The sequence below is a fragment of the Glandiceps talaboti genome, chromosome 2, assembly GCF_964340395.1.
Source record: "Glandiceps talaboti chromosome 2, keGlaTala1.1, whole genome shotgun sequence".
NCBI classification, from domain to species: domain Eukaryota; kingdom Metazoa; phylum Hemichordata; class Enteropneusta; family Spengelidae; genus Glandiceps; species Glandiceps talaboti.
Genome location: NC_135550.1, coordinates 24,463,319 through 24,524,266, shown reverse-complemented (window position 1 = coordinate 24,524,266; position 60,948 = coordinate 24,463,319). Strand labels below are relative to the sequence as shown.

Genomic DNA, 60,948 nt, shown 5'->3' with positions numbered 1-60,948 from the left:
TCCATTTCATTTTCTAATTGTATTAGTTGTGTTTCTATTTCTTGTATTCTATCCGGTGTGGTAGTGTTATTTTTGCCAATTTGTTGGAAGTGTTTAGTCCATATAGTGTGCGGGATTTCTTTCAATTTGTTGTTTTCTTTGGTATTTGTGATAGAATTTATCTTCTGCCAGAAATCTTGTACATGTTCGTTTTCATCTGCAAGCTCTATTTGTGATAGTATATATGTCTCACGCACTTTCAAAGATCGATTTACTTACCCCCAGCAAATAATGGTATGACCCAATTTGTAACACAATCTCAGGTGCACAATCTAGATATAGACTGACCGTTCCAGTCGGAAGATGGCAGCACTACGAGTATGGTTGGTGTGTGTATTTGTGTCAGGTTTGGTTTCCCTGGCCACTGCTGTTAGTCTCTTCAACAAGTTGCCCGCAAGAGATTTTAAGGAATTCAAACAGTCGCCGTTTGTCAGAGTTATCTATTTCTACAAACAAGGTGAGTGATGTAACGTTGCATCCACGGCATGCACGATATGAGTTGAATTTGTGCAGTGTGTACGTTTACTTCCGCGTACAGCATTGTACACACTTTTGATTGAGAATGTGTAATTTCACACGATCACATCTTTTAATAAACCATAGACCTTCCACCTACGTTTGTGGAGGGTCTGTGAATAAACATTTTATGTGGACACCTTGATATGTTGCTGCGATAGATAAATTCATTGACCTGTAGAAGTTGTATGATGTATTCACGACGCGAGACAAGCACCCTCGCTCCTAGATCCTGCTTGCATACATGAGGAAGTAGCGACTCTCTTCTGATCTGATCGACGGCTGCAAGCAAGATTATTCACATATGAACCACGTCCATTGTAAGACGTGCATGATTGAGTGTGTTTACAATAGGTAGATATACTTTTAGTGCATCGACCAAAGGAATTTCTTTTCACGAGTAAATTCAATGCAAGACCATATACAAATTGTAATTATCATAAAACTATGTAAAGAAGTATTCAATTCAATTCAATTTATTGCATTAGGGTCTCTTGACCAGTTAAATAACAATACGTAACAACAGAGAAACTATACAACAGCATGTTTAAAACCCCAACAAGGTTGTGAGAAGGTAAAAATGACAATGACTTTATTTAAACTCGATAATTTTTTGAGCCAAAGGCTCTTCTCACACAATGTCCAGTATCTTTAAAATATTTACAATATATACATTAAAATATTACATTGAAATATCACAGGAAAACGCCAGAACATATGTAAAATACAATTAAACATAACATACATGACAAATAAAAACATAAAACAAAAGCAGCTGACACAAATAGACAATTGGGAATTATTTACACATTATGTAAAAATGACTGAATAAATAAATCAATCAATCAATCACAATCGATCAATCAATAAAAAAATATATAAATAGTTAATGATTGTCAAATCTAATTCTGAACGCTTTGTAAATAAGATAGCAAGATTTCTTGTTTGTCTCTCTTTGCATGAATTAAGTAATTGAACAAATTTAAACATATTTGGAAACTTCCAGAAATATTCAGGAATTAAATCTTTTCTTAAATTAGTATATCTCGAACAAACTAAAATGAAATGATATTGATCATCTTCCAAAAGTTCACAATGTCTACAAACTCTATCATCTAAAGCTTTTCTAACAGGTCTATACCATCTGCCAGATTCAATTTCAAATCTATGCGACGAAACTCTTAACCTTGTTAATGCCTGTCGAAAACAAGGGATATCGGTAGTAACAATGTCTAGATATGGCTTGAAATCAAATGTGTCGAAATGTTGATAGAGTCTTGCCCTAGTTGAATCATTAATTCTGGCAGTCCAGTTTTGTAAAAAGTTATCTGAAAGCCTCTGCTTAACTAAAGAAATAAATACAACTCCTTGGTGTAACCATGCATACATAACACCTAACTCCGATAAAAGATTTCTAACACGAGTGGCCCACTGAATCGATTAGGGTGGAGAAGCATGTCAGATAACAGAAGATTATAAACTCTTTTAATGTACTTACTTGGGTCACTATGTAAAATCTTTAGCCAAAACTTTAGAATCTTGTTTAAACATAAAATACAAAAAGGAACTCTTCCCAGTTCTCCATAAATGAAATCATTTTGAGTACATTGTTTTACACCCATTATAAGTTTCTTACAAAATGAAAGATGAACCCGCTCAATAGCATCAGCTTGTGCAAACCCCCAAACTTCAGCACTGTAGTGCAGAATTGGCAACACTAGCATATCGCTTTTTGGGCTTGTCCAGCTAACACTTGTGTTTCTGTAAACGATCAACCTGGGGTAAACACAATCCCTTTAAAGTATGTAAACTTGTTAACTATATCTAACTGTTGTCCACCATACATAAAACGCAAATTTTGCCTTAGGGAGCCACCCCTTCTAAAAATCATAATTTTTTATTTCAAAACATTTACCTTTAAACGCCACTTCTGACAGTAATTAAACAAAATATGAAAGCCTTTCTGTAAACTGTAAACCTTTCTCAGATTCAGAAAAAATAACGATATCGTCTGCATAGAGTAGCATTAAAATCTTGAAGGAATCAACATCAATACATTCACTGCCGTTTAGTACAAACTCATCTTCAATGTCGTTTACAAACATAGAAAACAAAAAAGGGCGAGAGACATTCCCCTTGCCGAACACCTGTATGTATACTGAATTCACTACTTAAACGTATTTTTAAATTTAACTTGAGATTTTGCAGCTTCATACATAGACATAATGATCTTAAGCAAACTCCAAGCTTAATTACATTTAATTTATACCAAAGATTGTCTCTTCCCACACAATCAAACGCCTTTGTAAAATCAATAAAACCACAATAAAGTTTCCTTCCACTATTTAGAATGTGTGTTATTAGACCATGCAGTACCAAATTATTATCAATTGTTCCATACCATTTCTGAATGACATTTGTGCCTCAATATAAACTGAATAATGTTTGGCCCATCGCGAAAGTCTGCTATTTAGAATTCTAATAAATAATTTGCCAATGGTGCTAAGTAAAGTAATTCCACGATAATTTCCCACATCATGTACACTACCCTTCTTATGTAATGGTATAATATCTCCTAAAGACCAGAGTTCAAGAAAGTATCCTTTATCAAAAATAATATTAAATAACGCATGTAACACAGATAATAAAGTCGGAGTGCCATGAATTAAGAATTCATTCAAAATCTTATCTGGTCCTGCACTTTTACCATTACCCAACTGATTTATAGCATACATAAGTTCCTCTAACGTAATATCAAGTTCACCGAACATAGCCTGTGTTTCGTTTCGAACAAAACGGTCAAATCTAAAATCAATATCATTGTCAACCCTGTGAAAAATATCATCTGGATTATTAACATCACTGAAAAACTCTGCAAAATCAGACATACAAATTTTTACATCCTTTTTACACACAGCGCTACGTAACAGCTTCCAATACTCTTTAGCATTTTTCGTACGTAGAGAGAGTAATTTAGATGTCTGTTCCTCATTGTACTTAAACCGAGCATTTCACAGTGTGGTTCTGTAATTTGATCGAGAGGTTATCATATTTTGTCTGTTTACACTACTTTTCTCACCTCTAAAAATATTAAAATTTCTATAAAACTCTGTCTTCTTAACGGCACACTCCTCATCAAGCCAAGGTAAATTATTATCCTTGTAATCAGTGTAGGTGCTAGACTCACTCCATGTTCTGATATTATTACGCATCTGGGACGCACAGCTTTCGATATGATTAACCAAAACATTTAATTGTGAATTAAGGATTTCATTGTCATCTTGACAACGAGACAAATTGGTAATTATGTTCTGTTAAACCTGTTCTGATTCGAATTGATTCTACATTTGTAATCGGCTGTCCACTGCAAACACCACCTGTACACATAATCAACTCAATTTACATCCTCTGTAAAACCAACATGAGGTGTGTTTTGCGCTACAAAAACATCTGACATAACAATAGAGAATGAAATAAGACAGTGATCTGAGATAATGTTAGGGTCACCAACACTAAAAGACTATATGGTCGAAAATGTCTTTACTAGCCAAAACATAGTCGACAGTACATTGTAAGTATAACAAGTAAATTTACCCACTCCGTAATCACTACCACAACGACCATTCAACATTCTGAGTGAACTTTGCTTACAAAAAGCTAACAATAATGTGCCATTGCTCTATATATCAAATTCCTTCTTCGATTTTTTTTTCCATCTCACTGCTGTGAAGAATATTAGAGTGGGTGCACATTTTATTCAGCTTACATCCTCATCCGGATGTACAGTAGAAATCACGACTACAGATCTGACCTTTGACCTGTCAGTACATTAGAGATTTGTTTTGCGCCATCACTTCTACCTGTGTTTCATATTACACATGGCAGCTCTTTTTCTAGAGGAGTATGCAGAATATGTTGATTATGTGTCAGTCACTTTAATATTGACAACAGCGATATTAGGAAATTTTAGAAAGCCAAAAGTTCAGTTAGAATAAGATACATAAATGTTGCAGTTTGAAAAAAGACATTTATTCAGCTTGAAAGATTGTCAGTACATGTATATGGATATGCACACTTATTTCATCATTCGGTTGCACATAACAGTAGCATCAACAACAAGATTTTGGTGAATTATGTAATGACTTGAAATATTGTCAGAATTTATGCTTGTATTTCTGTATACATGATATAATAACACCTCTACAAGAAACATTACAACACTCATCTGTCTAAGACTTGATATCTGTTTGTAAATGTACTTGTCTATAGTGAATTTAGCTTGTCATCTGATATCTCTGATAATATCACATTGTATCTGATAACCAGTCAATGTGACTCGCTGGTTTGCATGTGTATACAGTGTATACATTTGTATATGTGAAAATAAGTGATGGGGATACAGTTGTATAATTAACATCATCATGTCATCCCCACAAAGGAAGACTTCCGGTATTAGTAGGATATATAACTTGGCAGTGCTTCTGTGTATTTCCTTTACTTATACAGGTAATTCACCTTGTCTCTACATTTTTCTGATTATATGCCGGTAATTTAGCTTCTCTAGTGATATAGCTGATTTACCATGTCTGCATTAATTTGTGATTATAGTCAATATAGCTTCTTACCTGTACTGATCAATGTATCAACATATTGAGCTTACTATTCTGAATATTAAAAAAATAATATGTAAGGATTTTAAACCCCTGCCCCCCACCCCCGTCCCTGCCCACACTCCTGCCATGCCCCTGTCCCCACCCCCATCCCCATCAGCTTAAAACAAAGGTACATTTAATTTAGAATAATAAAATCTACATCTGCAGCAGGTATGATTGTAATAGAGTACGTGTAAGTGAATTTTCGGGTTGAAATGTGAGGCAGTGGAATGGGATGGATGTAACCAGTGAAATAAATATATTTACCCAGTAGGTTTTTGGAGATCAATAGTGATAGGGTTGATTGTAAGATACAGTTTGTGTATGTAGAAGTTCAAGAACTGTGAAATCTATATAATGATGCAAAGTTCATTGTGATAATCTAACCATCATTTAAATTATGATGTAAGCATGTTTAGTATTTTTTCTCTCAGTGATGGCAAGTTGGATAAATTTGACTAATTTCCATGCATTTTTTCTTTTCTTTTTTTTTTCAAAGTCTTGTAAAGTGGAGTATTTCTTCTTTTGTTTATAACGGAAATAAAAAAAATTAAAAGAAAAAAGTAGGGTAAATTTGACTAATTTCCATACATTTTAGTGAGATTCTCGATTGAAATATACTATAGTTATTATGCAAGGATTGCCATATTGAAAATAATGTGTATTCACTTGCTGTTATCGTTCTTGTCAAGCCAATGTGCAATGCAAAGATTGCCATATTGAAAATAATGTGTATTCACTCGCTGTTATCGTTCTTGTCAAGCCAATGTGCAATGCAAAGATTGCCATATTGAAAATAATGTGTATTCACTCGCTATTATCGTTCTTGTAAAGGCCAGTGTACAATCACTGATGTAATCGTGGGTGAGTCATGAGAAATAAAGCCCTACTCCTACTCCTAGTCCAAGTGATGTAGATATGATAAATCACACCATAGGTTTCATCAAGGTGTGTAGCTCGGAGGTATATACTGCTAGCATTGCATCATGGGAGTAGTATTAAGTGATCTTTCTGGGCAATGCAGGCATTATTGCTGTGTCACGTTTTTAGAGCGAAAAATAATAACTATGAAAGGAAACACCAAAATGATTAAATTTTGTTTTATAGTCATATTCTCATCACAGAGCAACGTAGTATTGTCCTGATGCTATTATTCCTGACATTTTGGTTGTCTATGTGATGTCAGTACTAAGAGTGACATATGTCTGTCTGTCAGTTCATCCCACTTTTTAGTCTTTCCCAGTCATACAAATAGCAAAAATTGGCGATTGAATTTTTATCGGTGGTAAATGTATGAACTAATTAGTTGAAATCAGGATATTGGTAAGGTGGCCATTATATTGTTTCATTTCAATGTCGTGTAATTTAATTATGGTTGGTTCATTCAGTAAATGACTAATTATAGTTCTCACTAGGACTTCTAGTTGGTACAGAATTTTACATCCAAATAATGTGAGACTGACGCCTTTGGGAAGAAGATAAACACTGGTGTACCATAAATTGAGATTTCATGCTGGTATTTGAATTTATAGCCTAACAATATTAAAATAATTTATATATCAAGATAATAGGTTTATGTATTTTTACGTGAGTCAAAAACTTATGAACACCACATAGTGCGATGTTGGGTGATTTTATGACATTTAAATTTAAAAAAATCCCCTTTTGAAACCTCAATTTGCATATACCTGATCTAACCACCTTGCCAGAACAAATTGACAGGTAGACACTAAGAGAGATATTTAGTAATAGGTGTAGCAGTTTTGTCCATGTATACACCCACACACACATACACATACACACCATGGTGCTGTGTGACAACAACCATATGTTATATAACCATGGTTATATAGCTCTACCTGAACTGTAGCTCAGCTGTAAATAATAGTCAGTGTGTATTATATTATAAGATGTACTCTTTGCCTTCTGTATAATGATAACACATACATGTATGCACAAGGATCATTTCTCATAATATAACTGATTTAGATATTAACACTCGTATCGATTTCATCATTTTTTTCAATTCATATTTCAGACATACCAAGGCTTGACAAATTTCTTGATGACTTCAAAGAGTCATCAGAGATACTGAGTGATTATGGAGTCAAAACAGCAATTGTGAGTACAAATCCCTTGAGACTAACACCATCAACCTTAGTCTAGAGTCAAAATCCCTTGAGACTAACACACCATCAACCTTAGCCTAGAGTCAAGTCGTGTGCACATTCTGGTTATTACCTTTTCCCATCACTCCTACCTTAAGGCTAACTTGTTATATATTCAAACTTAAGATATATGCAAAACAACATGTATGATCATTGAATATGTTTACATTGTACTGCTCCTGTCTCCTCATTGGTTGTAACCACAGTGATACTATTGACGTCATCCAACAATGGGTACATTAAAATCCCAATAAGAATTTGTGACAGCATTCTGACCAATGTTTCATTAAAAGTAAAAAACCCATTAGCCTTATGCTCTAGGCATGATGGGTAGAGGTGATAGCCAAAAACCTCAAATGACTTGGATTCTAGCCTACATCTATCTGAACAGAGGAAAAACTCATTAATAATATCTCCAGATCAAATACAAGGAAAGTAGAAAGTCTCTCTGTCAGTTTGGTAAAATATATCAGTATCTCATGTTTGTACTGATCAACTACCCTGGTGATGATTTTGATGTGAATAGAAATGGTTTCTCTGTGGAACTGAGAAAACTTATCTCAGATCTTGATTGAATATTGTAACCTCTGCTCTGTATCAGTATGTTTGATACAAGTATATAGTCAAAGCACTATGCTGTCTTCATGAAGTCATAAAAGTATATGTCAATGTAATTTCTTCGGAATATAAAAGAATGAAGTAAATTATAAAGTGTAGAACCTATGTAGCACTCTACCTGTATGTACCAAGCCTTGTTAAGAGTCCAAACAAAACAGCTGAAAATGATGAATGGTTTAGGTACTAAAATGTCTGCTTTTCTGAAGAAAAAAAATGTTTTGGGCAGTGAACATTCTATACTTTATGTTTCTAAGCCTTACAAGTGTTCCTGCTTGTGTCTGTACATAGCTGCTATTGAGGCATTTTTTAAAAGCAATAGGACAATGACAGAAACATAAAAATTTCATTCATGTAAGATTTACAAGGAAGAAATTAAACACCTTGGGAAAATCTAAATAGGTATACATTTTGATATATATGTATATATAGACTTAATTCAAAAGAATTAGGATGTAATGAGTCGTTACCCAGAGTTACACGCTTGTTGCAATCATCAGACGACAATATATATATATATATTGATATAATGACTCATGCAGTAAGTTTCTATTCAAACTGTTATTGATTTTATAGAATTAACAAAAAGTATACATCTATAAAAGTATATGTGATTATTATGTTTCCATAGCGTTTTATAGATTTCTCAGCTGAGCATGAAGGTAGTGCTGCTACCAAGTCAGTTAGACTGTTATCACAATTAAGGATGACTGTAGTGGTGAAGAGTGGTGGTGTTTTTACTACTCATAGAATTAAGACATTTTATTTTGCAGGTAAAAGCTAATGATGGCAGACAAACATGTTTTCAGCTGGTTTATAATTGATATTGAACCATGAACACTTTACCACTATTGTTATTCCGAACTGTGGTATAATTGAACTGATTCTAGACTATTTTCAATAAATACAACATCTACAGAATCATGTTGTCCTTCACCATTTGTTTAAACCCCCCCCCCCAGAAAAAAACAACAACAAAATAAACCAAAAACAACAACTAAAACAACAAACAAACAAAACAAAAACAAAACCCTCAAAACGACAGAACTACATTTGTATTATGATCATCTGTAGGTCACATGTTCATTGTGTATTATTTCTAAACAGGTTAACTGTAAAGAAGACCCTGTTAAAGAGTTCTGTGAGAGAAGACACCCTGTTGAAAATCATTTACTTATTTTCAAGTAAGTGTGAAATGTATACAAGACTTAGTATACTTTGCTAATATTGCATGGTAATTAATTTAAGACACTCAAAAAAAAATACACTGAAAAAAAATACCAGTTCTGGACAAACACATGTTATACAGTAAATGAATGTTGTAGTGGATAACTGATTTGTCATAAACAATTAATAGTATAAATATATTTGTTTTCAATTCTTTGAATTATGACATGTTACTCTTGTCTGCATTGGTCATTTTAGTAAGATGTGATTATCTGTCAGTAATATTACCAATTTCATTGATGACTGCGCTAACTGGAAACCAGTGACTGTGGAGGAAAGATAGGGGATTTTTATTCATCAAACATATTGTCATGTTTATAAGGCCTTGTCACTTCACATCACTAGAGTATTGGCAAACCCTTAGCAGTCACGAATATTTTCCTGCTGAATGAAGAAAAATGTTGAGGAATAATATAATCAACCTCCTCAAACTTAATTTGCGAAAAATTTGGGACGATAGTGACGATTCAAATTTTTGGAATATTTTGACTCGTTTTTCAAACACTGCCAAGTCTGTGATGTACCAGACAGAGTTTGTCTTGACAGAATGACCAGGATATATAATTCCATATATTCTGTCCAAATACAATAACTCGGCTTGCGCATGACATTATTCTCTGTGTTCAATGAGTGATAGTTTGGTTTATGTATGACCACAAGTTTAATGACCCCAAGTCTCAGCAACAGCAAGCATCTAGACACAAAATTGGTCTTTAACTACCACCACTGTGTAGTCAACATCATTTCACCAATACAGTGGTTTTTTATTACCTCCATTCGTCTTATATTACAATATTCAAACCACTTTTATCAAAACTTAATATACATAAATGAACGATACATCATGTAAGATAGGTTCACTTATCATCAGAGGACAGATTATCACAGGTGGATGTCAAACATTTCCGGTAAGTCAGCAAAATGGATGACATTAATCACATTCTAAAGGGTAGGATTTGAGATCCACCAAAGGCACTGTCAAGTATTGGTGTACTAATTGCCCATTTGTCTTTTATCCTTATTAGATCTGGCTATGTGATGACTGAACTGGGGTTGGATTCAATGTTCAGTATTGACGCCATTATGTCCAATATTTTACAGTGAGTATGAAATGCTGTGAACGATAAAATAGCAGCTATTTAATATTTCACCTACTCTACTTATTTCTTGCAAATCATCAGAATTTTGAATAATTACATGTAAAATAATGTGTGATACAGGAAGTTAGCGTACATAGTTAGGTGTTGTGTATGAGGCCATTTTTGTGCTGCAAAGGCTATAAGCTATCGACTTTCTGTTAGTCTTCATTTATGTCTTCTAGCCTCCAGGTTCTAGCTTATTTTTGTTTTTTACTGATAAAAGCAGATTTAATACAAGTTTTAGGTATCTGCAATTTGAATTTATATTTTGATTGTTAACATGGAGGTTACATGTACAAATGTAGTCTGCTCAGTACATATAGTTTGCTGTACATGGTAAAAAGATGTACTTTGTGAAATGAATTTTTACAAAACAAATGTCAGGATGGACACAAATGATTAAGCAAAAGATTGTTATTATTTTGGTGTCCAATTGTTTTTTTCTCTCTCTATTTTTCAACAGTAATAAATATTTTGATAAAATTTAAAACCACATAGAATACTTTTGACTGGGTAACATCAAAAAGATAACATTAAAAATGACTCACGCAGGTTATAATAATACATAAGGCAGTTAAATTTTTTTTAAGCATTGAGCTTTTGATCCGTCTCGGTTGACAATCCTCATCAGAATGACAACTGCAACAATTTTGAACTGCTTGTGCATCAAGACCTGTGTAAGATGTTTGATTTACGAGTGAAACTATGAAGATAATGGAATGAGGCTAGAAATTGTGAGATTTCAGTTAAATCAATATTAAAGTTCCTTGGATTCAGTGTTTGCTAAGAACATCACACCTGGGGATTTCTATCTGCAGAATCATGTATGAACACGTGAATACCCGTGAGAAATCTTTATGGATTGAAACGTTCTTGAAAAACCATAAATTTAAAATAATCTATTTTTCTAAAATTCATATAATTATTGCTTGCCAAAGATATATAAATTCAATTATATATATATATAAATTCCCCGGGGATTATCACAGTTTTTTTTTCAGCTTAGCACCAGTCAGGGAATATTGTTTCTGGTAAAAGTACAAATCAATCTTTCAACATATGCAGTATTACAAGTTTAAATGTTTGTGGGATATATTGTCAACAGTTAGCTGTGTGTTTGTAATCATATTTGGGAATTAAAACTTCGATGGGTAATAAGATTAGTAATTAAATTTAATATTCTGGGTCAATTGGTTTATTTTATAATTAGCTATAATTGCTAGTATATAATTTATCACTATAGAGTTATTAAGAATTTAGTTTGACTCTACGTGTATAATATTTAGTTAGTTTTAATCCCGAAACATTTGATTAATTATTATCCCCTGCTGTGCCTGTTTAAATTGGGTGACTTAGAATGAGAGATGTGGGGGGATCAAATATTGGCCTTTGTTTGTTCGCGTAGAGCCACAGTGGAGTTAAACTCATGACAAATATCAAACTCATAATTCCAGAGTCTAATCTAATTTTCCCAGCCAATTATTGATAATCAAACATCAATTTGGGGAACATATCTTGCGTTGGAAAAACACAATCAGGAGAGAGATCCGGAAAGGGTGAACAGCATGATGAATACAGAGAGTTGAAGGCAATTTGCTGTGTGTGATTAACCATGGACAAGGATATGGGGATAGGATATAACTGACAGTTGTTTGTCAGGACTGATTAGATTTCTGGGATGGGGGTGGACTGGTGGGATGGCGGGGGTTGATGTCAATCATACAATACAAAAAAAGACTAGATTAATAGGAATAGGTAATTGTTGTACGAAGAAAGGCAAAGATTGAGATTTTGAAGAATTCAATTACTCGTATATTAAGAAATAAATCGCTTTTATGATACTGAATGAAATGGAATGTTATCTGTAAAGTATGAATGGATAATGAAAAGAAGATACCAGTATATAAAACCTAGTGTGTTTCTGTGGAATTCTACAAGTATTTGGACTGCTTTAGATGTATCTATCTTTTTCTGAGAGACTTGAAATTAAAAGATTTTCCTTTTTCCCTGTTCAATAATGAATATATGTTATGAATAAATGTCATTATTGTGTTGTGTTGTGTTGTGTTGTGTTGTGTTGTGTTGTGTTGTGTTGTGTTGTGTTGTGTTGTGTTGTGTTGTGTTCATACAATTTAAAATGTCCAAACAACTATCTTAGAATTGTGTCAATTTAACTATGTTTAAATTCATAGCTGTATTCGATATACCATAATTGTACAAGCTCTGAGGAGGTTGAAGGTACAAAGGACATGTAGTTGTGTAAGGGTTATAAAGTAAGACGTGTAAACTTAGAAATTTGAAATATAGGCCGGCTTTGCACCCCCACCACCCACCCCCCCTCCCATCTTCCTGTTGTGGTCACTTCTGTACTTTGTTTTTGTTTGAAGGATGGTTCTCCTAGGAGAAGTGCCAATTGTCCAGAGTGCTGAAGAACTTGAAACAATTATGATAATCAGCAGGGGTGAAAAAGATATTTTATTTTCCTATCAAAAAGCTGTTGGAACATATGGTAAGTCTGTAGATATATTATATTACGGCTGATTTGTTACCATGGCAACTTAATTTAGGTTGATGATAAAGTAAAGTAAAATAATCACAAAATATAACAACCAGCAAAAAATGAGTATGCACACTTATCATACTAGTCAATTTCCGCACACATTTGTAATTCATACCCAGACTTTTGTTGACTATCCTCGTTAGTTCAAATTACCTCAAAATAATGATAATAACATCACGACTACAGCTATTCTTAGGCCAGTGAATAATTGAACTCTTTGGTTATGCATAAAGACTTGGCAGCCTTTACTCCAACATACACTATTTAGAAACTATGATCATAATGGTGATAGCTATAAGAATCACAGCATGGTGCAAACTAGACGTGATAGGTATGACAAACGACATACTTAGAATGGTCCTACCAGTATATAATAAATTTCATGTAATGTTCAATATTGACAGCTTGTTGAAAGTTGAAAAATTCAAATGCTGAGAGGTAGGCGAAGTTGTTATCATCAAAAAGAAAGAAAATTGTAACAATACACATTGAGAAACACTTTGACAAAAGGTTTTTATTTCAAAACCTTTATATCTATCAAGATAATTGTCACCTTAAAATCTGTAATTGTGACTTTTGTTGAGACCGTAATTAGGGGATAACTAACAGGTATTGTGTAAATTTGTAACCAATAGTAATGTATTCATGTGGTAGTCTAATTAGCTCGGAGTCAGAATGCTTATGTTTGAAAATCACTACTAGTGTTCTGTTTTGTAATCTCGGAAAATCCGAGGAGTTAATTAAGACGACTACTCCTAGACAAGTGACTCGTTAATGTGACGGTAGGGATGTCAAGATTATACAACTGTTTCTCACATTTAAAAGTCAGACAGTGTTTGCCCTTTTTAGCACAACTGAACTGATAAGGTTCAGTAGACTAGTGCTATAGGCATGGCAAAGTGTCTGTTTGTCTGTCTGTCTGTCTCTGTGTGTATGTGTATGTGTGTGTGTGTGTGTGTGTGTGTGTGTGTGTGTGTGTGTGTGTGTGTGTGTGTGTGTGTGTGTGTGTGTGTGTGTGTGTGTAAACAACTTAACGTCAAAAACTACTGGACCGATTGCCATGATATTTGGTGGGTATATTACCTTGGGTGTCTAGTTGGGAAATTGTTCAAATCAAAATGACCTTACCACCCGTGTGTGATTTGGGTAAAAAATGTGATTTTTGGTCAAAAAATGTAAACTCCAAAACTACTCGGTAGATCGAAGAGGTGATTAGATTAAGAAATGTTCATGACATGATGATCCCATCAGTATATGCACATTAGGTCTAAAAATGTTTTTTTTTTTGTCAAAAATATATAGTTCCAAAACTACTGAGCAGATTGGGCTGAAATTTGTTGGGGATGCATGTGGGGATGTGTAAATGAAGCTGTATTCATAATGTGATGATCCCATCAGTGATATGCATATTAGCTCTAAAAATGTCAATTTTGGTCAAAAACTTATATCTTGAAATTGCATGGTGAATGGGTTGAAACTTGGTGGGGATGTTTCTGGAGGTATTATTCTGCAGTTATTGTTGAAAACATTTTAACACAATTGGCCTTAGCAATCATGATCACACCCTTAGCAACAGTGAAATGACAATGCATATTACAAAGATAACAACAGGGATGGGTAGGTAAGTGACTGAAGATTCAAAAAATGTATGCAATATGCTTAGCAACAGGACGACGCCCATAATAACAGCGAAATGATGGTTTATATCGCAAAGATGAAAAGTGGGAAGGGTAGGCAAGTTAATAAAGATTCCAAAAATGTATGCAAATATCCCTAGCAACAAGACCATGTTCATAGCAACAGCCAAATACAGTTGTGCTACAATGCCAATGGCACTATTTAAAACGACAATGGAAATTATTTCAAGGACAATTAAAAATGTTTATAAATCTGTGTGTACTGAGTCATTTAGTATGTAGCAGAATACATTCCATTATTATGGAATATATTTTCTTGTAAAGGTCATTGATCATCGATGAAATCTATGAAACTGATTGTACCTGATCGAATTCCACAGACTTGAAATATCTGTTGCCCTTTACTAGAAAATTTAGTCTAAATTTACCAGATTTCCACCTCTCTGTTGTACAGATTCTTCACCTGTTTTTTTTCCTCTTATGAGATAATTTAAGGGTAGAATTTTGTGTTGCACAACACAAACACTTCAATTTTGAAAGCATGACATTACCTGTATTTCTATTATTTTATATACAGTACTGATATGTTTGAATCTTAAACACATTGATTTTGTCTTTCAACACAAGTTGCTGCACTCTGCCCTTTACTAGAACACACTTGTCATGGCAACAGTTCTGATAAGTGTTACATGTAAAAGATTCAGTCAGCAGTTACGATACATGATATTTTTGATCTGTGACATCTTTGATGACAGGTTGTTCATGCCATTGACATAGTAAATTATCTACAGACACAGACTGTTTCACAATCCTACAAATGATTTCTGTTATTTCATCTTACAATAGTAATGTACATAGTGTGAAATATTTCATTTTCAAGAGGTGTACACTAAATCATTTTCAGAGTACCTGTTACTAGACATAATTCCAGATATTTTGAGTAGGGAGAATGATACAGAATATATTAGAATATAAAACAGAAGTAGCTAAGGAACCACTTGTAGTGACAGACTGTAGCTTTTTTACACCATAAGATATGATAGAGTATCAAGCAATGTATGCATAGTTTGTCCATAGATCTTGGAGGGGACTACAAAATCTATGACTTGTCATGGTAACTGTAGTCAGTGTAACTAATGAACAAACAATTGGGAGATGTCAACGTGAGATTGGTAAAATTGTGTCTTCTTCAGGTCTATGCTATCTTTCAAAGATAAGTCTTAGAGTATCCTTTATACATGACATGGGTGAAAGGCTGTTGAATGTATGTATCACTTTGTAGTGAATATTAAATCCAGTGATCTCAGCTGACTTTAACCCAGACAAAGGATTTTACATTACATTAAATTTAGTCAAACCAAGTGAGTGACCTCAGATTGTTCAAGTCTTTGTTTTCCAATATCAAAATATATACGCAGCATGTTGCGCCATCTTTTGTGTGTTTGTTCACACTTACTCATTTCATCTGACACAGCTTAGATTGATCCAAATCCAGCCCAAGTAGTATGATTACGTCAACCTATTTTGATTGATATCTCAGCAAATAGTACACCTTTTGTAATCGTGATGTAATTCATGTCTATGTTGGATCACATGCATAATGCCATGGATGTTCCTTGGCCTTTACATGTATTGACCAAAGGGTAAAATCTTAATAATTTTTTGAAAACAATACTAGGAAATTATTAATATAAGAATAATTCTCTTTGTCATGCAAATGACCAAAATTCTACTATTATTTTCTGGGGAAAGCAACTATTATAGTTAAAGAGTATGTAGGAACTGACATATTTCATTTATATGTAATCTGGGTTTGTCTGTTTTCCACAACTAGAACACCGAATCTTTATGGAAGTGGCCTTTGTGTATGGTCAGAAATACAAGTTTGCCTTCACAACAGCTACAGATGTCATTCCTGTCATAAGGTGAGAATAAAATTTGTGTAATTCATAGAGTTGATAAATTGATATTTTGTAATGATATAGTAACTATTCTTTATTAAACATATTAATGTTTGAGGACACTTGTTGATATTCTGACGAAACATCCACCAGTCACGTTGTGCTTTCTCCCTTGTTGCCAAGGCAACTAGTTAGCACCACAGCGGGGTCTCTGAGCCCCCTTGTGATTGTAGGGAGAACACTGGTACACATACCTGAAGTCAGACTCAGTAAAGACAATAGGTGTATTTTATTTAACTCTCACTTTGGTTTGTTGTTATTTCCATAGTTCATTTGAAGTTAGAACACCGTCAATATGGTACTTGCAGTGCAAAGCAGTAAAGGGTAAAGATGAAGCTTGTCCTGTTCTCAGATATGCTGGACCAATGAATCTAGTAACCTTGTCAAGATATATGAAACTCATTAGTATTCCAAACATAGTAAGTAACATGGTTAGATTTTTTTGGTGAATTCCAAACAGGCAGTCTCAAAAAACACAGTGTGATGGTTTGTTGTATCATTCTCTAGCTTGTCTTAAAGCACAGTTTGATGGTTAGTTGTATGTTTCTCGAGGTCGGCTCAAAACATAGTTTGATGGTTTGTTGTATCTTACCTCTAGGTTGACCTACAGCCAGACAGTCTCAAAACACAATATGACGATTTGAATATTCATCAGACGTACATTTTCACAAGTACTGCTATGCACAAGGAAACACAGACTATTTTGGAAGAAGTAGCACAGGATTTCATTGGAGTTGTAGGATTTATCATTGTAGACGTGTAAGTCATTTTATTATTTTGTTTTGCTAATTTAAAAATGTTTATGTTTAACAGTCGAGTGTCTTTGAAGGTCTTGATTTCAACAAGAAAATATTGTTTATATAACCGTGACATATTGGATAAAACATGATCACTTGTATAGAGTGAAATCTTCAACAGAGTATCATTTAATTATTAGTGTCATTTTATACAGTGAAATGCTGTTACATAACTTTTTGTCTATTTTTTGTCAATTTTTGTCAGATGTAAAATTACCAAGTATTTCATTAAAAAAATTGAATGAGCAGATTTATGTGTTTACTAGTCATTGATGGTACTGTGTACGCTGTCAGATAATTTAGTCCATGTGTAAACAGTTCAGATCATTTAGTTGTTGTCAAAAATGAAAAAATTATGGAGGCTGATAGTCGCTTTGTAGTCAGACATAATGTAGCAAGTTACTTGACGTAAAAATAGGAACAAATATTATGAGTAAAATATTCAAGTTGTAATTACAAGGGTTTTGGTAATCCTTGGCAATAAGTACATTATATATATATAAGTGACTGTATTTATATCTTATAGTTTTCAAATGTCATGAAAAAATAAAATTAATTACAGAGTAAGAAACTGACGATTGCATATAATTCTACAACTGTTAAATAAATAATGTCATTATTATTATTTGGACAGAATATGTTTGTTAAATTATTTCTATGTGGATAAATTCCGGCAGTCCCTATTTTGATATTTTTGTAGTACTCATGATATCCTTAATGCAATAATGACAAAAGTGACATGTTTAATTATATTGATCATAAATAGGGAGAAGATGGACGACAAACTTTCACAAGAACTTGGCTATGGGTCAAAGGTGAAGGAAGTTCCTGCTGCTGCAGTGAAACTACTACACAGTGTAAGTTTTGCTTAGCTAGGCCTGTTCTAGGGTTGACTATTTTAAGTCTGTATATATATATATATATATATATGTATATAAGACAGAATTTGATAGATGTTCACTGCACCTGTTGTAAGTTTAAAACTCTAGATAACTGTTGTGCCAGCATTGATGGTTATATGTATGATTTTAATAGGGAAAAGAAAATTATGCATTGTCATTCATTTACAACAGTACGATACATCAAAGTCTGTTCAATGATCTGATAGTATCTGTACCTTGTGTTTATCTCATAGGAAGAATTAGGCTACATGGAAATCAAATTTACAGCCACAAACATACGCAATTTTATAACTGACATCATTGAAGCTTACTCTGGTGAAAAGAAAGATGAATCTGTTGAATATAATGAGGAAGAAGAAGAAGGAAGTGAGGATGATCTGTTTGAAGTACCTCGTAAGTTGTTAGTTTATATTGAAAATATTGTCAGAAATTGTGTGGTTCCGGGTACGCTCAATTTTAGAATAGGTGGGGTAGGTAGATTTTTTCTTTTATTTTATTTATATTTTTTTCTGTGTGAGTGTCTAGTTCAGGTTTTCCATTGTTTTCCAAATGACCTCTGTTTTGTTTATTTCTTTCTATCTGATGTACAGCCATTACAGATTGGAAGAACAGTTTTAGAACTTCTTTTTAAGTTGATGTTAGTTTCCGCATCTGCTATTGCTCATGAAACCTCACAATTTTTGCGATTTTGTTATTTTTTTTCTTGAAAACATGAAAAAAATAGTTTAGGGTCAGCAGTGAAAAACTAGGTAAGGTCGGGTAACCGGAACCAAAAAATTTTGTTTTTAGGCCAGAGCAGAATTTTTTGCAAGCCAAACAAAGAACACTCAATGTAGTTATATGCTGGGTAAGTTGTTACTTCAAGTAATATAGTGTCTCATAAGGTCAAATGTTTTGGCTTTTTTATCTTTCAAAAACACTTTTCCATTTCTTTTATCGGATGTGTACTTCTCAAGTTATTTGTATGGTGAAGGTGGAAAATTACATGCTTAGTGGCAGAATGTGCAAATATCAGACCAATCACTAAGATTGGCATCTGTCAGTACTGATTGATATTTGATAATCTGTATTTTTGAAGCTGAAGAAATCCAAGACGATCCTGTCGCTGAGGATGCGTATTTATTGAGAAAGAAGAAAATCAACTCACCTCACATTCCAGCACTGACAGATAAAACAACTCCAGAGTTTATCAATGAGAAATCAGTTGGATTGATAATGTTTTATGTAGACTGTAAGTACTATTTTTCCACATTAGCCAATGTTGTAAATTTTTCTTCTGTTCCTGGAGACCAAATTTTGTGTATTACCCAGTGTTGGTGTCTAACGTATCGAATGGCTACAAAATATACTATTTTTGTTCATTTCTTTCTTCTGTGAAATAGTGAAGATTTTGTTTCTAATAAAAAGGAATCAGTTTTACATTACAATACCAGGCAGTTTCTCCTGTACTAATATTTCTTAAAACTTTCATTCATCACAGCAGAGATTAGGCAAAAATATATGTTCTCTATCAGTTTTACTTTGTCAAACAAATTTCTGTGAGCTGTGATCTGTTCAAACTAAGGGTCTAAATTTCACTAATTTGACACAGTTTGTTTTGCTTTGATTGATTTTAATATATCTGATTTAATATACAAACACATGAAAAGCATGTATAAAAATAACATGTCCTTGTTATCATGCAAATGAGTCATTTTGAAGAATTTAAATGTCTTTGGGATATGAAATGTTTTATTTATGTTCATGTAACCAAAAGGAAGATTTTGTTATCATCTTCATCAAGTTTATATCATCTCAGAGGTGTCTCTTATCATAAATCTAATAGAGCAAAGTATTACAGTCACAAGAAATACTAGTCCTGCTTGCAGTCAGAATAACCTTGGACTTGATACTGTCTTTCTCTGAACAGCAGTTGGAATGAGTCCCAGCTTACTCTTGAACAGTTATGATTATCTGTTTATGCTTAACTTATACAAAATAAAGTAGGATACAAAATTGAGAAACTCCGTCATTTTAACTTTTACATTCATGTACGTATTGTATGTATCTAGGGGATGCAAGAACACAGGTGTTCATGGAGCAGTATGCCATGGCTGGGGAAGCGTTGGCTGATAAAACAAAAGATGAAACTAGTCCTCTGGCTAGAGTGAATTGTGCCGACTGGCCTGATGTCTGTGAAAAGAACAATGTGACAAGATATCCTATATTCCAGCTGTTCAAGGACACTAAGCTGTATGGAGAGTATGAGGGAAGATTGGAGATGAACAGCGTAGTCAAGTTTGTCAGCTTGTGAGTTTTTACAGGTCCTTCTTTGTATCATACAGAAAAATAGATGGATTAAAGTCAGTTGGGAAAGTTATAAACATAATGTAATTTTGTCAACAGAAAGGAAAGGAAAAAACCCAGAGAGATTACTATTGAATTTGGAAATAGAACTTATACAATTTATTTGATTGTATGGAAGCATTGATTGAAAGAAGGTTTTATTGATTGTATTGAATTGAAAGAAGGTTATATTAATCTCCAGAGTACAATCATGTATAGAACTGTATTTCCACGTACCGTGTTTCCCAGAAGGCGAACACGGAAGTATATATCTAATTGAAAGAAGGTTATGCTGGTCTCCAGAGTGCATGTATAGAATTGTATTTCTACACACTGTTTTCCAGAAAGCCAACTTTTTTAGTAGCCAGTTCATTAAATACTTGAAAGGTATAAAAAAATTTCCCCTGAAATTAAGCCAACTTTTAGCTGTTCATTCATAATATTGTACAGGTGTGTTTTTGCACAACATATGATGTACATAGAAATATGACAGCTGTCAAACAATCACCTTTTTGTTCAAAATCTGTCCACAGACACCTTTTGGACAATCCTATTGTCTTGACGACCAAAGAAGATGTTGAATCATTCATGACTGGGAAATTTTCCAGTGTTGTACCAGAAGGAATTGAAACAGTTGTGCTTGGTTTGTTTGCTGATGATGCAGAAAAGGGTACGATATGATATAAATATGATCATTTCTAACTAAATTCATTACTAAAATATGGTCGTCAGCTGTGAAATTATTATTATGAAGCTATTATTATCAAATTTGGTAGTATGAAACAGTATGTTATCAAATCTAATTATTACCAAAAATAGTAGTATGGAAATATTACAGCTCCAAGTGCAAATCGTAAGGACTTGCATTCTACAATGTATATTGAATAAAACTTGTCTGTTCTATTATATAGCAATATCAATTTTACTGTAAAAACATGTTTTCATGACTTTTTTATTTTTTTTTTTATAGAAAAAAAGGTGTTCACTGACGTTGGCAAACAACTTCATGGCCAATACCTGCTAGGATACAGTGTGGACCAAATTGCAAAAGAAATGTAAGTAGGTCTATCAGAATAGTGATCTAACTATGCTAGTAATATACAAATAGACACACACTTGACGAACAGGCAACACCAAATATTTGTGTTACCTTTTCAAAGTAACCTCAAAGTGTATATATTGACTTGTTTCGCATATTTACTAGTCAAGTGGGCAGTATCATAAAACCACTTGTTTCCCCCATGACTGTGAGTCACCCTAATAAAGTTCGTTTCTTGAGACTAAGACAAATCTTGAGGGCTTAATATATCAGTTGCCTTTTGGACAATGTCTGCAGGCCTTGAGGAATCAGACTTTTGCCCATTAAGTCACGTCAGTATGTGTTGCATAACTCCCCCATCCATTAGAACACAAAACTTTGGGGTTTTGAGTAATAATCCGCAGTTGTGGACACTAGACAAGGTTAAAATTACCTTCATCAGATTTTGTTCAGTTTTGGTTACTTGTTTTTTAGACACCTTATCCAAAATTATATCGGGCTGATATTTATCAGATCAATGTTGTGAATTTTCTCAACCTATATCTGCTTATGATGGCATGAGGATACATGAATTGAATTGATTTGATTTGATTTGATTTGAATTGGCAACAAAATATTCGGAAAACAACAAACTAAAGCAGATATACAGTACGGCAAGTATCACATTCGCAGGAAAGACAGAACAGATACATCACTGAATACATTTGCCAGGGATGACACAAAAAAGTTTTAACAACAGTTCCGTGTTTTCTGTAATTTTCTGTCAAAAGGAATAACAGGGTTATCATTAACATAGGTAGACTAGTAATTTAAATTCATACAATATAGCTTGCATGTTGTGTTTGTCCACCTTGCATATTTTGCCTCTAAATATGTCCTTTTCATTGAAATCACCATAGTAGAGCTATTCTGACACAGTAGCTGTCACTTGTGACTGTTTAATTGTAAATTGTCATCATACATTGTTTTTCCTAGTAGGCAGCAGCTAGGCTCATGAAGTGCTAAATCTAACACTTTGCCACACAACCGTTCATTTTTTGACACCCTTTGTTACCTGTGTTCATTAATTTCAGAGCCCCAAGGTTTGACACGGGTGTTTCCAGCATCATTATTATCAAATTGAATGATGAACACCAACCTTATGTTGTACTACAGCAATTATTACCAACCAATGATGTGATTGATTTCATTAAGCATTCTAGTCTACCCATATATGTAAGTTTAAATCTGTATTTCTTCTCCTGTGCTTTCTCAAGAGATTGCACAAACAGAGCTTAAAGACACAAAATATGTCTAATTTAGTAAACACAATACACATACATATTTGCTATAATAATGCTTTAAATTTTGGTCTTGAGGAAAGAGTGTTCAAGTTCAACATGGTTTCAAATTTAGGAATGTATTTGGAAACATCTGATGATGCAAAACTAGGGTGTCGGTGTTCCTGAAATCTGGATTGTAATGTTCTTTCCGTTTCACCAATGTAGTTAGTCATACAGGATGTGTTTGTCCAAACCCTCACACATTACATAGTAAACATGACCACATCTCCCCCCCCCCCACTCTCTGTACTTTGACGCAAAGTTTTTAATTTATTTGTAACTATTCACCAGCTCATAATATTGTTATATTTTTATCTTGCAGACTGAATTAAGAGCCAGTAATTTTGTAGCCTATCAGTCACTACAACGACCTTTCCTTATATTATTTGGTAACACTGTTGATTTGGAAGGTCAACCTAGTCAGGTTATAGCAGAGATAGCAAAGAGTGGACAGTTTTCTGATTTGATATTCTGTTGGATGAATTTGTAAGTCATCTTCAATTCTGTTGTTTTCCATATCAGGATGTGTAGATGAATGTTGCTAGGCTACCAATTGGGCATGTTATTGAATTTTCTACCATTTTTCCCGTTAACTTGTACTGTGTACTGGTGTGGATTTATGGTGACATGGAGAGTGAGATTAACATTTCAAATTGAAGAAGCCAATATGTATCTAAATATCTTTGTTCTTCAGAAAATGATCCCAAAAAAGAAACAACACATGATAACATGAAATGATTGTACAAAAAAATTAAACAGGAGTGCTGAAATTTGCCTTGTTTATTTTGTTTTGACTGTTACTTACAACAAAGGAAAAAAGACATTTGTTTTGATGTATGGTTATACTATAATTTACAGTATGACTATCTGTACTATAGAACTACATCATACCTGTTGTATGATCTGATTGTATACACAAATTTACAAGGAATCCTAAAAATTAAAACTACAACATGTATTACCCCTAACAAATAAATTGTGGATCAATATGAATACAGCATATATATTTTCAGTTTACATGTGTACTAGTCATTGATAGTTCTTGATAAAGCTTGTCAGTAGTATAGGTATCTCTTCAGTAAATGAAGCCCGCCATTTTGTTTTTTACTACAACCAATGATTATCCAGACCTGTGATTGCTTGTATCTTACAGGGAGGATGACGGTTCAATGGGAGGCTATATTCTACATAATTATATAACAGAAGCCCCCATACCTTCAATTGTTATGGTCAACCACCAAGATGGCAAAGTGTATAGCTATCCACATCCATATGATATTGACAAATCTGGTATTATTAAGTGGTTACATATGCTCAAAGGAGGAGAAATCAAAATGCACACAAGTAAGTTTTATGGATGTATGCTAATGAGATGTGATATACTTTATCCTGATTGGTTGGTAAATGATAGCCTTTATTTTCTGTATGAAGATTAGTTTGATACTTCACCCTGATTGGTTGGTAAATGATAGCCATGAGTGTCTGTATGGAGATTAGTTTGATACTTCACCCTGATTGGTTGGTAAATGATAGCCATGAGTGTCTGTATGGAGACTAGTTTGATACTTCACCTTGATTGGTTGGTAAATGATAGCCATGAGTGTCTGTATGGAGATTAGTTTGATACTTCACCCTGATTGGTTGGTAAATGATAGCCATGAGTGTCTGTATGGAGATTAGTTTGATACTTCACCCTGATTGGTTGGTAAATGATAGCCATGAGTGTCTGTATGGAGATTAGTTTGATACTTCACCCTGATTGGTTGGTAAATGATAGCCATGAGTGTCTGTATGGAGATTAGTTTGATACTTCACCCTGATTGGTTGGTAAATGATAGCCATTACTTTCTGTATCTATATTATCTTTTACCCCGATAAGGTGAGGTTATGTTATAATTCTGTGTCTGTCTGTCTGTCTGTCTGTGTGTGTGTGTGTGTTTGTAAGTGTGGTTGTATCTTGTCTTCACTGTCTTTCTACCACTGTCATCATTTATGTAAAAAGAGTGGGATCAATTCAAATTTTTGTAGGCATATTCTGTTGACAGTAAGATATATTTCCATAGTGTTATATATGTGTTGGCAAATCACAAGAACGGTAAATTTATACAACGTATGGAATCATTGAGTGCCTGTTTAATGGTTAATTTTCTTTCATTCTGTGTTGTTAGTGCGAATATAGCAAAAGAGCAAAATACACGCATCTCAGAAATGGATACTAAAAAGTGTTTGATTATTTGTTTTAAGTTTTTAAAGATTAATTGTTAATTAAATATTATTTTTCACAGGTGAACTCCGAGAGGGTAAATGGAAACCAATGATGCCAGGATACGACTTTCTGTTTTTCATTGATTCAGAAATGGGAATAATAGAAGAACCACCATCATCATCAGGTGAAGAGAAACAAAAAGAGTTTCGTAGTGGAGGAATCATTCGACCTCGAGGCAGCAAATCATCAAATATGAATGAAGCAGAAAATGAACAAAGTCATTCCCACACTGAGCTTTGAAGTGCCTCACAAAGTCCTCCCCACACTGAGCTTTCAAATATTTCTTTCAGGATTTGCCAGTCATATTATCAGCCTATTTATATCTTGCGTCATTTCCCTGCAAGTAATTGACTAAAAAAATACTTTGACAAAAAATGTACCCACTGCATATTACTTTTGTTAAATAAATATATTTATATTTTGTTTTGTTTTTTATATCAAAGTTCTATTTTTGAGACAACTAAATAGACAAAGGTAATAGGATTATATTGTCCAAACACATTCTTCTTATCATCTTTAATAGACAATTGTATTGGTTGCCATGGTTATCATCGATCGATTTCACTAGTACTTGTCACGCGATAATTCAGTGAGTGAATCCCAAACACCAGATACTTAAGCATATACTGACAAATACAAAATTTCATTTTGAATACATGTTCACTTCCTTTGCAGATGTGTTTTTTCCACCACATAAAAGCCCAGCTGAAAATTCTTTTTTCTTCTTCTCATTGTAACCATGGTTACACATGTCCTCGCTAGTAAACCATCCTTCTATTAAAGGATAACTTGTTTTGTTAAAAAGGTCATGTTCACTTCCTGCAAAACCTGCTTGGTTACATTCTAACAATCAGTACAAATGTAATTTATTGCAAGTAGACAGCCACATATGAGACAGTGTTTAAGCTGAACTATTGAAAAATATAAATTTATAAATGATGAGGACTTTGATTAAAAAAAAGAGAACACAATTTATTGATATTGTATATTTATCTTTTGCTGGCTGTGGTGATTTGATGGGAATAAAATGTAGTCTAAATTTAATTGGGTATATCATAAATTTCAATTGTCACTTTATGAATATTGGTGAATGATTTATTGTTATACTACAGGCCTATAAGTATGTATTTGATGGATACTTCATCAACTCTTACAGTTTATTACACTTCGATGCAAAAACATGTCAGGTCACAACCGAAAAAAAAATGAATAAAAAACTTAGGATTTTTGACACACAAAATATATATTTAGTAATTATAGCAATGACTCTATCAGTATCTTATATATATATATATATATATATATATATATATATATATATATATATATATATATATATATATATATATATATATATATATATATATATATATATATATATATATATATATATATATATATATATATACAAGTGTGCAATATTTGTATATTTTCAAAGCAACAGCGTCTTGCCATTCGTAAGAAAGTACTGTAATACTCAAATCAGTTTAGATTATTTCCAGTTATGATTTTGAGAAAGGTTACTAGAACAATTATCAACTTTTAGTATAGTAACTAATCCTCGCAGGTGGATTTATATTATCTTTCAAATGTTGATTCCTATGTGACATACAATCATTAAACACTACTGCTGATGGTGTAAATTCTCACATACTCAATATGATACCCAAAACAGAAGAAATTAAAAGCTTTGCTATTAATGAGTTGTCTATTTTTTACATAATGTAAAGAACATGGAAGTGTTCTTCCAGAGCTGGATTTTTACATCAAAATGTTTTTCAGGAAAGAGTATCCATTTGAAATTATGGAAAAGTGAAAATATCTGAGACCTCATCAAGGAAAGGGTGCCGAGGTGTTAATTATATATATATATTTATAGAGAGTTAGATAGGTTTAGGGATTTCCATACTGTTATTTAAAATTTGTATTTGCCTTTTCTTCTATCTGTATTTCACTATTTATTGAGAGCTGTAGTATTTGCCAAACTTTATCTTGCATAAAAGATGTTCTAAATCTTACCCATCATAACCAGAGTCTGAAGTTTTTGTCTTCACTGAATGTAACAAAAGTATGCCCTATACTTTGGTATACATCATAACCAGAGAATTTTACTCGTCTTCACTGTATGTTACAAATCATACCCCAATATCCCTGGTTACAAGTTTTCATAACATCCTGATCCATGTATGCAAGCTCGGAGATTAGTGTGCTGCTTGCTACACTGTGTACAAATACAAGATTGGTGTTGCTGCTTGTATGATGTGGGCATCCTATTACCTAGCCGTGCGGTTAGAGCTGTCAATCATCCTACAACATATTATATTCACTAAGACAAATAATGACTGCCAATCATCCTACATGTTACATTCACTAACACAGAGGTTAGAGCTGCCAATCATCCTACATGTTACATTCACTAACACAGAGGTTAGAGCTGCCAATCATCCTACATGTTACATTCACTAACACAGAGGTTAGAGCTGCCAATCATCCTACATGTTCCATACACTAACAGAGGTTAGAGCTGCCAATCATCCTACATGTTACATTCACTAACACAGAGGTTAGAGCTGCCAATCATCCTACATGTTACATTCACTAACACAGAGGTTAGCACTGCCAATCATCCTACATGTTACATTCACTAACACAGAGGTTAGAGCTGCCAATCATCCTACATGTTACATTCACTAACACAGAGGTTAGCACTGCCAATCATCCTACATGTTACATTCACTAACACAGAGGTTAGAGCTGCCAATCATCCTACATGTTACATTCACTAACACAGAGGTTAGAGCTGCCAATCATCCTACATGTTCCATACACTAACAGAGGTTAGAACTGCCAATCATCCTACATGTTACATTCACTAACACAGAGGTTAGAGCTGCCAATCATCCTACATGTTACATTCACTAACAGAGGTTAGAGCTGCCAATCATCCTACATGTTACATTCACTAACACACAGGTTAGAGCTGCCAATCATCCTACATGTTACATTCTCTAATAGAGGCTAAAAGCTGTCAGTCATCCTATATGTTACAATCAAAAACACAGGTTGGAGCTGTCAGTCATCCTACAACAGGTTACATTCACTAACACAGAGGTTAGAGCTGCACTGCCAATCATCCTTCAACACGAGGAACCTGGCTACCAATCATAACACCATTTTAGAAATGTTGCTAGTGTTTTCACATGTACTATAATACTACCAGTTGGGATGCAAGTTTCGATACAACATACATACACTGAAGACAAATCAACTAAAGACACACCATCATCTTAACTTGACATTTTTATTACAATTATTCAACACCAAAAAGCGGTGCTGACAAAGACTTTACACTGGATAAAACTTAAATAACTTTTTTAATGCAGGAACTGATAACATGACATTCTTGCTTTGTTCGTAGACTGACATGTTATTGCATATACACTTCAAATGTACCATTTACATGTCTTAAAAATGAAGAAAAACAACAATACACTGTACAATATATTATTACCCACAAATCTCCCTGATTGGTATGCTTGGAGGTTCTTTATTTTATAACTTCTTCTATAACATATTTCTCAACATTTTAAGCATAATAATTTTGTTTAAATTATGTAACAAAATAGGCTTTTCAAGCAAAAATAAAGTTCTAAATCTTGTTTAAAAATATACTACAATCAAGTTTAACTCTGAATAAAACACTTTTTAACATCTAGGTATCACTTACTTGGGTAGTCAGTTTGTATGAAGAGTTTTAATATGCAAATTTCTTTTGTTATACCTATTCAGAGTAATCTATATCTTCAGCAAAATCATAACAGGTGCAGATATTTTCCTTAGTTTTTTGCAAATATTCTGCATGTCTTTCAAGAAAATCTGTTGACTAATTTCTAAAATTGCTATCTCCTACAAAAAGTCACTAATATCAGAACCAATGAAAATGGGTATTCAAAAACTCATCAGTGGCAATTCCACACTTCGCAAATGTGAAAAATGTTTATACAAAACCCTGTACACTGGTGAGATATGTCTGGCTTCAAGGTGATAATGTCCAACAGTACACACCAGAGAGAATTGTGGGTAAAATATTGTACAGTACAGTGCATTGTAGCAAATGCTCCTGTCTCATTATAGTACTTTCTCCTCAAGAAAACAGAACCCCCCTCCCCTCAGGAAAATTTCCAGAGCTGCTTTCCCTTTATCGGGAAGTTTCAGAATAACGTGATTACCAAGGAAAAGTTTAACATTGACACATCACTATGAAGAGACTGATGATGACTAAATTCACATCAAATCAAATGAGCACCATATGTATACTGTAACCAAGTAATGTACAAATTTTCATTACAAAATAGACATCACTTGATCAAATGTGACAACGTTTGATGAAATAGAAGAATGGCACATTTATGTCTGCTGTAATGTGAATCTTTTAATTTTTACAATGTGTGCAACAAATTTGACACACTACTCAGTAGTGTATTGAATGTTAACAGTGGACAAGGCTTCATAGAAGACAGTCTCACCTGAAATACTATACTTGCATGTCACTGAATAGAGACACAATTTAGAAATTGGTCGCAACAAATAAAGAAGGAAGGAACCCATTGTAGCCTCCTGGGAAGGGGGGGGGGGGCGCTAAAATTTTGTATGTGTGTATAAGACACTGGAAATGCATTAAAATATCTTTGTTAGGCCTAATAAAAAGAATTATGTGGTTCCAATTACAGTCAATTTTAGAATTGGTGGGGTAGGTAGATTTTTTATTTATTTTTACATGTATATTTTTTTTTTCATGTTTGAGTGTTTAGTTCAAATAGTCTGTGTTATTGGTTTCTTCTCATCAGATGTACAGACATTACAGATTGGATTAACAGTTTCATATTGTCTTTTTAAGTTGAAGTCAATCTCCGCATCCACTATTTCTTGCGAGACTTCATAAATTTTCACGATTTTATTATTTTTCTTGAATACGTAAAAAAAATGTTTAGGGTTGGCGTGTAAAAATAGGTAGAGGTCAGGTAACAAGAACCAAACAATTTTTTTTATTATGCCTTATTGTAGTACTCAAAACAATGTGCAAAAAAAGGGATTTTTATGTAAGAAGTGTCATCAATAATGCAAATATAAGATTGCAAAAAAAAACCTAAAACCAAAGATACAGAATTGCTTTTACACCAGGTTTTCATTAAATTGGCCAAACTGCTCTGAACGGGGTAGCACACATGGAGGATCTGTCGTCTGGGATGAAATCTGAAGTGAGAGGAGTTGACTGATGTGTGAGGACACCTGTCATGGCGTACCTTACATACTAGTACCAACCCAGCAAGAAGAGAGAACCCTTACAATTATCAGTCCATGGGATGAACATTTCATTAACTGCTGTCTTACATATACAAGTGTAAGACATCCATAAATCAACATCTTAATTCAGTACTTTCAAGAGCTGAACGATATTTCAGAATATTTAGTACTTTTAAAGTACAGTAAGAGCTTTGCTTCTCCCACAAATTAATTGCTTTCATATTGCTCTGTTCACTATCTCTTTTCCTTGTAAATGACGGAATCTGAATGTGTTTTTTCTTTCTTTTCTCCTTGCTGTTGTCGATTCTTCTGTTGTTGGTTTTGTTGTTGTTGTCCTTGCGGCTGCTGTTGCTGTTGCAGCTGCTGTTCCAATATCTGATTCAATTGTTGTTTATTTTGCTTATCATTTTGTCCGATATCACTTTTGAACTCGTTACCCGCAAAAAGCACTGTTTGTGACACATTGGGCTGAGATGTTATAGCTGATGGCATCATCTGTCCCGGAGAGAACAATTGCTGATTTAAGCTGAAACTATTGTATATAAAGTGCTGAAATGGAAAAGTGTTCAACAAAGCCTGGCTAGGACCACTGTGACTGGCTAGCACCCCTTGATTGCCTTGAGCCCCTAGACTGGCTTGATGCCCTTCACCGACTTGAACCTCTTGATTGGCTTGAGGCCCTAGACCAACTTGAAATACTTGATTGGCTTGAACCCCTTGACTGACTTGAACTTCTTGATTGGCTTGAACCCCTTGACCAACTTGAACTTGATTGGCTTGAACCCATTGACCAACTTGAACATCTTGACTGACTTGCGACCCGTGTCCAATTTGAGCCATTTGACCAGCCTGGATCATTTGGCCCAACACTCCGGTATTGAATGAGGACATGTCCATTTGTTTGAGGGAGCCATACAAGATTTGAGTCTCTGATTTCAAAGCATCAAGTTGCTGTTGCAAGTTCTTATTCTGTTCTATCAGTGCTGCAGTTTGCAAAGTTAAATCTAACAATCCACACTCCTTCAGAGCTTCAAAAGTTCTGTGAAAACGTCTTCTTTTCAGTGCCTTATCTCCATCATTGCATGGCTTCATGTCTGTAGTACATGGGTCCAGCATTTCTGTTGATTCATCAAGACTTCTTTTGTTGTGTATGCTGCCATACATTGACGTGAGTGACTTGGCATTGCTCTGTTGAGAAGTCTGTGGCTGTGGTTCAAGGAAAATTGACTCAGCTGCAGTAGTGGATGAACTACTGGACATTTCATCTGGTGCTAACGGTCGACTTTGATGAGGTCTGGCTGGTTTGCGTCTGATGTGCTTTCTCTTTCCTGCAGACTCTATGACTTTGTGAAATTGCTGAAAATTTGTTGTAGCCTGAGAATCTGTTTCTTCCTTATTTGAATGCTGATAAGGAGAAAAGAAGGGCAAAAAGTAAGACGGATGTATTTTGTATCGTATGTTCCCTTTGCTATTTTGTTAAACATTCACAGAGACTACAATACAACAGAGTGCTTCATATTTATGCAGTATTTTCTGGATTTAACCACTCTGGCTTGTCAGTGAGCTTTTCATAAAATTCAAGAACCGTGGGCATGTTAGGATAAAAGTTTTCACACACACACACACACACACGCACGCACGCACGGAAATCAGACTATCCTTTCACTGTAGTTTGACCATGGCCATGCCATGAACCTCTTGACCTTGGAATGTTACACTGTGATGGTAATTTGCATATTATGTTTATCTTACAATGTCACTTTCTCCTACTACACAGTTTTCACAGCTAGTAAGGACATGTATTAAATTTATAGCATTTGAAAACGTCAAGTAGAGATGATGTTTTGTACTACATAAAGTGGCCATATGGATGAAGATTGGCTATTTATTTTGGATTTTATAACATATAACAATTTTATCATTTACTTGAAAAATCACTATGAAATAATATATGTCAAGTCCTTGTTTGTAACTCAATACATTGCAAAAGACTGATACATGTGTGAAATGTTTGTATTGTCAGTACAATAACAAACTTTTTTATCATTTTTTATCATTTTTCGATGTATTGAGTCCCAAACACAGACTTGGTCTGTGTTATTTTACATTCACTTTTCAAGAACGAACCATGATAAAATTGTCTTATAAATTAAAAATCCAAAATAAACGCACAATCCTCATCCATATGGCCACTTTAAAAGTTTGCACAGAGTGGGGGGGGGGGGGGGGGGGATACCTTTGATCTTTACCTTGGAATGGCATACTGTAATATATTTCACTTCGAATGTGAGGGAACAGTGAAGGTAATTTCTATTTCAATCAGATCTGAACTTTTTAAGAGTTCAAGATATTCAATATCAATATAGCTTATAGATCTACGTACCACTGCCTCTTGTTCATAATGAACCGGCATTGCAGTATACTCCCAGTCTGTGCTGCTACTACTGGTGCCTGTACTCTCTGTAATGGCAAACAAACAAACATAAACTGTAAGTATGGATTCTGGAGCAAATTTAGAAACAAATACTACTTAATGTAACTTCGTGAAATCTTTATGTCAATAAATCTGTCTCTACATATAGACTTGCGATACAAATCAATACTAATCCATTACTGTAAAACCATAAAACAAAAAAAAATCTTTAGTTATTTTTGAGTTTTCAAAAACATGTTGAAAACATGTCGTTTGTTCACATGATATATTAGCTCTATGCAGTTTGAGGCACATGATATATTAGTTCTACGCAGTCTGAGGCACATGATGCATGCAGTTTGAGGCACATGATGCGTAGAGCTAATACATCATGTGCCTCAGACTGCATAGACCTAAGGCACATGATGTATTAGCTCTATGCAGTTTGAGGCACATGATATATTAGCTCTACGCAGCACATGATAACAATCAATCGCATGATCCAAAACGACAAAATAAATTTTTCAGAGCAATTTTAAGATTTCAAAAAACCTCTTCCTTAACATGTTATTCTTCAGTACACAGTAAAAAGCAATTGTGAACATATATCAAATGCAAATGATTTACTGATATTCAATGGTTGAAATAACTTTAGAGTTTGGAAACAAGAAATAAATAGACATCTTGACATTAAAAGTTTCAACAAACAGCGTTAAAACAGTTTGAAATGGTCATGTTTATATCATAAAAATTATCTACAAAAATCTTCAATATCTTTTTGCTTAATTTCTTACAAACAGGTTCAGTTAATGAGAGCCAACAAATCCAAAAATCTAAAAATCTAAAAATCTAAAAATTTCACCTCTTGAAACAATAACCTTAGTACTGCTTTGGTAATTAAGGTGTTTAGCTCCTAACTTTTGCTTGTTTCCCAGAATGCCTTGCCTCGGTCTACAACTATGCTTCTTCTCAATGAGATTTGCCAATTTTTTATACCTATACTTGCAGAGAAGTCACACGATGTAGAATTGGTGAAAATTACTTTCCTGGCTCAGTACCCTTAATATGCATAATGCAATGTAGCTAAGACAAAATCAACCCCGCCTTTGTTCGCCATTAAGTCATAATAAATGACCACAAATATAGTTAATAGACAATAATACCATAGAATCTTAAAATGAACTTTTATTTTGACAATATCATCCACTTGGAAATTTTGCCCAGAAGTTTGCTACATACCTACAAGATGTTGAGTTTTATGAAGACTGTGGGAGCCTAGTGATCGATTATGATCACTGGGGGATTCCGAACCAGTTCCTATTCCACTTGTAGTTGTCATATACGGCTTGAGACCACACTGTTTCTCACTGCCTACACTGTCATCTATTGAATCCCCGGTAGAACCAACACTGGACACTCCATTAGCATAACCTGCTGAATCAGAGCTGCCTCCTAAGAATATAACAATATTTAAATTAAAATTTGCAAAAATTCTGCCTAAAAATGGCACATAGAAATTTGTTAACATTAGAGCATGTCAATGCTCTAGCCATGACTTCTGTAGAAGGGCCACTAGCATACAGAACTTTGACTTTGATGAAGCCTTTGATGTCTGGATCAATATGAAAGACAGAACTGCCTTTGCTAATATGATAAGACAAGTAGACAACTCACAAATTTTGGCAATGAGGATGGATTAGTAGGATTACAGGCACAACTTTAAACGGTACACAGTGTTAGTCTGCAAGTTGATCAGATATCCTTTTGTATTTGGATTAGCTTGTTTACAGTGTACAAATGTAATGCCTTTTTAATCCATCCCCATCAGCTCAGACCACTTCTCTATAGTGGTCTGAGCCATCAGTTACTGTATGGTGACCACATGCCCATTTTACACACACAGTAAATAAAACAAAAACTTTGAGTTGAACACAATTTATGTTGTAGTTTTTGTTGAAAGAATGAGTGTTGCTGAGTTGATGAAAGACAAATGATTAATGTTGAACATAATTTTGAATTCTAAACTTACTTGGTGAATTGGAGTCTGATGTTTCTAGTGAAACATTGTCAGTATCATCATTTGACCTCGTTCCGGCATCAAGGTCACTCTCTGCACTCACAGCTCCTGATTCAGAGCTATCGCCATGGTTACCATCAGTGATCTTGGCACCAACCTTTTCTGGTGCTGGCAAGTCAATGTCTTCACAACACTGTACTTGACTCATGTTGGATTAGTGGAAATACTGATTACCGGCAATTAAAATAAGAATACAACGTTAATGCTGAATTGTAAAATCATGGAAGTTTTCAATCACATTATTTGAAGAAACATAATCAATGAATTACTTAAACTAAAGACTGATTTACTAAGACTAGAGACTGATTTTTTATTTACTTTGACGAGAGACTGATTTTTGATACGACAGACATGCAGATGTGGTAGAAATCATAAAGATTCAAAAATAAATAAATGAAGAACACGCAACCCACGTTTAGTGTTTCCTAGCCTTTTTGGGAAATCAACCAAAATGAAGAACGGGTTACAGGATATAAGGAGTGAGGATGGTAAGGATATTATGTACAGGATCAGGTGAATACAAATGGTTATTTTGGCATAAAAAGCTGGCTCAAGTGTCCCTTCAGGTACACAAACCAAAAATAAAACCATAACTGACAACATTCAGTATTATACAAACCGATGGTGAAACTTTTAATCATCGATATCATTTTGTGCTGGATGACTTGTTGAGCATAAAAGATCAGAGCCTGACATATTCACTGAAAATTTCAATCTAGTGTTGCACAAAAACTGTTTGGGGCATACCCTGAAATTCAATGTACCATAAATGTAAAATCAGGCACTAACATAATTTTGAAGTGCTTGTTGTCTTAATCAGCCCCCCCCCCCCCCCCCACTCACACACAAATTAAAAAATTAAAAAGTTTCTCCTTTGATTTGTATTTTTTTTTGTGCTTTCTTTGGTGAACAAAAATGTACCTACTATAGCTGTCTCACAATATTTAACGAATTTTTTTTCAAAGGCCTGAACATTTTCTTCCGAAGAGATTTCACCAGATTTCTAATGGGATGACACCTATTACATTGTATATTGATAATCTCAATATTTCAATAACGACAGACAAGTGATGGACAGACATATATACTAGTACGTACTACTTTACGAAGTGTAACATTACATGTAAATACAGTACTCACCGGGTGAACCTTACCTAGTCAACTTAAAACTGGGCTCTCTAGCTCAATACCAACAACAACATAATACACAGGCTGATGTTGAAATCATACTTTGGCTGACTGACACACATACTGTACTATAATATGTCTACATTAGACATTGAGCCCAGCAAAGGCAAGGTTAAAATCACCCCGTGTGATCGCACGTGTATCCGATCGAGACATACTAACCCTAACCGGCGAGCGATGCCGATACATATTTACCTGTGTAGTGGTTCATAACAAGTTATTCATAAATGTCGTGTTTACAAGGGTTTAGATCCCGATGTAAAATACAAAAACAAATTACATTCGCCGTATATGTTGTAAATATTTGTAAGCCAAAATATTGAATGATCATGGCTGCTTGTCCTAATGGCACACCACGCATTTACATATACATCAATAAAGTCACGCGGGTTCGATCGTGCGTCTAGGCTTTCGAGGTTGAAACGACGGTCGGGGTCGATCGTTGTGCAGACTAGTAAACAGTATAGCAGTAATATGTGGCGATGTATCAAATTCGACAATCCAACTTTCTTGTACAATTTATCATGCTATACATTTTGAGCAAATATCAAGTGTTTTTTTTTCGATAAACGAACTGTCGCCGAACATGAATTTTTTATGGAAGATCCATCCATGGAAGCATCACAGACGAACGTTCACTTCAAATATTAATCTATGTATTTTACGAGTTAGCCGTCCGCAGAGAACTACAAATTGGGTTTCTTACCTGCTTTTACTCCTCACACGAAAGTAACTTTCGCCACGTTTGACGACTAAATTTCGCTTCTTTTGGAGATGTTTCAATACGTCCAACTACACATTCCCCGATCGACACACGAATGGCATTACTAACTCTAAGTGTTGTTGACGTCGCACATGTTTAGTACACGTGAGATGATAATATATGCACGGATTCTACAGACACGAGGCATTCCTCATGCTACAACGTGAGGCATTGTACATATGGTAGGGTAGGGTAATAGCATGTTCACTCATTTTGTGGCAGTTTAGGAATACTTTAAGACTACATACTCATTAAATTTCATTATATGTATCAAAATATATAAGGAACTATAAACTTGATAAATTAAACTCATAAACTTCACTAACTAGTACGTCTTTTCTTGTGTCAATAATTTTATTCTTTACGGACACCCCTTAGGAATAAAATGGTAGGGGCCGATTTAAGACACGCCCCATTTCTCAGGCTGTGCAGTTCACGGAACGGCAACAAGGAAATAGCCTCACGTGTGTGCTTGCATGACTTTGAAGAAAGTGGTAGTCATGTTGAAAGCGGCGTGATAAAATATTTCCGTATTTTGACATTGTATGGATGAAGTAATGGCTTATCCATACTTGTTCATAAATAACTATATTACTATAACATTCTTTACTGGTTTTGCCAGCTGTTTTATACATCGGGATCAAAGTCGGAATGAATGGTTAATTAATTTTATTACCATGTTAGGGGGTGTTCGTGGAGAATTTCGGGGGGGGGGTGGTTATGAATTTTCACAAGAAACTTTAGGGAGCGATCAGTTTTTACGGCCGGGGTGGGCCGGTGACTTTTTGTTCATATTATACTTAAAAATAGTGACCCACTGCAATTCATCCACAAAATAATCCAACCCTGTCTGACAAATAAAAAAACATAATGACCCCCCCCCCCCATCTGTTGACAAGAAGTACTCTTTGTTTTTGCAAAAGACACTATTCTCAAAGCATAACACCGCACACTGCACAGCTAATTTTACGTTACAGTTTCAGTAATTTTCAGTGTATCTGGCAAATTGCTAACAAAAATCCATTGTTTCACATGTATAAAGCTCTTTAGATAGGAACCCAATCAGAAGTATGATTGTTCATGGACATACAAAAGTTTCATGGTTTAGTAACCAAAAGTTCTAGGATATCTCTTAGATTGACACTATTATAAATGGCCCATGTCAATAACTGTCACATGGAGTGTAATGATGTACTTGCATTATATAAAGATTTGTTCCCATCATATAGTCAATATATTGTTTTCTTTAGACTTAATACAACTGCGGCTTTCCATATATGTACATACATTGACTAGTTTGCACTCCTCAAGGGCTTGTTTTACTCGCAGTATACAGTCATTCAATGTGGATACTAGATATTCCAGGGGAGATGTAAAATCTAATTTTCCTCATAACTTTGCACTGTGTCTGTACTATAGAAGTCCCGGCTACAGTAAGTAGCCCTTTACTAGATCATCAGCAAACAAGTCTGTGTTTATAACTTTGTTTATCAGTAATTCACATAATATATATTCTCTGAGAATCTGATTAATATTGTGTTCACCTTGGAATATATTTCATTCTTGGTAGTTTATGGTGTAAAACAATAGCAAGAGAAAAGGGGGTTTCACTTGTAGCCTGGTAACATGTATTAAACTTGGTGATGGTCACAGGTATCAGAGAATAAGTGAAACACAAACACAGAAAAGTTATTTTTGATAAGACATGTACTTCATACTATAGCTATGCCAAGTAACAGTTCAATAGTTTGTACATGTATGACAAATGAACACATTAGGTTTAGTAAGGCCTCAGAACCCCTCCCCCACCCCCTTCTAACTAAATTGGTAAAATTGTTGCACACAGAACAATCAATTTCAAATCAGTAAACTATGTAGTATTATGTAGTGTTATGAATACAAAGCCAGTATGTAGTGAGGAAAAATAGCTATTTTATTGGCACAATAAATGTATTTTAGTGCCATGCACAACAAAATTTTTTCCCATTTTTCAATTTGACATTTTTAGAAATGTTTGTATTGGGGTACAAAACAGATTTCATTATAAAAAACCTTCTCTCTCACCCCCATCCCACACTAAAAGAATTTAGATTTTATCCTACATTGAACTATTGAATACATGAACTATCTCAACCATAAATCAATTTGGGACTTCTAATGGAGATGATCGTAGTTATCATATATTATATGTACAAAAATGTATAGGAACTAGACTAACTATATACTTGGACATTGAATATCCAATATCTAGACACAGGCTAGGTCAGGCACTTTCAGTCACAGTGTTTGCCACATATTATTTCAAAGTGTCCTAAATTGGTTATGTTTGTGCATAATTTAACATGTTCAGGTCAATGGAGGAACATATTTTAGAGCCAGTAAATCTTAAGGTATTTCATTTCTTATGTGTTACATGTACAGCTACACATACAAGTTTTTCTATGACACAATTGTAACTCATGGCATGCAATAGCGAGAAGTCATTTCTAACAAATAATTGGCCATGGTGCAGTGTTGTGATGCCATATCATATGTATTGGATGTATCAAGAGACAGAGTTTATGTTATATGTGAATGTATGCTTATAGCTATTTGTTTATGGTTTAGTTTATGCACATACATTTGTTGGTGTAATAGCTCGCATAGCGCCCACTAGCAGCAGCGTAGTGGCTCAATGACTAGTACGTATGTGCCTCCTATATACTATGAGGTGGTTTTTTTTGGTGGTTTTACCCAAGGATGCATTGCGGTACAATGACTATGCATCCGTGCTCTATGTACGATGCATCGTGAGGCAGCCGGTCACAAGTGAATCTACCCAGCTGTGCAAGCTTAGGGGCTTTGGCCTAGTTATGATGTTAAATGTATGGACATTTAAGTACAGGAGCATGGCTCATGATTTTGTTTAGTTGTTGAAAACGAGGTGACCTCCTCCCCCTTTATTCACTTCGTATAAATGATGACCCCCCCCCTCTTTGAGTCCCAAATTGAGGTGCCCCCCCCCCTCCGGCCGTAAAACTGATTGCTCCCTTAGGGGTTTCCATATCCCCCCTCCAGGTTTTACATGTATGAGAGGGGAGGGGGTTCATGAGAAAAAAGAGCTGACATTACTTGTACTTGAAAATGACACAAATTTATATGTAAATGACCAGCACTTTCAAGCTCGTCAATAAGGTAGCCTTCAGTAAATACAAGGGGTGGCGAAATGGGGGAGAGTTCACTTTTTACAAATCGGTTGGGGGCATATTTTAAATAAATGAGATTAGGATATGGTCACATTTTAATTAAACTCATTGTATTGTCTAACTTTGCATTATTTTGTGATTTTGGCTTCCCAGTTTGCTGCCACCAGTTACACATCCCACTGATGTCACATCGGTTAGGGTTTGGGTTGGGTTACCATTGATTCTCATTTGGACTTGTGTCCCTTTTCATGTTTGACATCCTTTTTTAAAATTTGAACAGAGAGCCATTTTTTAGTACAATGGAATCAATCTGTATGGGGGAACAGGGTCAATTTTAAATTTCAGATTGGTTCAAGTGCCTGTGTACCTCACAGGTTACTTCTTAGCCAGAATTGCCAATCATAACTCTATGAGAGAATGCACGATACACGGTTGGTTGACTTTTCTCTGGATATCTAAGCACAAAGAAATGAAGCTAAGATAGGGGGTTCGAGGAATCTGAGGGGGTAGTAAAAAAATACAAAGCTACAGGGAGTGCCGCTACTCAAAACTATAGTGAAATTGCTTATACTCATACGCTACTAAATGTTATTATACTCCTCTTCCGACTCTTCCCCATTGTTTCAACTGTGCTCACATTTTTACACTAAGAAAGTGTCTGCATACCATTAATTCTTGAAAGGAACTGTCCTCTAACACTTTACATGCAAACCCATGAACGAAGCTTGTTAATCATTTCTATAGCACTGTGTATAACACCTAATTCTGCACCTGTCATTTTATGAAGTGTGTGTAAAAAAATCGCACTTACCTTGGTGGGTCTCGGACACCGTATCTCTAGTTCTATACCTATCTATCCTAGACATTCTCTATAACCACTTCACTACAAAGTGACTTGTGCAGAAAGCTGGTTTTCATAGACTTTGTTCATTGACTTCACAATGCGTATGTGCACCAGGGTTAGTAACAGAGTTATGGGTGGGTAATACGGAAATACTATTCGAATTGGGACTGTAACTTCACACTGAAGTGTTGTCTCCACCCCCTCCAGCCTCCTCTGGGTTTCTATGGTTAATTTTCCAATTAACATGATGATAGGTAAGAGGTTGCGTAACAGAGCTGTAGATAACTAGGTTGACTCTCAGGTGAAAAACCTAAAAACTCGTCGAATTCAAGTATAAATCCTCGGATGCGCCTCGGACAAAATATGGCTGGGTCAGAATTTACGGTGAAGGGGGGGGGGGGGGGGCTGGGGATAAATCATTTTGGTCAAAACGATTTTCGCAGCCCCCTTTGCGCTCTCAAAAAATTTCATGCCCCGCCCCCAGTGAACCCAAGAATTTTCTTAGCCCCCTCCCCTCACTACACATATTTTAATGTGTAATTATATAGTCCCCCCCCCACCCCCGCTCCAATAGTAATATCTCGAACTTCGTAACTGTTCTAAGCATAGAACTTATTTCAATGTTTATATGATATTAATGATATTTTAGAATACCAATCAAAGGGTGTGGGAGGGGTGTCCAGTAGTCCAGTGAGCACTTTAAAAAAAAAAAAGCAGTACATGTAGGTGGCATAAAATTTCAAACCATGCACATTATCGAAAGGGTGTGGGAGGGGTGTCCACCTCCTACAGTAAACACTTTAAAAAATAAGGCCATGTAGGTGACCATACAATTTCAACCCATACACATTATCGAAAGCCATAGAATACTCGAAAATTGTCTTCAATACCCCAATTTTACTCGAGTCAATGCATTATTATACAACTGTATGGCCGGCTATATTACCTATACTTTAACTTACTTATTCAGAGATATTTTGGCAGACACACACACACATTTGCTTGGCTATTGAGTGCCTCATAATTAAATGTATGGTAGGTAAATGAAGTGTACAATTTTGCAAACTACAAGGTAAACGACTGCTCCTGGGGTTTGAATGTTCAAAAAAGTCTCCACAGAGAGAGAGAGAGAGAGAGAGAGAGAGAGAGAGAGAGAGAGAGAGAGAGAGAGAGAGAGAGAGAGAGAGAGAGAGAGAGAGAGAGAGAGAGAGAGAGAGAGAGAGAGAGAGAGAGAGAGGGGACAGACAGACAGACAGACAGACAGACAGACAGACAGACAGACAGACAGACAGACAGACAGACAGACAGACAGACAGACAGAGACAGAGAGACAGAGACAGAGACAGAGAGTTCTCTAAAAGTATAGGAGTGCACTCGAAATGCCACACAGTCGAAAATTGGTGAAGCTTAGCCTTAACCTTAGAGATTTGTTGTATTTTCAAATTTTGTATTTGTTCATGTGTGTATTTGTCAGTTTGTCTTTTTAATGTCCTACTTGTTTCACAATTCTGTTTTTTATATTTTTATATTTTGTATCGTGTAAAGAACAAAAAGGAAAACACATATTTGCAATATTTAGACACTATATTCACAATTTATTTGACACATTTGAACTTACAGGGTTTGGTAAAATTAAAGCAATTGTACGAGGAAAAAATACCACTCGCATTTTGCGTGTTGTCCAGCCATTAGTAACCTATACATTGCAAGGGGAGCCTACTGCAAAAACCTATGCGATAGAGGGCACTGTTTGATGTTCAGGTCACCTTTTAAACTGAAGTAGTGGCTGTAAATGAGCTGAGATATGTTTTGAATACATTCAAATATTGAAATGCATAAAATTCATTTTAACTATGCCTCGATTGGGCTTTATACATTTAACGGTACAACAATTATAAAGCCTGTGATTTCAACGCATTAATATTATTTCAGGCGTTTCGTTTCGTCGAGCGAGGGCGTCCCTCACGAAGAGTGGTAGCTGTGCAACTTTCTCTATGTTAAACCCTCGAAAAGGACGCCCGCTCGTGACGAAATGTAGTGAAATTCTATACCTCACAGCATCTGAAGACTTATGCTTTGACTATTCAGTTGATAAGTTTAGTAACTACACAACAAAGTGAAGATTTTGAAGCTATTAAACGGTCACCCTCGACGAGAATTCATAAATGAAATTCTGAAACTATCTAGAATACAATCACCTACATGAGCTCAAAGAAAAGAAAGGTGACATTGTCTCATAATATATTTCAAAAATAAAACTCTCTCTCTTTCTTTGCAACTTCTATTTCATAAATCATTTTACAGTAAAATTACACAGTGGTAGTATAGTATACACAAAACAATTTACATTTAGGGAAATTAAATACTATTGTATGGACTTGGATAAGACATTCATTGCACTTTCTTCCCGTATTATTCTATATAGATAAACTAGTTCATAGTTGTTCATTTCATTTCATTAATTTCAGCGTGTGTTGTACATTTCAGTCTATATATATGTATAAAGGACATCTGTCAAGCAGGCTGGTCTGGTTAACGTTCAATGGAATAACGTTTGGTTTTGACTGGATAAAACCACAGATAAAGTTCTCTGATAACGTTTTCTGTGGTGTATATTTGTCATCTAAAATTGGCGGGTCAAAAATATCTATTTATGGGCATTTAATGTTTTCTTTTTTTAAAACTTCAATCAAGGGGTTTTTCACTTAGATTTAGAACGTTACTGATAAGATAAATCAAATTAGTATTTTTCCAGTTGTCATTTTTTTAGTACCGGTCCCAATACCCCTCATACTTTTCCGAGTCACGGCTTTTGCTGTTCATGGCCAACTGCAGAGCTTTACCAATTTGTTCCTCTATATCTCCTCCAGCTACTTGTTCTTTGACCAACTCATCTAGAATTTCGCCGACCACGTCATCCATATCTTCACCGTATTTACCCTGTTCTTGCAGTGCCTCGTACAGGGATTGTGCCAAGTAGCGTTCACTGGAGATAGGTCCGTCATATTCGCCGTTATCCTCTGTCAGGGCGGGTAGTTCCTCGTAGGGAGACTCATCGGGGTAATATCCAATAAAAGAATATTCGTCTTCGACATTCTCCTCCTCCTCTTCTTCCTCCTTCATCTCCTCTTCCTCCTTCTCCTCCTCATCCTCCTCCTGATCATCATCATTGACGTTATCTATGTCTTCTTCAGCATCTGTTTCATCATAGATTTCGTTTTCCTGTTCTTCTGTGTCAACCTCATCACTGTCATCACCCTCCTTGAGTTCGTCGAAATCTTCAAGTTCGGTTGTTTCTGGCTGCCCGTGGTCTTGGGATATGTCATTACCAATGTTTACATCATCTGCATCGTTTTCCTCATCTTGGCTGTCATCTACTACTACTACACCATTCCCCTTATTTGCATTCATTTCTGCAGTGTAATGAGCCAACCAGTCCGGTGATGTCTGGGTTCCGTGTAGGACCAGAGTCCATTCGAAGAGAACACCATCATGAATCGGAGCTCCCGACATGCCAACCTCGAGAATCCATTCTCCACGCGGGTCCTCACCCCAGTTGTGAGTTGTCATGAAGGGCCACTCATCAAATCCTTCTTCGGAGTCATCATCATTTGGTCGAGTACTGAGGAGGATACTGGTCGTCCCGACGGGTGATGTCATATTGATTGTGACGTCACCTCTCCTGGTACTCCGTAAACTGATCACACCTTGAACGTGTTCGAGGAAACGAACGGAATTCTCCTGGCCATCACAGGCATCAGTGTTCAGCACCAGACGCAATTTTTCATCATTTTCATTGGAAGGAATGGCTCTGAAGAAGAGAACGAAAGCGAGAAAATGATATGTTAGACTTTAAAAAGACACCAATATGATATCACCATTGTAACAATACAATAACCAAACAGTACCTGCAAAAGTACGTGTTGGATAAAGTGGATATGGCGGGGTGGGGGTGGGGTGGGGTGGGGGTGGGTACTCCTATATGAAGGTGAGTGGGAATGTACCACCTAAATGGATAATTTTCCACGTAACGCTGAAACATGGACCCACTTTTCCGTCAAAATATTCCTTGAAATTTTCGAGTAAATGTTTAATCGGCTTCAAAGAAATCTGAACTACAATCCAAATCGTTTCGCTGAGCATCTTACAGGGCATTTAGAATGAAAATCAATACTTCATTTTGTACCCAAGGTAGGCGTAACCAGTGTCACTGACATCTACAAATGGAACTCATCAGCCAATCAGGGGTCAGTCAGTAAACCAATGTCATACAGTAACATCAAACTTTAAGCGAAATCTAAGCCATGCCGGTAGGAAAATACAGAAAATATTTCATAACATTTTCAACATACAGCAATAATGTAATGTTTTACATTTCTTAGATTGTTGACTTGGATTTGGACATTTCCTCATCTGTCTATTTCTGCTTGGCAATGTGCGCAGTTCCCATACAATAAAACTAACTGTCAATTAGAGAAGAGACAACGGTAACACAGTAAATTCATTTGGCTTAATATACAAAATTTTCATAATGAAATAGAAACTATCTCTTGTCAGCTTAACCACGTACCCAATGAAGGTATTAAACGACATAGTAAATTGTGATATCTTACGTTTTCTCTTTGTAACTGGCTCCAGTGCAGTGGAATCTTTCAGGGACGGTCTCCCAATTCTTTGCTTCCTTGACTATCGCTCCAGCATCCAAGACGCCGAAGCCAAACAAATGATTGAACTCTAATCCTACGCCGTTGGAACGCCATTGGTGGACTTCATCGTACAGCTGGTTACGTTTGGATGTCAGAACCGTAAGATGCTGCATATCCCGCCAAGTTAGGTTACGACTAGACAAAAAATGTTGATGAGGTGCATTAATGATAAAGTAACAGCTGTATAAAGTATCAACTATTGTTGCCCGTGATAATTAACAGAAATTTGTTTATTCAAAAATGCGAATGAGTAAAGAAACGAAAAATGGATAAAATAGTTGGGTGTTTTTTTTTCTGAAGGGGAAGGCCTAGATGTTCAAATATATTGAGACTCTTCCTTTGGCGTTATTTTATGTCTAATGTTATCAGCTTGCTGGTGTGTTCAGAAAACTATTAACACTCCAACTGTGAGTGCATGCCACACAAGGAAATTTCAATGCTGGGACTTGACAGGAGTATATGTAATGTTATCATTTTTGTACGTATTGGTCTAAACGTGTGTTTTACATCAAAATAACATAAAAGTCATGGTCGCTAAATATGTTCATAGTTGATCGAAGAACAATGACAGAATGATGTTGGCACATGTAGAACAAAACGCTGTCGACTCTTTAAATAATTCTTGCCGTCTACTAGATCTAAATGGTACTCTAACCTTAGGGGCTGTGAGACTGTAAAGACAATAGTGAATCCAATCGCGAGAGAGAGATAAACTAATCGTAATAAATGATGATGGGTCGATATCAGAAATAGGAAATACCCCTATAGCCTAGACTGACATCGCCGAACGTGTCATTATCACCTTTTGAAAAGGAGGGGAAGAGCGCCCGCAACGACCGATATTTCATGTTAGACGATAATTTGTTTTCTCCTAGTGTTACTATAAATAGTCACTTGTTATTTTATATGTTGACGTTCATCCGGTTTTAACCTTTGTCGTTTTAACGACCAATAGAAGGTAAAACGTGCTCACATAAGTTAATTTCACAAGATACACCTAGTGACGTCACCAATGATAAATATTTACGAAAAATAACAAGAAATAACCAATTGGCCAATAGTAGATATTACACTAAGCAATGTAATAATATGATATGAACAAATAGAAGAAAATGTTATTGCCATTAACAAAACAACTCTCCCGTAAAGCTTCAAGTAGATTTTACATAATGAATTATGCAGAGCGCAATCATTTTCGAAGTGCTGGGTATGCTTACTATGGTTATGGGAGGGGGGGGGTTAATTCATAGTGTGTGTGTGTGTGTGTGTGTGTGTGTGTGTGTGTATACACACGTGTCTCTGTCTGTATATATGTGTCTCTGTCTGTTTCTGTATCTGTCTCTGTGTCACTGTCTCTGTGTCTGTCTCTGTCTGTGTCTGTGTCTGTGTCTGTGTCTGTGTATGTGTATGTGTCACTGTCTATGTCTGTATTTTGGATATGAGGAATTCACAGTGTTCACATATAAAATTATTATCTTTTAATTAAGAAGGCTATAAGTACAAAAGTGTGCTATATTTCAATTAAGCTGATTTAAACAGAATTAACACACATTGAGGCCAGAGTACTGACTGCACTTGTCGATAACATTACTTTACGCAGCACCTCAAAATTGAGTTTTGAAGGTCAACAGATTCAGAAAGATGCAATGTCAATCCATTATAGAAATGATTAAATACGTGGATAATATTTCATCAGGATACTTACTTGGCCTCGAGAGCTAGGGCAAAGACACCAGCTGCCTCAGGTGCGGCTGCCGATGTACCAGAGTGCTGTAGAGTACATTTGCCATACAGATCTGTAGTCGCCTGTAAGGTGATTTCAATAAATACGTAATCGGATATAAAGGAAATAGTACCATTACTGCTTTTGAACATTTGCCCATGATAGTATAAATGCAATGTGTGCGAACGAATACATATAGATTAAAGTACAATTTGTTATGATCAAATCCTAGATATAAGGAAAAAAATACCTTCTTCAAAAAGTATGCAAATTAGGGCAATTAATATGTACGGAATTTACCTAAAACAAATCTTTTCTACACATAACCACGTATAATATGTGTACAACATACCATTTAATGCAAATTTCTATAGATTTTACTAAAAGCTGTTTCACACATTCTTTCAACCATACAGAATATATCTGCCAACTATTGTTTAAATAAGGAAAATACAAATTTTGCAAAATAATATGCAGATAAGGGTAATTGATATGCATGGGTTTTGTTCAACACTAATCAGATTCAGATATAACCGGAACCACATAGTATATATGTACCCAATTTGAATTCATTTGGGCAAGCAGAGAGTTTGAAATAATGGTGATACTGACAAATGATGTTATATTGGGAAAATTAATTCAGAATTTTCAGAAAAATGATTAAAAACAGGTTTCACACAAAAAGAGTCGTACATTTCATCACCTATAGAGTACACATATACCAAGTATTAGTTCATTCGATCTAAGCATGCAAATGGGGACGATTAATATGTACGAATTTTGTATAAAGTTAATATTTCCTAGATATGGTCACACAGAATATGTCACGATTTTATAGTTAACTAAATAAACTTTATCTAAACATAATATTTACCACGCCAGCTTCAGGATGTCTGTTTCTTCCATTGCTGAAAGTAGATGCTAGGGTGGAGGAACACGATTCATCATAAAGAGCGGTACGACCATCGTTGATGGCGCTGTTGATAGAGATAGTCCACATACTGGAAGCATAGCCATCACAGTTGCAATCATCTGCAGCTCCGCCATCTCCTGAAGCCCACACGTAGATACTACCGAGCCCTCCGCGGCCCTAGGCGAATGCAGAAAAATATGTAAATTGAACTGTCATCGATTGTATAAATCGCTTCGGTGCTGACTTTGAATTCGACTTGAAAGACAAGACGCTGAGATACTGAAGCAATGTAGCGTAGGTAACGAAATGAACACTTGAATTATTGAGCAAGCACATAAAACGACTTTTTGAGATGCGATCATTAGAGCATTGTGAATGTAACGGTTAGAATGTGTTCCATGGTTGTCGGACAGTTTAAAGGGGAGTAAAGCTACAAGCCGGGGGAATGGATATGGGTGGGTGGTTCGAAAACGATTTGTTTCGTTTATAAGGGGAAACGTACATGGTAACATGTAAACTGTATCGAGTGATGGCTCAAGTGAAATACTAGTATTCAATGTCGACCTACGATCACAACTACCTTAGCAAATACAATGTACGTGATTTTAGATCTTCTGAATGAAAGGTTCTTCACTGAAAGATACATCTCAATACACTTTAATAATTTTCCACCGGCATACAGTATTCAAATACTAGTAGTCTAGCAATATGATTCCCTTACGTCGTTGACGCCATCGGCTATTGCTTTTAAGGTCTGTTCACGTGGGCCATCAACTGTTTTACCGTCATCTTGAGGTCCCCAGCTGGCACTGTAAATGTCGATGACCTGTGGCATATGACCCATGGATGACGATTCAATGAGATCTGTCATGAACGGTTGATCCAACATACGTATACCTGAAAATAACATAAGATCAAAGTTCACTTCAACGTCGTTAACACATTCTAACTGAATGAATTTCAACAAATTATCTCGCAGACTATCACCTTCAGCAAATCTTGCTCAAAAAATCTCAAGTTAACTTAGAAGATTCCTCATTAGATAATACTGTCGTGATAAGTTACATTGAATATTGAATATTTGATATGCAGCCTTACCGGCAACCTTAGAGTGGTAGGCAACTCCCACTACACATACTGAGTTATTTGCAACGGCTGAAACTTCACCCGCACACCGAGTACCATGGCTGCGAAAAGAACATTTCGAGTTTAAAAATATATATATTTCAAAATAACTTTGGATACTTTCACTACATAAAACTTAAGCTCCCTGGGTAAGCTCTTACAATAGATGGTTTAAACATTGTAAGATGTTTTAGTTTACCCGACATGTATATGACGTTTCGACTTCAAAACGCACAGCTGGCATTTTCAATATTTGAAAGAATCAATAAAATATTTATTGTCATGTAGAAATACTTATGTTTTTATGAACGAATTCTAGGGTCATATACATTGATTTGTAATGGTCACGTGATGATGGTTAATATATTAATCAATGAATGCACACTAAAGCAGAGTCAACTAAATGGTTGTAATTGATTCAACTGTAATCATCCAAGCCTACTTATATCTTGTTTGTCTTAAAGTTTTATCAAAAGAAATTAATCACTTAATGATGATGGGTGAACAAAATTTAATAAAGATATAAACCTTTTGTTACCGAAATTTCAAGAAATTACGGAATGTTGCTCGCCTTGTCTGATTATGTTTTTTTAAATCTCAAGTTTAAATTCAATATCCTTAGTACAGTTTGTAACGAGTAACGATACTTTATCCTCCATAACCCCAATATTTATGAATGGCCCATTTTCCCGTTAATTTTACAAGTTTAACAATTAATCTTCTGACCACCTTTTATGTGCTTTCTTGAAAGCTACGATTAAATGTCACATCAATATTTTATAAATTAACATTTCTTTGCAAATGACGACTTATAATATAATAAAGATCAGTTTTCTGGATGAATAACATTCTAGATGTCTGTGTTCCGATGTGTCTACCATTCAACAAAAAATCACACAATTAGTTTTCTTCCAATAATCAAGGTATTTGTTACAAGGTTAATTCTATGCAAGAGTTTCCATTGAAAATCCCATATTTTTTTTACACATGTTTCGAAATGAATACACAGTTTTGACTTTAATTTTATATACAGAGGAACCACCTGTACATATGTAAACCATGTACACAACTTATGTGCCGGCTGGACAGAGGAATGGCAGAGTTATTTCCAGACAGTATGATATATATCAATTTAGAGGACTAGTTGTCCACTATCAAAAGTCATAATGCATAATTCTCCCATATTTATGATTGTCATGTACTTTAAAACAACGTAGGAAGATACAAGATGTCAAGTCCTTCAGGTTATTGTTACTATACATGGAAAGTTTGTCTCACCTATTGAACCAGTCTGGTGTAAACCTAGGATACGGGTAATCATCGTCACTGCTAAAGTCGTAGCTTGCTTCAGCATGATAATTTGGTGCGATATCTGGATGCATATAATCTATACCTGTAGGCGCAAAATACAGATCAAACTCGTCACCATGTAATCTTACCCGGTCAGTGCATTCGTTTACTGATAAGCCCGTCAAAAGCTGAGGTATGTAACCTTCCAATAAAAAGTGTTATTTTAACATCTCCAGTTCCAAACCATCAAAGTTATTGAGACAAAAGTATTGTTCTCTCTCGATTTCGTACACCTGAACTTCACCATAGACCCTGATTTATATAAAGACCATGTTGTTGTGACTTTAGAAATAAACTTGATCTTAAAGTCTGATCAGGTGTGTCTTGAAATACAAATCCATCATATAAATGATATTCATATGACATTTTAATCCTTTGATCCCCAATGTGTATATTATGTATGATACTAGATAAAAACTTAATCCCGACGACGACAAATCCATTCCATGAACAGATTAGCGTCAGAAACAGTCTGCATTGATCCAATCTTTGAAAATCAGCGTCGTATGTCTTAGTCTTTACTCTCCCAGCCAAGTCAAATAGGATTAATGGCAGGCTCTGATTTAGATTCCACCACTCTATCTTCCTTATTGTCCTAATTCTCTTCCATCATTTCAGAGAGTTCATTAATGTTAAAACATAGTCTTTTGATATACTTCGTACGACTTATCTCACTGGGTGGTATTCAGATCATGATATTCAGATCTCAATGTTTAATATTCGGATCTCACTGTATGATGTTCAAATCGTGATATTCAGATCTCATTGTATGATATTCAAATTGTGATATTCAGATCTCACTGTCTGATATTCAGATCTCACTGTATGATATTCAAATTGTGATATTCAGATCTCATTGTATGATATTCAAATCGTGATATTCGGATCTCACTGTATGATATTCAGATATCACTGTCTGATATTCAGATCTCACTGTATGATATTCAAATTGTGATATTCAGATCTCACTGTCTGATATTCAGATCATGATATTTACATCTCACTGCATAGTATTCAGCAGCTCGTGATATTTAGATCTCACTTTGCGATATTTTGATCTCCCTGTGTGCTATTTAAAGCACGGTATTCTCTTTGCACGATATTCAAATCACGATATTCAGATCTCACTGTATGATATTAAAATCATGATTATTTTCTCACTGTTTAAAAGGCTGACCATGATATTTCGATCTCACTATCTGATATTCAAATCCCAATGTATGATATTCAAATCGTGATATTCAGATCTCACTATATGATATTAAAATCATGATTATTTTCTCACTGCTTTATTTCTCACTGTATATGATATAATAATTTCCATACATTGTGAAGGACATCATCATTATCTGAAGCCTGAGCTTGTTTTTTCCCCATTTCTTCTCCATTAATCTCTCTCATACATTATTGTGTGTATTTTCAAATCAAAAGGAGAATGTGGAGACATAATATTTCTGTACAATCTTATTAAGTGCATCGTTTTAATGTAAGCCAATTGTATTTCTTGATTTGCGATTTTATGGTCTTGACTGATATTAAATATTACTCACCATCATCCATGATCGCTATGACAACGTCTTTCCCTGTAACGCCTTGTCTCCATGCTTCTAAAACATTTAAATCTAAACCGGCCTTGCCGTCAGCCTGGCCTGTATTTTTCTGTTGAAAGGAAATTAAATGCAAAATTTTAACAACTCACAGCAAAGTCGTCTTAATAAGGTATATCAATATCGTGGTTTATTGATGCATTTTTTTGCCCAGACAGTTACGTCACTAGATCTTGATTTTGTTCCAAGTCTAGTCAGCACTGACTAACTGTCAGTACGTTCCATAGCCCAGTAAAACTGCTATTTTATTTTTGAGCGACGTACATCTTTTCTCAAAGGTCTGTCAACCCACATTTTACTGACAATCGGCATTTCACAAAAATTAACTTCCACGGCAGGTTTGAATAATGACAACTAATCTATTGTCAGTAACATGGCGTCTTCTTTGAGTATATTCGATAAAACGTGTCGTGTGCAATCTGTTCATGGCATCTCATGCTTGATAGCGACTATGGGTGTCTGCCATATTAGCGACTCTGCAAACGACGTCCGTCAACACACACACACTTTAGTGTTGCGAGTAGTTTGCTGAAACATATTCCCAGATTAATAACTAGAGTCGAAATCGTAAAGCACAAAATATTTGCGAGTTGGAGCGTGAATGTTCCTTGTTCTTGTTTATCAACGTATGGTTAACATTTGTGACTTTATTTGCAATTAAATAAATAAAATAAACAATAACAACAAAAAATAATAATAATAACAAAAAAAAACTTACCAAATACCACTGTTTTTCAAACAGTGCGTCATTATATTCACTATATGGATTAATCTTGTCTTTTGAGGATTCCTCAACTATAGCCGGTCTTTTGCTTCTTTTTAAATCTTTAAAACCTCTTTTCCTGCGGATAAATCCTTCTTGTTGTACGACCCTTGCAACCTGAAGAAGAGCGAACAAGAATGCTACATGAGATATCATCATCATCATCATCATCATCATCATCATCATCATCATCATCATCATCATCATCATCATCATCATCATCATCATCATCATCATCATCATCATCATCATCATCATCATCATCATCATCGACGACGACGACGGCAGCAGCAGCAGCAGCAGCAGCAGCAGCAACAGCAACAACAACAACAACAACAACAACAACAACAACAACAAATAAATTGGAGACGTTAGTGTACAAATGTACTATGCATAGTTTGCTTGGTGGGACTGAAAGACAGTGAAAAGCCACATAGATTTACGGGTGCTGTCATTACTCGACCAATCACCATTTAATGTGAACAAACTGTTGTATCCGTCAATTCAATTGTACGATGTAAATCTCCTAAAATATACATGAACGGTGTTCAGTACGACGTGACTGCAGTTAGTAATTCCGCCATGAACGTTGCTTTCCAAAAACCTTCCAATTATGTATAAATCTCCATGGTTGCCCTTGTCAACGAAGATCAACAGTCATTTCTCTACTAAAGTTATACTGACAGGTAATAATAATCTAAAAATAGACGCTTTCATCACTTTCCCTACCTTTGTCTAACCACATATAATATTTGAAATAATATCACGTATCTAGAACGAAAAGCAATTTAAAAAGAAAACGACAGTTCCGTGTTTTGGCTTCACAAGTGTTGAATGTAGCGTATTACAACACCCTCGACAGTGACCTCTCGTTTAGTAATCTTTTACCTTACAAAAACCGACATGGAAATTACGACTCGTATTAACCATTTTGTGAGAGACATATCATAGGCAATTTTGTTATTTAATACAGTAGGTTTTTTTAACTGTCCCTGGTGACTCATAAACTTTCAATTAGCTTTCTAAAATGATGTACACGAAATAGTAGGATTATAGCAGCAACCGAACCAGTTGGCGGGGGGGGGGGGTAGTAGCTGTCCACAATTTCAAGTAATTCTTCCAATGCAAGATGACACGGAGTATAGTCTAGAGAATTATACTATAAGCATTTCAATAATATTCCTACTCCAAATTCATAAAATGTGGTTTTCACATATTGGTTGACTGTACATAAAGCATGATGTCGGATAATAAATGTACAATGCAATATCCCTTCGTTCGGAAATCAGAGGTACAACTTTAGAATCTTCATGTATTTTACATCACTGAGAGCAAAAACTCCCAGTTCAATAGATTCGTATTATCCTTAGAACTCGCCAACAACTAAATGCATCGGGCGCCGATATACGTATCGATACGAGACCAGGTACAATTTGCTATTTATGTCTGGTTTGTTTGATAGCTTTTTTGCAGCTGCAGGCTACCCCTTGTTTCTTGATACTGATTTTGGCATATCGAATTCCAACCCTTCGTCGTCCTAAAATACGGACTCCATTTCTGTTCAACTATCAAGGTATAGCGGATACTTTCTTTCTGCGTTTACAATATTACACATGAGGGTCTTCGCTAAATTTCGAGTTGAGGATAAATTATTGTTGAAATGTTATGGTACACACTTATTACACCGTTTAATGATAAAGATTGACAGTAGGATCTATGTAAAAGTTCGTTGTAATTTATTCAAGTATTGTTTAATAAACATACTATATATATATTAGTTATGACAGTATAAAATATAGTCGCCCACGTTGCAGATCACTGCAGATTATTAACATGATGTATTTAGATTGTTTCTATCCTGATTCTGTACCCACTTATCACGAATCAGCATAATTATGATCATGAACAGATTTAATTACATGGATTAGCAACTCCTCATCAACAGTAAATCGAAGAGGTTTTTGAATGTGCACGTGAGTCGTGACTTGCTGGTGACGGATGACAGACCACACAAAGTGATGGAAGAAAGAAATCGTGTTTCAAAGAAACCTTTACAAGTGACTGGTTATCATTTGAGCTGGTTTTACCCTCAAGACATCAAAGTGAGATCATTGGGACGAGTGAGTTTATCTTTCCTTTAGTATTTTAAAATGTTTGTTTGCCAGTAAGAGAGTTGACAAGGTTTTGTCGACTTCATATTTTTTTACATTTTAGATAAAAATACAAGTCGTCAAGAGAAGACGGACAAGAGCAGTAACGTAGAATTCTCGACGGACTGATAAAATTCCTCGTGTGTTTTTAAAGTGTTAGATATTTGCTGTTCTATGTGGTTACAACGTAAACACGAACATCAGGAGTGGGGGGGGGGGGGTTCCATCAAACTACGAATAACTTCATTAGATTGTAAAATGTAATTCGCAAAAAAGATATTTGAATCCCTCATCTTTTTGCTGACGTCGAGAACATAATATTTATGATAAAATTGGTACAATGTACAATTTAGATGTAAAGGTAATCTGTTGATCAGTCGAAATCTGATGTAGAAGAGGTCCCTATTTAGATGTAAAGGTAATCTTTTGATCGAAATCTGATGTAGAAGAGGCCCCTATTTAGATGTAAAGGTAATCTGTTGATTGAAATCTGATGTAGAAGAGGCCCCTATTTAGATGTAAAGGTAATCTGTTGATTGAAATCTGATGTAGAAGAGGCCCCTATTTAGATGTAAAGGTAATCTGTTGATTGAAATCTGATGTAGAAGAGGCCCCTATTTAGATGTAAAGGTAATCTGTTGATTGAAATCTGATGTAGAAGAGGCCCCTATTTAGATGTAAAGGTAATCTGTTGATTGAAATCTGATGTAGAAGAGGCCCCTATTTAGATGTAAAGGTAATCTGTTGATCGAAATCTGATGTAGAAGAGGCCCCTATTTAGATGTAAAGGTAATCTGTTGATCGAAATCTGATGTAGAAGAGGCCCCTATTTAGATGTAAAGGTAATCTGTTGATCGAAATCTGATGTAGAAGAGGCCCCTATTTAGATGTAAAGGTAATCTGTTGATCGAAATCTGATGTAGAAGAGCCCCCTATTTAGATGTAAAGGTAATCTGTTGATTGAAATCTGATGTAGAAGAGGCCCCTATTTAGATGTAAAGGTAATCTGTTGATCGAAATCTGATGTAGAAGAGGCCCCTATTTAGATGTAAAGGTAATCTGTTGATCGAAATCTGATGTAGAAGAGCCCCCTATTTAGATGTAAAGGTAATCTGTTGATTGAAATCTGATGTAGAAGAGGCCCCTATTTAGATGTAAAGGTAATCTGTTGATCGAAATCTGATGTAGAAGAGCCCCCTATTTAGATATAAAGGTAATCTGTTGATTGAGGCCCCTATTTAGATGTAAAGGTAATATGTTGCTTGAAATCTGATGTAGAAGAGGCCCTATATATTTAGGTTCCTATTTAGGTTGTCCACTGTTTAGTATTTCATATCTGCCATTTCGTGTTTTGGGTGATCGTGGTCTCTGAAGACTAAGAAGGCAATATCATTTATTCTAGAATGTACAAAGACTCGACGACAAATTCATATTGTAAGAAGAACATGAATATACATGGCACACTATACATGAATTACAGGAAACAGACACTTCGTGAATTACATAAATTTACAATACTTCATAAATTGGTGTTATCACCAATCACACATACTTTCGATTAAAAATCAGTGCCGCTGTAATTAAGTGATCGGTTATCATTTTTGTTTGATGTGCTCAATCAATCGAAAGATGACTTAAATGTTTAAAGGCACACGACACGTTTCTTAAAACTACGTGGGTGTTGTCATAGAAATCAACGAGATCGTTGTGAAAACGTGACAAATATCGACCGTTTTCAATTACAATGTAGTGTTTGATGCTCTCCACTCTCCACTGTGAAAATTCACCAATTTACGTAATCCTTGATATTAAGACTTTTCACTCTGAAATGTTTTTTGCAGCTATAAAATGACAAAATTCGTTCCGAAATACACGATAGTTATTTAAACTCTGGTACAGAATATTGAAGTCAATGAAATTGATGTACCGGTGTTGTTGTAAACAAATCCAGTCTAGTACTTGGATTCGGTGAAAACTACGATGCCTTACATTGTATCTAATTAAAAATTTCCACTTTACTGGAAAGGATATTTGTTTTTGGTTTTGTTGAGTCACTTAACTCACCAGACCATCAAGCTTATATTGAACGGAATATCATAGGCCAGGGCACTGACAAGGTTCTTGTCTGTGGATAAGGTGAAACCTTCGTGACCATATGGGCGTACAGATAAAAAAAAACCCACACCAACGCTTCGAAATGTGTTTTAAAGTAAGGAATAACTCGACGAGGAGAATATGAAATAACACTAAAAATAAATGGTGATAACCAAGCATTCAACAGTGTTTGATAACATCTCTCTAAAATCATTACATTAAACACAAGACTGATTTCGAACATTTATCTTCGGTAACAATTTCCTTTTTATTGATTGACAAAAACATCGACTGCTGACTTTTAAAAGTCGAAAATATTATAGACGCCTGTCACATGTCGGGTTATATGATAGATCGATCGTTGCTAAGAGATCTAATCGATTTGTTTAATCTGTGTGAAGCGGAAACGGTCTGCAAAGGTCATGGAGTAAAATCAATGTGAAATTCAACACTATAAATACAACTCTTCTTCTAGGGGAGACTGCCTCCTAATATTAAAAGTTAAGTCCATCATCTTCAAAAATAACAACTTTGAGTGACATTAGCCGCAATTTCTTCAACGAAAGCTCTTCAGCTTTCGAAGTTATTATGAGATTATATTGTTGCTACGAGATCTAATTTATTCATGCCAGATGGTGTTGAGATTTCACCACTTAATAATAATAATAATAATAATAATAAATTCTTATCAGCGCATTACGCAACAGCCTCAATGCGCTTTACAATACTGAGAAAAAAAAAAAAAAAAAAAACTTATTGATTACTGCACTAAAAGTATAGTATGTTCTAAAAGTTTGTAAACAAGTATGTCTTTAGTTGGGACTTGAATATTTCGATCGATACCGCTCTCCTAATGTGAATTGGGAGAGAGTTCCATAACTTAGGACCGGCAACAGAGAAGGCGCGATCTCCGTACGTGGTAGTTGCAACACGTGGAATGGCAAGTGTAAGATGAGTACTAGAACGTAGGGCACGTGTTGGCTTGTGTATGGGTATTAGTTCAATGATGTAGGATGGTGACAGTTTGTTGACAGCCTTGTAGGTGACGAGCAAGATTTTGTATGCAATACGTTGACGTACAGGTAACCAATGAAGATTATGTAATACTGGTGAGACATGATCATATTTGCGTAGTTTGGCAACAAGTCTAGCAGCTGTGTTCTGCACACGTTGAAGTTTGTTGATCTCTTTGTCTGGTAATCCATAGAGGATGGAATTGCAATAATCCAGCCTAGAGGTAACAAATGCATGGATTAGTCTTTCGGTACTGGTATTGTCGAGGTACTTTCTAATTTGGCCGATCTTTCGAATGGCTAGAGATGCTGCTCTGCAGATGTTATTTACATGACAAGTCATTCTAAGTTCCGAGTCAAGTATAACCCCAAGGTCACGTGTTGTGGATGATGTGTTGACAGTGCTGTCCCCAATTGTGATACATGGTACAGGATTGGTTTTACTGAATCGAGATGAGAAGTGGATTATCTCTGTTTTACTGTCATTAAGCTTTAATTTATTCGATGCATACCAAGTTCGTATATCAGCAATGCATGCTTCAATACGCGAGACTGTGTTCATGTGTTGTGATCGTTTCATCATCTGGTAAAGTTGAGAGTCATCAGCATACATCATACTGTTTAGATTATGTTGTGAAATCAGATCCTCTAAGGGTGCGACATACATGGTAAAGAGTATGGGACCTAGAACTGATCCCTGTGGGACTCCAAAGTTTAGGCTGTGACAGGCAGACTTTGCATTGTTTACTGTTACATGTTGTGTTCGATGCTGGAGGTATGACCTAAACCAGGAGAGTACTGTGCCATCTATCCCAAACCGCTTATGCATTCTGTCTATTAAGATTTGATGGTCAATCGTGTCAAATGCTGCAGACAGATCTAATAGGACAAGTATAACATCTTGGTGTCCATCAATAGCATGAAGAGTATCATTATAAACACGAATGATAGCGGTTTCTGTACTGTGGTGTTTACGGTATGCAGACTGCATCTTTGCATATAGGTCATTGCTTTGTAGGTGATGATGAAGTTCATGTGCCACTACTTTCTCCAGAACTTTTGACAGGAACGGTAAGTTTGATATTGGTCTGTAATTCTTGAGGTCATTGGGGTCATTTTTCAGGTTTTTGATGATGGGTGTAATTAAGGCTGTCTTGAATGAGTTGGGAACACATCCACTTGCCAATGAAGCATTGATAATTTCCGTAATCGATGGTAAAAGTTCATCTATACATTCCTTCAGCATCCAGGTTGGTAGAGGGTCCAGTTGACAGTGTTTATTTGGTGAATCCATAATTATCTTACGGACCAGCTCTGATGACACAGGTGAGAATTCACTGAGTCTCTTGGCAATAGGTGTATGCGAGTTGACAGTGTTCACTGTTGGTACTACTAATTCATCAAGGTCCTCTCTAAGACTGTTGATTTTACTGTCGAAGTAGTTAGCAAATTTGTTTGCCAGTTTTTCAGGGCAATCGGAAGCTGGTAATGTATTGTCATCTTCTGGAGTCAGCATCTTGTCAATAATCTTGAAAAGTTTTTTCTGATCACAGTTAGCAATTCTGTCCGAGTGGTAAGTAGATTTAGCACTCTCAATCATATGATGGTATGCCTTACATTCTTCTTTGAAGATCTGTTTGTCAATCTCAAGTCCAGATGACATCCATTTCCTTTCAAGTTGTCTCTTCTTTTGCTTGGCGGCATGAATTACATCAGAGTACCAAGGTGCATGTGGTCTTAAAGTGATGGTGCGAGTCTTCTCTGGGGCATGGTGGTTAATATATTGGCGCAAGGTTGTGTTGTATTGATTTATGATAGTAGTCAGATCGGAAGTGTGGCTTGTGACAAGAGGTGATGCTTGGATGTCTTTGCGCATTTCTGCCATGTTGATGCTCTTGAAATTACGATAACAAACTTTGCGCCTTGTTGACTTTACACGAGGTACAGCAAGATTACAACTCACAGCATCATGATCAGATGGAAGACCTCTGTGAATAGTGGTACTTGAGACGAGGTTATCTGTTTGACGTGAGATGATCAAATCAAGAGTGTGCCCACAACGATGTGTGGTTTCCGTAGTATGTTGTTGAAGGTTGGAGGATTCAAGTAGCTCAAGGAAGTGTGATGCCTCACGATTTGTTACATCATCTATGTGAAAGTTAAAGTCACCCGCAATAAGTAAGTAGCCAGGAGCAGTTGTTAATGTTTCAATCAGGGAGGAGAATTGGCTAAGGAACATTGATGTTGTCAACTTGTTCTTCTTTGATGGGGGTGGGCGGTATAGTGTGATCAGGCGTACTGTGGTAGACTTTGAGCTAATTGTAAGATCAGTATGTTCAAATGAGTTATACTGAGTTGACGATTTATTAACTTTGACACTGAATCCCTTTCGTAATAGGACACCAACTCCACCACCTTTACTTTTGCGAGGTATAAATTATGATCAGGTAGGGTACTTCTTAGTTCAGAGATGGCGTGATTATCGCCAGAGTTACCAGTTAGCCAGGTCTCTGTTATAGAAATAACATCAAGTTGTTTTTCAGTTACAAAGTCACATAGTGATGT

General features: G+C 35.4%; 3 protein-coding genes across 4 annotated transcripts in view; 1 reads left to right on the top strand and 2 right to left on the bottom strand.

Annotated features, from left to right (window-relative positions):
- The first annotated feature begins 341 nt into the window (after positions 1 to 341).
- Positions 342 to 26,433, top strand: LOC144452673 (thioredoxin domain-containing protein 16-like). The gene is made up of 18 exons (XM_078143821.1): positions 342 to 496; positions 7,246 to 7,328; positions 9,098 to 9,174; positions 10,243 to 10,317; positions 12,744 to 12,865; positions 16,388 to 16,478; positions 16,783 to 16,933; positions 17,113 to 17,273; positions 18,078 to 18,168; positions 18,447 to 18,606; positions 19,292 to 19,444; positions 20,265 to 20,502; positions 21,072 to 21,208; positions 21,509 to 21,593; positions 22,651 to 22,792; positions 23,222 to 23,385; positions 24,053 to 24,243; positions 25,185 to 26,433. The coding sequence occupies exons 1-18, from the start codon at positions 343 to 345 to the stop codon at positions 25,403 to 25,405; spliced, it is 2,496 nt and encodes an 831-aa protein (XP_077999947.1). The 5' UTR covers position 342; the 3' UTR covers positions 25,406 to 26,433.
- A 2,088-nt stretch (positions 26,434 to 28,521) lies between these two features.
- Positions 28,522 to 36,971, bottom strand: LOC144451777 (uncharacterized). The gene is made up of 5 exons (XM_078142684.1): positions 36,854 to 36,971; positions 34,912 to 35,125; positions 34,122 to 34,334; positions 32,853 to 32,929; positions 28,522 to 31,873 (listed from the first exon to the last, which is right to left on the bottom strand). Exons 2-5 carry the CDS (start codon positions 35,105 to 35,107, stop codon positions 30,704 to 30,706), a joined length of 1,656 nt encoding a protein of 551 aa, XP_077998810.1. The 5' UTR covers positions 35,108 to 35,125; positions 36,854 to 36,971; the 3' UTR covers positions 28,522 to 30,703.
- Positions 36,972 to 42,521: 5,550 nt separating this feature from the next.
- The window catches only part of LOC144453577 (neuroendocrine convertase 2-like), a 32,295-nt gene continuing 13,868 nt past the window's right edge, over positions 42,522 to 60,948 (bottom strand). The window contains exons 3-12 of one of the 2 annotated variants that reach the window (XM_078144897.1): positions 53,082 to 53,243; positions 52,307 to 52,415; positions 50,685 to 50,799; positions 49,380 to 49,468; positions 49,003 to 49,178; positions 48,243 to 48,458; positions 47,351 to 47,451; positions 45,553 to 45,780; positions 44,180 to 44,750; positions 42,522 to 44,080 (exon numbers count right to left, since the gene is read on the bottom strand). In XM_078144897.1, coding sequence (XP_078001023.1) covers positions 43,706 to 44,080; positions 44,180 to 44,750; positions 45,553 to 45,780; positions 47,351 to 47,451; positions 48,243 to 48,458; positions 49,003 to 49,178; positions 49,380 to 49,468; positions 50,685 to 50,799; positions 52,307 to 52,415; positions 53,082 to 53,243 — 2,142 coding nt within the window. In that variant the 3' untranslated portion in view covers positions 42,522 to 43,705. Of the gene's footprint in view, positions 44,751 to 45,552; positions 45,781 to 47,350; positions 47,452 to 48,242; positions 48,459 to 49,002; positions 49,179 to 49,379; positions 49,469 to 50,684; positions 50,800 to 52,306; positions 52,416 to 53,081; positions 53,244 to 60,948 lie in introns of both variants that reach the window. The other variant, XM_078144896.1, reaches the window with a different exon arrangement.

Coding starts and splice junctions, on each gene's coding strand:
- LOC144451777 (XM_078142684.1), bottom strand. CDS start 35,107: ATGAGTCAAGTACAGTGTTGTGAAGACATTGACTTGCCAGCACCAGAA. Junction 32,930..34,121: donor TAAAACTCAACATCTTGTAG/GTATGTAGCAAA, acceptor TTGCCATTACAG/AGAGTACAGGCACCAGTAGT. Junction 31,874..32,852: donor ATTATGAACAAGAGGCAGTG/GTACGTAGATCT, acceptor TCTCCTTATCAG/CATTCAAATAAGGAAGAAAC.
- LOC144452673 (XM_078143821.1), top strand. CDS start 343: ATGGCAGCACTACGAGTATGGTTGGTGTGTGTATTTGTGTCAGGTTTG. Junction 19,445..20,264: donor GATAATGTTTTATGTAGACT/GTAAGTACTATT, acceptor GTATGTATCTAG/GGGATGCAAGAACACAGGTG. Junction 23,386..24,052: donor ATATTCTGTTGGATGAATTT/GTAAGTCATCTT, acceptor TGTATCTTACAG/GGAGGATGACGGTTCAATGG.